Source organism: Triticum aestivum, chromosome 1A, assembly GCF_018294505.1.
Source record: "Triticum aestivum cultivar Chinese Spring chromosome 1A, IWGSC CS RefSeq v2.1, whole genome shotgun sequence".
NCBI classification, from domain to species: domain Eukaryota; kingdom Viridiplantae; phylum Streptophyta; class Magnoliopsida; order Poales; family Poaceae; genus Triticum; species Triticum aestivum.
In genome coordinates, this window is record NC_057794.1 from 120223011 (window position 1) to 120295099 (window position 72089).

Sequence of the window (72089 nt, forward strand, 5' to 3'; positions counted from 1 at the left end):
AACCACCTTGTGACCGCGATAGAGCAGCTAACATGGCTGCACATAAGTCAACACACGATCTACATGAGGACTTGCGCCAAAACTCCAGTGTGACCAGATCCATCTATGGATCTAGGAAGCGTGCTCCGGCACAAAATCAAAACCGAATACTACAATCGTCCGAACACCATCCAAATACAGGGGTGCCGCACACCCCCTATGTTTCACCGATGAGGTGCTGGACCACGAATTTCTAGAAGGATTCAAACCAGTGAACATAGAGGCGTACGACAGGACCATAGACCCTGGGGTCTGGATTGAGGACTTTATCCTCCATATCCATATGGCTCGCGGAGACGATCTCCACGCCATCAAGTACTTGCCCCTCAAGCTTAAAGGACCAGCTCGGCACTGGCTGAAAAGCCTCCCCCACTACAAGAAATATGTCAACTAGTGACCTTCTCTTAGTGACCCTAGCTGAATTGATCGTAAATCCACGGCCATTTTGCTTGGAAGGGCTCAAACCCTGAATTGCCTTACACCAAATGGTCACAAAGCAGACAAGAGTGGTCCATGACCTTATTTCTACCTGATTACGACCAATATAAATGGTCATGAGGTTGTGAACGTGGATGCATTAGTACTTATTGCTATGACTAGGCGCCACCTCATCAGTTTTGCCTATGTGTCATGTCCATGTGTCAATTTTTGCCCTAGGTTGTGAAGCAACCTATATTTCTGTCATTCCCAAAATTCCCCAAAAAATCTCATAAATTCTTTGGGTCATATCTTCGTCAAATATGTAAAAATCCTGCCTTGCCTAGTTCAAAAATAATTCAACAATATTCATTTTCCTATTCTATTCACAACAACACTTTGTGAAGGAAGTACCACTTTGGCATACCCAAATAGTATCCATTTTCTACAGTGCTTTCCTATGCCCAAATAACCATCCTACACCAAATGCTAGCTCAATCCATTCATTATTTTGAGCCCACCTTCAACATTCGTATTTATGTCCAATGTGGTACTTTGTAAAGCAAGTACCACCTAGGATCCTCCTTTTGAGCTGAAAATTTGTGAAGACGGTCTTCTTAGTAACTGATCATCCTCAGCCAAAACTCACGCCCATTAGCCATGTACATTTCCCGTACCGCTAATCAAACACTTGGCTGCTAATTCATGTTTGAGCGTCGATCGGTCTCCTCGTGAGAATCTTATGTTGTAATTTTCTTCCTAGCACCTACCTGGGGAGTGCCCAACCCACTAGACATTCCTAGGCAGCCTAGAACACATGGCAATGCCACGGTCACGCGGTGACCACGCGGCGGGCATGCGAGTTTACGCGCTCTAGAGTTGGGGCCCTCGGCCACCGCCCAAACCTCGACGTATCGCCACCAAACCATGTATTTATGATTAAATATGTACTTATGTAACTAGAGATGATTTTTGGAAAAAATAAATAGCAAACTATGAGGCAGCTGCAATTCATATTTGACCCGCTTCCAACTGAATCGGCGGAAATTTGTCTTCTTCACGAGAGGTGGATCAAAACTTTTGACACCCAACCATTTTGTCAATTGTGAATCACATATGGCCTAGTATTTTAGAAAATTGATTTGGTCCAATTTTGCAACAAATATATGGTAGGTCCTTCACAAAAAAAACTCATTTCAGGCACTCGGAAAATGGAAAATGGTTTTTTCATCCAAAGAAAAATGAAAACTTCCTTAGACAACATTGTTTGCCATTCCAATATACACCCTTGTGCACAATATGAGATCATTTGAACAAACTATGACATGAATGTGGCCATAAGATTGATCATTTGGCTTGAAAACCCTGAATCTTCAGGCGTGATAGCTCATTTCTGAGAACACTTTTTTAAAATAATTGTCGTATTACAAGTTTATTATTTTTCCTGGAAACTTGGTCACATATAATGACACAAAGCGAAGGTTTCCCAATTTTTTTTGATTTTTTTTTGAATTTTTTATGCCCGTTTCAAAATGCGGTCAAAATGGCAGGCATGGCCGTTCCTAGCTAGTGGTTGAATCTTGGTATTTTTTTGGTGTTTCTCTGATTAAAAAGATACTTATGTACCTAGAAATGATTTTTGTAAAAAATAAAGAGCAAACTATGAGGTAGCTCTAGTTCAAATTTGACCCGCTTCCAGCTGAATCGGCGGGAATTTGTCTTTTTCATGAGAGGTGGATAAAAACTTTTGACACCCAACCATTTGGTCAATTGTGAATCAAATATGGCCTAGTATTTTAGAAAAATGATTTGGTCCAATTTTGCAACAAATATATGGTAGGTCCTTCACAAAAAGAACTCAATTCGGGCACTCGGAAAATGGAAAATGAATTTTCCGTGCAAAGAAAATGAGAACTCCCTTAGGCAACATTGTTTGGAATTCCAAGATGCACCCTTGTGTACAATATGAGATCATTTGAACAAACTATGCCATGAATGTGGCCGTAAGATTGATCATTTGGCTTGAAAACCCTGAATCTTCACGCGTGATAGCTCATTTCTGAGAACACTTTTTTAAAATAATTGTTGTATTACAAGTTTATTATTTTTCCTGGAAACTTGGTCACATATAATGACGTTATAACACAATGCGAAGGTTTCCTAATTTTTTGATTTTTTTTTTGAATTTTTATGCCCGTTTCAAAATGCGGTCAAAACGGCGGGCATGACCGTTCCTAGCTAGTGGTTGAATCTTGGAATTTTTTTGGTGTTCCTCTGAGTAAATAGATACTTATGTACCTAGAAATGATTTTTGTAAAAAATAAAGAGCAAATTATGAGGCAGCTCCAGTTCAAATTTGACCCACTTCCACCTGAATCGGCGGGAATTTGTGTTTTTCACGAGAGGTGGATCAAAACTTTTCATACCCAACCATTTGATCAATTGTGAATCAAATATGGCCTAGTATTTTAGAAAAATGATTTGGTCCAATTTTGCAACAAATATATGGTAGGTCCTTCACAAAAAGAACTCAATTCGGACACTCAGAAAATGGAAAATGAATTTTCCGTGCAAAGAAAATGAAAACTCCCTTAGGCAACATTGTTTGGAATTCCAAGATGCACCCTTGTGCACAATACGAGATCATTTGAACAAACGATGCCATGAATGTGGTCATACGATTGATCATTTGGCTTGAAAACCCTGAATCTTCACGCGTGATAGCTCATTTCTGAGAACACTTTTTTAAAATAATTGAAGTATTACAAGTTTATTATTTTTATGGAAACTTGGTCACATATAATGACACAATGCGAAGGTTTCCCAATTTTTTGATTTTTTTGAATTTTTTATGCCCGTTTCAAAATGCGGTCAAAACGGCGAGCATGACCGTTCCTAGCTAGTGGTTGAATCTTGGATTTTTTTGGTGTTTCTCTGATTAAATAGATACTTATGTACCTAGAAATGATTTTTGTAAAAAATAAAGAGCAAACTATGAGGCAACTCCAGCTCAAATTTGACCCGCTTCCAGCAGAATCGGCGAGAATTTGTCTTTTTCACGAGAGGTGGATCAAAACTTTTGATACCCAACCATTTGGTCAATTGTGAATCAAATATGGCCTAGTATTTTAGAAAAATGATTTGGTCCAATTTTGCAACAAATATATGGTAGGTCCTTCACAAAAAGAACTCAATTCGGGCACTCGGAAAATGGAAAATGAATTTTCCGTGCAAAGAAAATGAAAACTCCCTTAGGCAACATTGTTTGGAATTCCAAGATGCACCCTTGTGCACAATATGAGATCATTTGAACAAACTATTCCATGAATGTGGCCATAAGATTGATCATTTGTCTTGAAAATCCTGAATCTTCACGCGTGATAGCTCATTTCTGAGAACACTTTTTTAAAATAATTGCCGTATTACAAGTTTATTATTTTTCCTGGAAACTTGGTCACATATAATGACACAATGCAAAGGTTTCCTAATTTTTTGAATTTTTTGAAATTTTTATGCCCGTTTCAAAATGTGGTCAAAACGGCGGGCTTGACCGTTCCTAGCTAGTGGTTGAATCTTGCAAAACTTTTGATGTTTCTCTAATTAAATAAATACTTATGTACCTAGAAATAATTTTTGGAAAAAATAAAAAGCAAACTATGAGGCAGCTCCAGTTCAAATTTGACCCGCTTCCAACTGAATCGGCAGAAATTTGTCTTTTTCAGGAGAGGTGGATAAAAGTTTTTGACACCCTTCCATTTGGTTAATTTTGAATTAAATATGGTCTACTATTTTAGAAAATTGTTTTGTTCCAATTTTGCAACAATTATTTGGTAGGTTCTTCACAAAAAAACCGCATTTTGGGCATTCGAAAAATGGAAAATGATTTTTCGTGCAAAGAAAATGAAAAATTCCTTAGTCAACATTTTTGGTCATTCAAGATACAAACTTGTTCACAATGTGAGACCATTTTTTTTTAATTTTTCATGTGTAAAAGTAGAAGAAAAACAAAATAAAATACACAAATCACATATACTTTATTCTCATTGGTGGAGTTGGTTTGACACGGATTGATGACATGGCGCCCATCCATCCATCCATCATCCCACATCCATCCATCCATTTATCTATAGAGAAAAAAAAGAAAAAAGAAAATGAAAAGGGGAAACCCCACAGACCCACCCACCCCGATCCCATCCCTCCCACACCCCCTCTCGTCTCCCACCCACCCCCGATCCCATCCCTCCCAAACCCTAACCCGCACTCCTCCTTCCTCGGCTCCTCGCCGCCGCCACCTCCTCCCCGTCCCGCAATGGCGCCCACCCAGATCCATGTTCTCCCTCCCAGATCCAATCCGGTATCCCGCCCTCCATCTCCATTCCTGCGCCCATCCACCTTGCCCTCCCGCCCCGGCCATCTCCATTCCTGCGCCCCACCTCCCTCCGGCGGAGTTCGACCCCCCTCTCCCGCGCCCATCCACAGGCCTCGCGATGGATGTTGCTCTACAGACGCCAAGGCCACCACCGCGTGCTCGCCCGCAAGCAGTTCGTGCTCGAGGTCATCCACCCGAGCACCAAATCCTAACCACCCGTGCTCGAGGTCAAACACGTGGTCCTGCTCCGCAAGGTTCATCGAGCGCATCTCCGCCAGGAGGGAGGCGCCTCGCCGTCTCCTCGCCCCGACCGCCCGGCCGCCGGTAAGCAGTCCCTCCCGATCCGCCCGCTCGCCTCCTAGAGGCCCGCGTCTCCGCGCTTGGGCCGGTCAGATCGTGGCCTGCTTGGCGCGCCTCCCGATTCGGATTTGCTCGATCCCTCGACGCGGCTCGTCGGGCGCCTCCTTGCGCTGGGCCCATCCCCGTCGGATTCGGCCACCCGCCTGCCTACCTGCATGCCCGTGCCTACGCTGCTGCTGACGATTTAGTCAAGCCTAGGTGCCTGTCTTCGTTGGAGTCGCTGCGCTGTCGGTGCTCCGGCCCAGTCCTGCCTCCGCGTGCTGCTGGGTGGCCGAGCTCCAGATCTCATAGCCGGCGTGTCCCTGCCCAAAAGGGGAGGGCTGGGGATATATATTTTTTTCCAATGCATCGAGTAGATTCGCGTTGCTACTTCTGCAGTTCTGCTAGTCGCTCTCATTCATTCCTTGTTTGAGCTTCCGCATGCGCAACTGCTTGCTTATTGCTGACACGAATTTACGGAGAAATCCGGCTCTAATCCTGTACATGTAGATAGATTTGTCATGGATTCGATCCTTGCTTGAGAAGATAGCACCACATCTGGCTAGTCTTACTTTTAAGGCACGTTTTGCCTTTGAGATACGCTGCAATTTACTACTTACAAGCTGTTGGTTGCTCTGCCTTGTCGAGTTGCTGATGACCATAACCATTTGCAGCTCGTCGTTGGTGGTTCCTGGCAAGCAAGTGAAGCCCAGCTGGCATGGCGGCCAACCTGCCCTTCCTGCCGAACGCGTGCAGCTCTCTAGTTCTCTCATGTCTGTTGCACGCACGCACGCTACTGCTCTCTGGTGACTTGCTACACACACACTGCAACAATAGGTAGAGCTGCCTTTCATCTCCCTTTGTATTGTTGGTCATGGGGTGGTGCTGCTCCTCTCCCTTTCTCGGATCGGTAGCTGCATTATTCCCAAATAAATGTGTGCTTCTATTTAGATTCTGCCCATAACATGTTTGATGTTATGCTTATGAGGAGTTGAACTTCATTTTTTCCAGGTTCTTCTTTGGTGTATCAGGCCTGGTGTAATTTGTTTTCAAAAGTGAGCTTGTTGTACAGTCCAATTCATCTGGGAAAATTAACTTATGGAGAGTTCTTCGTGATGTTGCTTGCATATATTTCTTTTGTCTAACAAATTGGATGCTTAAATTTTGGATATAAACATTGAGTAGGTGCTAAAATGTTTTGCTAATAATAGTTTCCAGCTTGCTTTTAGCAGAACTACATAACTATAAAAATACATCAAAACTATTATAGCTCAATCAATTTGCATATTTTAATTATGTGTACTCAAAATTGAACTGTTATGAGAATTGTGATATTGTGCATTGGCTTGCTGAACCCTTGCTGAACCCTTGTGCTGGCTAGAAATGCAGAATTGTGATATTGTGCTGGGAGCACTCTTGCTACAGTCATTATCTCATAAGCATCAGACCATATGTTTTCTTATAAGCAAACTATATTGATGGTTGCAAGATAAGTTAAAATATACTAGTGCTACCTTGAAATGTCAAATACATGTTCGCTCTCAGCTGGGATATTGGATAGTACTTAGTTATGTGACTCGTTCATGTTCGCGCTGCTTGTTAAGTGATTACCTTTATGTACTTGCTACAAGTAAGATGGACAATACATGCTTGTTTTGTATCTATTCCAGAACAGTTTGCTTGGTCGCCTGATGCTTGATGCATGTATAATGTGACTCACACATCATGAAATCTGAATAACTTTGACATAGTTGCTCTGTTATCTTGCACTGGGTTGATACTTGTCATTTTCCCTTCCCAAATATATCTCAGTTTTGCTGTTATGAGAATGCTATATGCATGGTTTCTTATTAGATCTCAAATTCTGCAGCTATTTTTCATTGTTAGGAGAATGTTGTATGCACGGCTTCACTTGATTATATTCCTAACTTTTCTGATTTATAACTCGCAGATTTTGGCCTTAATTCGTCAAAAGTTGCTGTACAAGGAAGTACAAGAGAAGAATCCTAAAGAAAACTTGCACCCAACAATGTGTTTTAGCTCCCTGGAGCTGGACATGTTAATATTTAGCTGTATTTATATTTCAATACCTGATTTGTACCGCCGTGATTGTAAAGTACCTGCCATGATTTGGCTGCCGTTTGAAAATTTATGTGTTATTGGCTCTGTTTGAATCAAGTTATTGGTTGTTGCACAAATAGAGAATTGACGTGTGGCACCTAAACAACACACCTGGTCCCATTTCACTAGTGGATCCTTTAAAATAGGAAAGAAACAAAAGAAAACTGACACGTGGGACCTAATTGGATGACCTGGACCTGGTCGAAAATGGATTGTAAAAAGCCCCAAATAAGAAATGGAAGCAAAAAAGCAGAACGCCTAGAAAATAAAAAGGCCGCAATATTGGGCTTGGCCCATGAACCCAACCAAAAATTGATAGACAGAAAAAAACACAAATAGGCTGAATTGTTGGGCTCGGCCCATGTAAAACACTAAATCGGACCGGGCTGATTCTTGTGCCGCATCAGCTTGCCATGCGGGATGCCTACGTGGTCTGGGGAGGTTGCTTGTGATCAAAAATTTGGTCGTGGAACCAACGACCTTTTACATATCGCAAAGAAGGTCACTAATTTCAGTTTACGACTGCCAGCTTTTGACCTTTTGTTTTTGGTCACAAAAAGGTCGCAAATGAAAAACTATGACCTTTTAGTGACCAATAGTGGTGGTCTCAAGTTGACATATTTCTTGTAGTGCCCGAAAACTCAATTGCAAGTTGGGAGGAGCTCGAGGATGCATTTCGGGCTAATTTTCAAGGGACCTACGTCCGACCTTCGGATGCAGACGATTTAAGTCATATAATTCAACATCCCGAAGAGTCAGCCCGAAAGCTTTGGAACAGGTTTCTCACTAAGAAGAACTAAATCGTTGACTGCCCGGACGCCGAAGCCTTAGCAGCTTTCAAGCACAGCTCCGAGACGAATGGCTCGCCAGACACCTCGGCCAAGAAAAACCGAGAACAATGGCAGCCCTGACAATCCTCATGACCCGCTTTTGCGTGGGCGAAGATAGCTGGTTAGCCCGCAGTAGCACCAGCTACCCAAGCACATCCGAAGTTAGGGATGGCAATGGAAAACCACGACGCAGTAAAAGCAAGCGTCGAAATAAAGAAGACATCCCAGATAATACGGCGGTAAACGCTGGATCCAGGGGCTCTCGACCAGGTCAGCGGAAAAAGCCTTTCAAAGGCAGCAGAGATGGACTGTCCAGCCTAGACAAGATTCTAGACAAACTATGCCAGATTCATGGCACCCCCGATAAACCTGCAAATCACATCCACAGAGAATGCTGAGTCTTCAAGCAGGCTGGTAAGCTAAACACCGAACACAAGGGGAGGGAGACACCAAGCGAAGACGAGGACGAACCTCGCCAGCAAATCACTGGAGGACAGAAAAAATTTCCACCAGAGGTTAAGACAGTAAACATGATCCACGTGACGAAGAGGAGAAGTAAACATGCACTCCGAGACATACGCGCCGTAGAGCCCGTCACCCCTAAGTTCGACCCATGGTTGGCCTGCCCGATCACTTTTGATCGCAGGGATCACCCGACAAGCATCCGGCATGAATGATTGGCTGCCTTGGTGTTAGACCCAATAATAAACGGATATCATCTCACCGAGTCCTTATGGACGGCGATAGTGGTCTAAATCTGATATATCAGGACACAGTCCGCAAAATGGGGATAGACCCAACAAAAATCAGCCACAGTAATACTACCTTCAAGGGAGTAATACCAGGCCCAGAGGCCCGCTGCATGGGCTCTCTATTACTAGAGGTTGTATTCGGTTCTTTCGACAACTTCCGAAGCGAAAAGTTAACCTTCTACATCACTTCATTCCGAAGTGGCTATCAAGCACTACTCGGAAGAGCGGCTTTCGCTCGTTTTAATGCAGTACCGCATTACGCTTCTCTCAAGCTTAAGACGCCCGGTCCACATGGCATCATCACCATTAGCAGAAATATTGAACGTTCCTTACAAGCGGAAGAACGTGCGGCGGCTTTAACAGCCGAACACTAGACGGCCTCACCAACCAAAATAAATGACCGATCGTCAAGACTGCGGACACGGTTAGAAGAGTCTGGTGCATCACTAGATATATCTGAGATTGGTTTGATGGTTATACCCTCATAGACGGTACCAGGGGCTTCCCGCGTGTAATCAGGGCTAGTTCGGCTCAACTTGACTTATCTTGAATTTTAATGGTTTATTGAGAATAACCAATTTTCTGGCATGACAATTTTCACCTAAGTTCTTCTCTTTTACAGATGACAATCATGCTACACCCGTCCAGGACACGGCACAATAGAGACACAGGCGCAGACATGCAGCAGGGACCCGCTCAAAGGTTTCTTTTCAGATTAAGACCCTGCATAAACCTTTTTACTGTCTCTTGTTGTTCACATCCTCCGGATACTCAATAGAACCGAGAAGAATGCTGACGTTATTGGCATTTCGCCACGTTAAAATATTGCACGTACCTAGACACTCGGAGTTTATTATTAAGGGCATTGTTCAGCCCAGCATATGTTATAAAGACCGAATACCTTAGGGAGTGTTCGGCGTCGCGAGTTTGGCCTTATATGCATCAGCTTTGAATCATGTCTTTGGTCAAATGTTGGGTTTGCTAGGCTCCCGTGTTTTGCTACCTTACATTTTGCTCTATCGGCTAAGGCGGCACTGGGAGAACTACTGCGATTGTGCCCTGGTTCATCCAGATGAGCACCTCAGTAGAGAAAGCCGAAAACTGACTGTCATGATAAAGCACAAGACTGGTCAACCACTCGATGACTTAGCGGAATCTTCGAGATTCCTCCACATTAACGAAGGGCCGTTTCCCGATCATGTACGTACGCGCCCCGTATTCGGACGAGCGCGGAAGTACCAGGGGCTATATAGTAGTCCCACCGTCAAACTCCTATGGCTAAGTGAAAGTGTTAAAGCAATATAGTCCGATTGCCTCGTCCGCTGCGCTACCACCTCCTTAATGGATCAAGATGTTGGATCAAGTGAGAATACGCGTTTTTTGCGAACACCCCCGCATTATATGCGTGGGGCTGAAGCCGACGACTGCAAACTTTCAGGTTATACATATATACATAAACGGCCGCACAGGAGGCATCATAATACTTTTAGGCAAAAGTATAAACACAACCTTTATAATTCAATAAAACATTGTTTTTACAATGGGAATACATGTCACTAGAGCATAATATTCTTCGATCACTGAGCCTCTATTGAACGAGCGCCTTCAAGGACTTCTTCAAAGTAGTGCTCGGCAGATACTCGGCCTACGGCCGAACTCTGGGTTGCAATAGCGGTGGCCTCCATCTCTGCCCAGTATGTCTTGACACGGGCAAGTGCCATACGTGCACCCTCTATGCACGCCGACCTCTTCATAGCGTCGATGTGCGACACAGCACCAAGGAACTGTTGTACTAAACTAAAATAAATATTCGGCCTTGGCCCTTCCGGCCACAGATGATCCACAACAGACCTCATGGCAAGCCCGGACAACCTATGGAGCTCAGCCAACTCGGCCAATCGCTCATTCAACAGCAGCAGACGCACTGGACCATGGAACTGTGACCAGAATAGCCTTTCCACTTCACGATCTTTTTGATCCTTGAAGTACTCGGCCGCGTCAGCAGCACTGGCGGCCAAATCCACGTATGCTTGTAGAACTCCATAGTTGATCAAGAGGGGCATACTTCGGATCTCCGAACTTCGTCCGCAACAAAAAGGGCTTCCCAACCGCGATATCTCCAGCTTGACGTAGCTCCTCCTTCGTCGCTCCGATTTTAGAGCGGGCTTCCTTGGCTGCTACCATGGCCTTCTCCAGGTCCGTCGCCTTCGCTCGGCTTTCTTTTTCAAGAAGCTGGTAACGGTCAGCGGCATATTTCAACTCAACGACCATCTTGGCTATTTTTTCCTTGCTTTGGCAATGCGCAGCCTGTTCGGCTCTCAGCTCTTCGACCGCCTTTAGAGCGGCCGCATCACTATTCCTGGCTTGTTCCTTGGCTCGGGCAAGTTCCGCCCGAAGGGTCTCCACAGCAGCAGCTCCATCTGCAGTCACAACATATTAAAGATACTAGCATCATGCTCCTCTTAGTATGTGTCGATTACCGAAGAAATCACATACCCTGTGCCTCGTCGAGCCGCTTGTTGACAAGGACGATGTCGGCATCTGCCGCATCAAGTTGCCGCTTCAGCTCGACAAACTCACCAGTTCGGCTAGCCACCGGACCTTCAGCCACTAGCACAAGAAGGCGGCCTGATTATTACCTGGTACTATGATCCTATGTTTGCCGCCGTTCTCGACGGCAACCAGAGTCTCAGGGGCTACTATCTGCATAGGGCACACCTAACTTGTGCGGTACTGTCAAAAACATATTGTAAGGGCATATTTATACCTAAGGTGTTTTCATGATTGATGAGAATGCTTTTGCGGACTAATCGTGTGCCTTGAGTTTCCCAGACGTTTCATCGCTAGGCACAAGACGGTTTGGTGCCCCTCGAAGACTGTTGAAGACGGCGTCTTTTCTACGTTTCTTTTTGGTGCATTTGAGTCGTAGGAAAGCCGTACTATCAAGAGGGGGTCCGCGTCGGAAAGGTTTGGGTGGAATCATCACGTACACATTTTCTTCCTTGTCCCCTCCTTTCCCTGCACTTTGGAGCATCCTCCGTTGATCCTCTTTTCCCTTGTCCTGACTGCTGTTGGTGTGCTTGCGGTAGTACTGCTCCTTGTTGAGCGGTAGTACCGCAGGCACCCGCGGTAGTACCGCACTTCGGCACGGTAGTACCACAGGTGCCCACGGTAGTACCACTCCTCTGGAGCCGCAGTACCATGGCCCCCAGGCCAAGTACCGCTCCTTCGCGGTAGTAGGGGCGGATGTAATTTTTTACATCCACACCACTGCGGTAGTACCGCATCCCTTGCACGGTAGTACCGTGCGCGGCCTGGATCAGCTGCCAGGCGGTAGTACTGTGTCGGATTTTTTCTTCTTACGTTTACCAACGGAAGTAGGCACGGATGTATCTTTATCCGCGCTCTTCCCAGGCTAGGGGTTTCCTGCCTTGCGGTAGTACCGCAAGGGGGAGCGGTAGTACCGCGCCCGTGGCAGTACCGCCCTCAGCTCTTGTGCTACAAGTCTGCCCTAGCTGCTGCTGCGGTAGTACCGCGGGTCCGCACGGTAGTACGTGTGGCCTTGCGGTAGTACCGCTTGTCAGCAAGCGGAAGTACCGCGGGTCCGCACGGTAGTACCACGTGGCCTTGCGGTAGTACCGCTTGTCAGCAAGCGAAAGTACCGCGTGGCCCTGCGGTAGTACCGCTAGTCTAGGGCGGTAGTACCACTGGTCGCAGGCTGGTAGGTGGATAACGGTTGGATTTTTGTCTTAAGCTATAAAAAGGGTATCTTCTTCCTCTAGTTGACCACCTCTTCCAACCCTAAGCTCCATTATTGCTCCAAGCTCCATTTTCGCCCGATCTCACTCCCTAGCCAATCAAACTTGTTCATTTGCTTGGGTGTGGTTGAGAAGGCCCCGATCTACACTTTCACCAAGAGAAATTTGATTCCCCCACTAATCCCTTGCGGATCTTGTTACTCTGGGATGTTTTGAGCACCCTAGACGGTTGAGGTCACCGCGGAGCCATAGTCCATTGTGGTGAAGCTTCGTGGTGTCGTTGGTGTTAGAGTTATATTAATATTGTATTTTGGCCTTTTGCATTCTAGTCTATTGGCATCCTCTTGTAGCCTTTTGGCATCCTCATGTATGTGTATATATGTTGGCTTTGACCTCCTAATAATACAAGTTGTTTTCCTCTTAACATGGTATTAGAGCTCTAGGTTTTTTTTCGATCCAATCTCCCACCGGCCTGTTCTGCTCCTCCGCTCCTGCGGGCGTCCACACATCAATCCATAGCTGGCTATTGGATCCCATCGAGACTTGGTCTCATTGATCCAGTCGCTGTTGCTCCTCTCCGTGAAGTCAGTCTCGTCTCTACCCGCCAGACAGCGAAGTCCGGCCGCTCGAGGCACCCTGCCACCTCGAGGTCTGGCATCCCCCATCGGCCGTCTGCGGTTCTTCTCTTCCAGGTCGGGACGCCGCCGTTGCGTCTCGGGCTGGTGCTCGAGGTCTGGCCGCCACCGCCGCTGCGTCTCTGACTGACGCTCGGGTCCGGCCGCCGCCGCCGCTGCGTCTCTAACTGACGCTCGGGTCCGGCCGCCGCCTGCGCGTCTCGGGCTGGTGCTCGAGGTCCGGCAGTCGTCGCCGCGTCTCTGACTAGCGCTCGGGTCCGGCCGCCGCCTCCGCGTCTCTGACTAGCGCTCTGGTCCGGCCGCTGCATCCGCGTCTCTGACTGGCGCTCTAGTCCGGCCGCCACCACTGGCCTTTGGCTCACCCAGGTCGGGTCGCCGCAACTTTGCTCCTCTGATTCTGGTGTACGAGCACTGCGGGCGCTGTTTCTGTCGTTTGACTTACTCTGGATTCATCGGTCAGTTGTGTGGATTGATTAAAAAAAGAAAAAGAGAAGGTTAAAAAAAGAGGTACAAAGAGTGCATCATGTCTTCGACCTCATCGGGCTATGTCGCCATTCTGCGCTGCCCGGTGATTTTTGATGGGGCTAACTATGCTGAGTTTGCTGCTTTTATGCGCATTCACATGCGTGGCCTTCGTCTCTGGGAAGTTCTTTCCGGCGAGGTTCCTTGTCCTTAGCGCCCGGTTCCTCCTGTGGCTCCTATCCCACCGCCGCCTCCACCGGATCTTGCCGCAAATGCTTCTGATGATGATAGGGCTGCAGCCCGAGTTGCTGCTGATGATGCGGTTGCTGCTTATGACCAGCAGGTCGTGGTTTATTCGGATGCTCTTTCCGTTTATCGTGATGATCTGGCTGCTTACACTCAGTGGTGTGATGATGATGCTCGTGCAGCTGCTGTCCTCACTGCCAGTGTTCTACCACAGTTTGCTTCTGAGTTTATGGGTCTCGGCACTGTGTTTGAGATGTGGACTCGTCTTCGTCAGTGCTATCAACCCTCTGGTGATGCTCTCTACTTGTCTGTGGTATGTTAGGAGCATGCTCTTCAGCAGGGAGACTCCACTATTGATGAGTTCTACACTCAGAGTTCTGCTATCTGGCACCAGCTTGACTCCCTTCGCACTGCTGTTTGTGGCACTTGCGCCTGTTGCCAGACTGTGAGGTCCGACTTGGAGTTTCAGCGTGTCTATGAGTTTTTGTCACGGCTCCATGGGGAGTTTGAGCCTCGGCGTGCTCAGTTGTTTGCTCGTGGCCGTGTTCCTATTTCTAAGGTGCTTTCTGAGCTTCGTGCTGAGGAGACTCGCCTTCGTGGTGCCGGTCTGCTTCAAGTTCCATCTGTGCTTGCTGCTCAAGCTGCTGCTCCACCAGTACCTTCTCGCTCGAGTGCTCCGCCGCTACTACCCACTCCTTCTGGTAGTGAGAGCCGCACTCGTGAGGGCCGCTCTCGTCCTCATACTCATTGTGGGTACTGCAACAGGGATGGTCACCCCGAATCTGATTACTTCAAGAAGAAGCGTGATATGCGTAATAGGGAGCGCAATTCTTCTACTGGGACTCGCGCTTCTTCCTCAACGTCGTCTACTGTCTCCTTAACTGAGCAGGATATTATGAAGCTTAAGCGTCTACTTGCTGCTTCAGGTTCTTCGACGGGTACTGCAGGCTCTGTGACTGGTGCTTCTAGTGTTGAGCGACCACCATCTACACAGTCTGGTACATCCCCATGGGTTCTGGATTCTGGAGCTTCATTTCATATGTCTTCTGATTCCTCTGTCTTGTCCTCTCTTAGATCTCTCGATTTTCCTATTAATGTTCTTAATGCTGATGGTACTCCTCTACCTGTTGCTAGTCGAGGCATTCTTTCCACTTCTTCATTTCATGTTCCAGATGTTTCTTATGTTCCTCGCCTTACCATGAACTTATTTTCTGCAAGTCAGCTTACTGATTCTGGTTGTCGCGTCATTCTTGACGTTGATTCTTGCACTGTCCAGGATCGTCACACGAAGGCTTTGGTTGGAGCTGGCCCTCGCCGCCTTGACTCCCAGGGGCTTTGGGAGTTAGACTGGCTTCATGTTCCTTCCGCTGCCACTACACTCGCCAGTACATCTGCCATCGCCGCTTCTGCTACCAGCTCCTTCCAGCAGTGGCATCATCGCCTTGGTCACCTTTGTGATTCTCGGCTATCGTCTTTAGTTCATCGTGGTCTTCTAGGGCCTGTCTAAGGAGATGTTTCTTTGCAGTGTCAGGGTTGTAGGCTTGGTAAACAGGTTCAGTTACCTTATCCTACAAGTGAGTCAGTGTCTCAACGCCCTTTTGATTTAGTTCATTCCGATGTGTGGGGACCGGCTCCCTTCTCTTCCAAAGGGGGCCATCGCTACTATATTATTTTTATAGATGATTTCTCTCGCTACACTTGGCTTTACTCCATGTCTTCTTGTAGCGAGGTTCTCTCTATTTATAAGCGTTTTGCCGCCATGATCCACACTCAGTTCTCTATACCTATTCGTGTGTTTCGTGCTGATTCTGCTGGCGAGTATATCTCCAAAATGTGGCGTGGTTTTCTTGCTGAGCAGGGTACTCTTGCGCAGTTCTCTTGTCCCGGTGCTCACGCTCAGAATGGCGTGGCTGAGCGCAAGCATCGCCACCTTCTTGAGACAGCTCCTGTGATGATGATTGCCGCCTCTCTTCCGCCTCATTTCTGGGCTAAGGCTGTCTCCACTGCCACATATCTCATAAACATTCAACCCTCATCTGCTCTACAGGGAGGTATTCCTCTAGAGCGTCTTTTTGATCATCATCCTGATTATTACGCTCTTCGATTGTTTGGTTGTGTTTGTTATGTTCTCCTTGCCCCTCGAGAACGCACCAAACTAACTGCTCAATCTGTTGAGTGTGTTTTTCTAGGCTATAGTGATGAGCATAAGGGTTATCGATGTTGGGATCCTGTCGGTCAACGGATGCATATTTTTAGGGATGTGACTTTTGATGAGTCTCGTCCATTCTATCCACGACCATCCTCTTTGACATGTTCAGTAGAGGATATCTCTTTTCTCACGTTTCCTGATATAGCTCCCTCCGTGCCTCATATTCCTACTCCTCCTTATCGTCCCACTATTGCAGATCCGAGACTGTCTTCTCCTATCGTTCCTTCCCCTTCCTTATTGCATGACACCCCACCTTCATCACCGATGTCTTCTCCATCTCCATCACCTCCGGTGGTTCCTTGTCATCCCACTTTTCCTTTTCATTATACTCGTCGTCGATGTGTTATGGATGAATCTACCGATGTGCCATCTACTTCTGGTGCACCGTCTTCCTCGTCCCAGCCGACTTATGGTCTTCGGGCTCGACCTTTCCCTCCTCCTGACCACTATTCTCCTAGCAAATATGGCCTTTCGGTTGTACTTGAGCCTACCTCTTATCGTGATGCTGTTGTTCATCCTGAATGGCAGTTTGCGATGGCAGAGGAGATTGCCGTACTTGAGCGCAACAACACATGGGATCTGGTTTCTCTTCCTCCCCGTATTCGTCCCATCACTTTTAAGTGGGTCTATAAGATTAAGACTCACTCTGATGGTTCTCTTGAGCGTTATAAAGCTCGTCTTGTGGCTCGTGGCTTTCAGCAGGAGCATGGTCGTGATTATGATGAGACTTTTGCTCCCGTGGCCCATATGACCACTATCCGCACACTTCTCGCTGTGGCCTCTGTTCGCCACTAGTGTGTGTCACAGCTTGAAGTTAAAAATGCCTTTCTTAATGGTGAGTTGCGTGAGGAGGTTTATATGCAGCCACCACCTGGGTATTCAGTTCCCGATGGCATGGTTTGTCGTCTTCGTCGCTCTCTATATGGCCTTAAGCAAGCCCCTCGTGCTTGGTTTGAGCGTTTTGCCTCTGTGGTCACCGCTGCTGGGTTTTCACCCAGTGATCATGATCCAGCGTTGTTTGTCCACCTTTCTGCTCGTGGTCACACTCTTCTTTTTCTATATGTTGATGACATGATCATCACTGGCGACGATTCTGAGTACATTGCCTTTGTCAAGGCGCGTCTTAATGAGCAGTTCCTTATGTCTGATCTTGGTCCTCTTTGTTACTTTCTTGGGATTGAGGTTTCCTCCACCTCTGATGGCGTTTTTATTTCCCAAGAAAAGTATATCCAGGATCTTCTTACTCGTGCGGCTCTTAGTGATGAGCACACTACTGAGACTCCTATGGAGCTCAATGTTCACCTTCGTGCTTCTGATGGTGTGCCCTTGTCTGATCCGACACGTTATCGTCATCTTGTGGGAGTCTTGTGTATCTTGCTGTCACTCATCCGGATATCTCCTATCCTGTCCATATTCTGAGTCAGATTGTTTCTGCTCCCACTTCATTTCACTATAATCACCTTCTTCGTGTTCTACGATATCTTCGTGGCACGATCTCTCATCGTCTCTTTTCCCCCCGTTCTAGCTCGTTACAGCTCCAAGCCTATTCGGATGCTACATGGGCTAGTGATCCTACGGATCACCATTCACTTTCTGCCTACTGTGTCTTTCTTGGTGGTTCCCTCATTTCCTGGAAGACGAAGAAACAGACTGCAGTTTCTCGTTCGAGTGCAGAGGCCGAGTTGCGAGCTATGGCTCTTCTGACAGCAGAGGTGACTTGGTTACGATGGTTACTAGAGGATTTTGGTGTTTCTGTTACTACACCTACCACCCTCCTGTCGGACAGCACAGGTGCTATCAGTATTGCGCAGGACCCTGTGAAGCATGAGCTTACCAAACACATTGGTGTTGATGCTTCTTATGTGCGCGCCGCTGTGCAGGATCATGTTGTTGCCCTTCAGTATGTGCCTTCTGAGTTACAGCTCGCGGACTTCTTCATGAAGGCTCAGACTAGAGCACAACATGGATTTCACCTCTCCAAACTTAGTGTTGTGGATCCACCATGAGTTTGAGGGGGGGGGGTGTTAGAGTTATATTAATATTGTCTTTTGGCCTTTTGCATTCTAGTCTATTGGCATCCTCTTGTAGCCTTTTGGCATCCTCATGTATGTGTATATATGTTGGCTTTGACCTCCTAATAATACAAGTTGTTTTCCTCTTAACAGTTGGGAGCCTCCAATTGAGTTGTGGAGATTGACCCAACCTTGTTTGTAAAGGTCCGGTCGCCGCCTCCAAAGGCACCAATAGTGGAATCACGGCATCTCGCATTGTGTGAGGGCATGAGGAGAATACGGTGGCCCTAGTGGCTTCTTGGGGAGCATTGTGCCTCCACACCGCTCCAACGGAGACGTACTTCCCCTCAAAGGGAAGGAACTTCGCTAACACATCCTCGTCTCCACCGGCTCCACTCTTGATTATCTCGTGCCTTTACTTGTGCAAGCTTATTTGTGATATATCGCTTGCTTGCTTGTGCTCCTATCCTTGTTGCATCATATAGGTTGCTCATCTAGTTGCATATCTAGACAACCTACTTTGATGCAAAATTTAAATTGTTAAAGAAAAGCTAAAAATTGTTAGTTGCCTATTCACCCCCCTTTAGTCAACCATATCGATCCTTTCAATTGGTATCAGAGCCTCGTCTCTTTATTAAGGACTTTACCGTCGGAAGAGTATGGTTGACGTCGTAAAAGATGAGGAGGAGCACTCGGGTATCTTCTACGGGAGATGGGGGAACCGCGGTCTCTCGTGAGGAGTTCAATGTGGCGTTGGACACATTGAAAACCTCCATGATGACCGAGGTCAAAAGCATGTTTAAAGATTTCTTAGAAGAGCTTAAACTTTCCACCGCACCGTTGAAAGTGGGTGATCCCGCCAACAAGGTGTCGGATGCTCCCTCCGACAAGGGGGAAGCTACTAGCGAGAAAGCCCTTCCTACTAGTGGTAAGAGTGGCACCGACATCTTTGCCCATGTGAAACCTCCACTTGTCTATGGTGGACCTCTCCCTTCCACTCATTTGAATCAAGCTGGGCCGACCCCTAAAATTGAGAAGAATGTTGAATTTGACTCTTGGGTCTATCGTTTTAAGCGTCATTTAAATCATGTGAACACTAACCTTTGAAGAATCATTGAAGAAGGTTTCTATCCGCATGACCGAAGCAACTTCACTCCTAGAGAAGCCGTGGATAATCAATTCAATGAGAATGCTCTCTTCATCATTCAAGAAGCTATCCCACCCGAAGACCTTCCTCATCTCCGGCCTTACTCCTTGGGCAAAGATGCTTGGCGCCAAGTGGTTTCTCTCTACCGGGGAAGCACAAGCATTCAACGCTCCAACTATGAAGTAGTGCAAGATGAAGCCGATGAGTTTGCAATGAAAGAAGATGAAGAACCTCGTGAGCTCTATCAGAGGATAACCAAACTCACGGTCTCGCTCCGAGATCATGGAAGCAAGGACGTGGATGACAATTGGATCAAGCGCAAATTCCTCAAGGCAATGATGCCCTACCACAAAGCCATGTCCTCCGTCATTCGTCAAAGGCCGGACTTCCACACTTTGTCCTCAAGTGATGTGTTGGATGAGTTCGTTGCTATGAGCATCTTGGACAAGACTGCCGACAATGCGATTCTTCGCTCTCAAAGAGTAAAGAAACCCAACCTTGCTCTAAAGGCCAAGGTTAGTATGGATTAAGAGGACGAAGAGGAAGAAGAGGAGAGTAACCTCGAAGATACGAAGTATGCCTATCATGAACACATGGCCCTTGCTTCAAGGCAATTTTGGAGCAAGAAGAACTCAAGGCCCAACTTCAACACGAACATTTCAAGTGGCACAAAGGGCAAGCAACGAGTGAGGACTTGTTTCAATTGTGGCAATGTAAGTCACTTTGTTGCGGAGTGCCCTTATGAGAAGAGGGAAGACAATGATGGAAAGCTCATCCGAAAGGACAAGGCCAAGACATTCCCCAACAAGAGCAATTTCACCAAGAAGACTCCTCTCAAGGCATTGGTGGTACAAGAAGAGTACAATGAGGATGATGACGATGATGAAGATGGTGAGTCGGTTGCCATGGCCTCCGTTGCCATTGCGACAACTCCACGGGTGTCTCTCTTCGACTCACGCAATGAGAGCATCACCGCCAAGTGCCTCATGGCTAAAGCCACCAACAAGGTAACCCCCAACATCAAAACTACCATCATTAATCATCCCTCTTCGACGGATAGAATTGATGAACATGAGGGAAACAATGTGGAGGTGAATGAGTTTGAGACCTTTATGGGTAAACTCAAGGGTAAATCCAAGAAGCACTTTGTTGCTCTCTTGGAACAACTTGGTGAAGCCAATGGCATGATCGAGGCTCACGAAGATACCATCTCTAAGATGGAGGGGCATAGTCGTGACTATGCCGATGAGATTTCGGATCTTTCCAATTCTCTCGAGGAAGAGCGTGGTCTTCGTTTGGCTCTTGAGGAGTCTCACAACGATGATCATGCTAAATTAAAGAAAGATCTTGATCATGCACTTGTTGTTTCTCGTGTGCTAAACTCCGAGAAGGCAAAGCTTGGGGTTGATCTTGCTAGACTCAAAGAGGAGTTTGACATTCTCGACAAGGCTCACAAAGTCTTGAAAGGTGTTCATGCTACCCTCAAGGAGTCTCATGATCAACTTCAAGTGAAGCTAACCAACGAGAAAGCCACTTTTCCTCGTATGGTGTTAATGGATAATGCAAATGCTACTAAGCCTTGTTGTGAGCATGTGCATCTTATTGAGGAGAATGTTCGGTTGAAGGAGCAACTTGAGAAAGGCCGTGTATCATGCATACAAGGTGAGAAGAACCTAAACAACCTTTTGAGAAATCAAAAGGGAGTTGTGGCCAAGGAGGGGATTGGGTTCGCACCCAACCCCAAGAATAAGAAGAAGGATAACAAGACCAAACGACCTCCTCCTCTCAAGCAAACATTTGTGAAGGAGGGAGAGAGTGCCTCCAAGGAGAAGAAGAACAATGCGAAGGGTGACGGTGTCAAAAAGAGAAATGTCACCCCTCCCAACAAAGCCGGCGATTTTAATCCTTCTTATGTGTTATGTCGTGCTAGTGATGGGCTAGTGATGGGCATGATGATTAATTCTAACATTGGTATCATGAGATAGTTAGTTTGGTTAGAACCCTAACTAAGCCTATTATATGTCAATTCTTCAATTTAACTGTCTAAATATTTGGGTTAATGTTTATCATCATGTTTGATCAAGATTAAGTGTTAATGTAATGATCTAGATTCATCCACATTTGCCTCTGGTATGTGCCAATTAATGATGACAATGTTTTAATTATCTATGGTTAATGTGATGTGGATGGTTAAGTTAAATAGGTGTTTAACTAGCAAGTCTTGTCTCGGACAACATGTAGGAGGAGGGGATTGCAATTGTGGAAACCCAAAATGAGATATTCCCAATTTTATGAAACCCTAAATCCCTAAATTCCCCAAATTCGAAGCCCAGGAATGAAAAATGCCCAAATTGAAGATCAGATGGAGGAGCTCGGCTCACCTCGGCGTGGCCTCCTTCATCGGAGACCGGTCGGCTAAGTCAAGCTGGTGTGGCCGTCGTCGTCACGCGGCTTAAGTCGTCACCGTACGTGCACCTGATGCTCTCCGCCTCGCTTGATGCCGCTTTTACAGGGGAGGACGGACGTGGCCCCCTGCTGCGTGTCGCCGCAGTCTCCTCTTATAAATGACGTGGCACCGGCGCGCGGCACTGCAAACGCCATGTCGCTTGCAGCACGGGTAGCAATGCTCGATGGAGTAGGGCACAAGATCCTTCCGTTGCACACTACTCCGGCGAGCAGAGCAGCCGAGCAGCCATGGATGACGGTGAACAGGGCGTCGAGCAGCTGCCTTGCCGAGCGCGCGCCGCCATGCTCTCTCTCCCTCTCTCACCGGTGTGCAAGTCGTGCCGCTGCGCTCTCTCTATCTAACCGGCGTGCGAGAATATCATGGAGGCGGCAAGAATGACGTCGGTACATATTTTGTTCTGCCGACGCCGCCACGGACCGTCAGTTTTTTTTTGAGGGCTCCGAACCGTCAGATTTGATCCGATGCCCGAAAGAGGCGTGGAAAGCTAACGGGCTTCGGGAGCCATATGGGCCATTTTCGACCATGGGTTGAGAACCGGAGTGCCTACGTCGTCGGCCTAACACGGAGGATTTCTGGGCGTGGCACCCGACAAGCGGGGCGTGTTTACGAAATCACTAATTGAGGAGCGCTCCTCGCAACGATTAGTTGGGGAGCGCTCCGCGCACGCCAAGTGTCACACGCGGAGCGGTCAGGAGACTTTTCCGAGGCGCTCCGCGTGCGACACTTGTCGTGCGTACGGCGTCTTCCGTGTTTTCCGATTTCTAGTTTTTCCTTTTTTCACTTTAGTCCTTATATTTTTAATGTTTTGTAAAACCTTTTGATTTATTTTGAGATCTGTTTTCTCTCTAGTGTGGGCGAACCGTTGTGGAGCACTGTTCTTTCTTTGTCGTCGTCTTCGTCCGTCGCGGCCGCCGCTCTTGTCGCGTGGTTACAACGGTCCTTCTTTAGCGTCGACCGCGCTTCCCCGTTCACGTGATCGCCGTTCCCTACCGGTTGCCTTCGTGGGTTCCCTGTTTCCCTTTATGGTTTCTGTTTTTGTTCCCGTTATATTTCCGGGATATGGAGATTTATGGGGTAGTTACGGGTGGGGACTACCAAAACTATCAGATGTCAAGTTTCAACTGGGTTTTGTGTGATTAGTTCTTGATAATCATTGTGTTCCTTGCAGTTATGGCTTGTCCTTTTTGTCGTATGCCTGGCGGCCCGTGTTCTTCTGTTGATTCTTCTTTAGATGGGTTCAGTGTGGTCCTTGATCGGCGTTGTTGGGGGCGTGTTGTAACTTGTAAGAATACCATTTTATAATTGTTCAATTTCTGGCACACACGTTTATTTCTTTTGGTGCTGCTCATGCTGTCTAGGTTTTGGTTATGATCCTTGTTTTGATTTGTTCTACAGTATGTTCTGTGCAGTGTTAGAGCTCATCTTGCTCGTTACATCGAGGAGTGCAGGGCTTTAGCCATAAGGAGGGGTGACGAAGATACTGATCTTGCTTTTCAGTGCAATGAGGGTTATTTATATGGTGTTTTGTTTAGTCATGGTCAGTTGAGGAGTAAATTCCATGGTCCTTCCTAGGAACGATTGTTTAGTGATTATGGTGTTCGTCCTCATGATATAATGACCATTAGGCTTGAACACTATGGAACATGGATTGGTATTGATTTTTATCGTGTTGGTCGTGGAGATGCATTGTCTCCTTTACCTTCTCTTGGTAAGGTTTATTTTTAAGGAAGTTTTTAGCTTGTTTTATTGCACATGATGATTTTTCTGTTCCCTTGAGCCTGTGTAATTATATTTTGTAGCTCTTGATGGTTTGAGCGACTCCGAGATGGAACTTGTTGGGAGTTGTTATTACACCCGTGGTGTTTTTCTTAATTATCAATAGATGTATTTCATGAGGTGTCAACTCTTTGATGATGTCTACATACCGTTTTGTCCTTTTGTTCACAGGATTGATTCCATGAATGTTAATGGATATCATATGGTCAGATTTTGTTCCACTGTTTTTTCTTTGTTTCTGTTTATTTATTTATTTTTATTATCTCTTCTATTTATAGTTTTAAATTTTTGTTCTATTTTCTGATAGCTTGATGTTTTTGTCAGGTTATTCCTGGTATTGTTGTGAGGAGTTTGAAGGAGTTTGTGACTTTTCCTAGGACTGGCGTTTTAACCCTTGAAGTTACTTTGGAATCTGATGGTGATGATGTATATGTGAGCACTCCTTGCTCCTACTTCATTGGCTTTGGGTAGTAGAATGGTGTTCAAACAGGAAGGTTTCAGTGATTTTCTCCAGGCATCGTCTATTGAAGTAAACAGCTTGGTGTTGATAACTTTCAAAGAGCGTGATGAGAGGCTTGTTGTTATCTTCAATCTTCTGCAGCAGGATGTTAGTTATAGCCTTTGAACATAAATGTATTTTGTTTAAAAATCTATGCTACGGGTTAATGTTGTCTTGATATATGAAATGATATGAACCTAAGAACCTAAGTGTTCATTGCTGTTGTATGTTTGTAGAAGAGGTATGGCTGTGCATCTCTTTTAAAGATGTTCTTTTGGACGGATGTTATTTAATTGGGGTTATAGTTTTGAATACAGTAGAGGCATGTGTGTTGTTTACTCTGAGGCATGGCTGTGTATCTCTTTTATGTGAGGCACGTGGATTAAGTAAATGTAGGCACGGAATTGAAGTCAGTGCAGGCATAGTCGTGAGGAGGCACAGGTATACTGAGAGCTACGTGTGTGCAATGCCAAAGTTGTACGGGCGAGATACTATGGGTTTCATGCGAGAGGCATGTGTGTGTGTGTAGGACGTAGAGTTACTGTTGATTTTATGTGAGGCACGTGGATTGAACAAAACGAAGGCATGTAATTATAGTCAGTACAAGCACGGTTGTGGAGGTACGGGTATAGTGAGAGACGCATCTGTGCAGCACCAAAGTTGCATTGGCGATCACGCGTGCGGAGCACGTAAAGTTACTATGGGTTTCAAGTGAGGCACGTTGATCAAGCAAACAAAGGCACTATAGTCAGTACAAGCTCAGTTGTCTGGAGGCACGATTTTGAACCCACTTGCTGGTGTCAAGATTCTAGAGGCACGGATGTACGACAGTAGAGGCATTGGTCCGAATATCTGGTTAGAGGGGCTCGGTTAATGATGCACAGCTGTGTAGTCTCTAGGATCACGGGTGCGTGGCACCATAGGCATGGATTGAGTAGACACTTAGTGAGTCATGCTTGTAAATATGTCAGTTGCACACAGTAGTGTAGTTTTGTGGCATCGTGCAGAACTGGTGTACGGAGAGGAACTTGTGTACAATAGCTAGGATGTTCTGAATGGATGGAGCGGTGTTTGATGTGAAATGGAGGCAAGGATTTTTGTTCAATGTGGTTAAGGTAACAAAGTTCTCGTCGATTGTGACTGTTTACTAAATGATCTTCTGCAATATTTATGGATTGCTCACGCCAATGTTTACTAAGCATTGTACTAAGAGTTTACCACGATATCATCACATATTCTTGTAAATGCACGATGCATCTTGTAAAGGTTGAGTATGAAAATTATAATACAATATCGTGCAAGATATCTGTCATTCTATAATCATGGATACAATATATGCTTACTCAGTACTGGGACATAACTTACTAATTGCATTTAGACATGCAAAACGTAGTATCCATTTGTACATGAGCACACCACTGTGTTCAAAGTTCAAACGTAAAATAGTAATACAATACACACATCATCTTTGAGCAACAACAAACATATTTACAACATAGGTTCATACAATCGAAATTAGTACATGAGCACACCACTGAGTTCAAAGTTCAAACGTAAAATAGTAATACAATACACACATCATCTTTGAGAAACAACAAACATATTTACAATATAGGTTCATACAATCCAAATTAGTACATGAGCACACCACTGTCTTCAAAGTTCAAACGTAAACTAGTAATACAATACACACATCATCTTTGAGCAACAACAAACAAATGTACAACATAGGTTCATGCAATCCAAATTATGATAATAGTAGTTCCTACTAGTTTAATGTAGAAATCCATTTTCTTGCAATTTACCAACCACTGTTTCCCTTCCGGCGCTTCCAACCGCTGGAAGATCCCTCGTCACTGCTCTTACGTGGGCGGACTCTTTCTTTCATTGGTTGTTGGTGGAGATGACGTAGCCTGTTCCTGATGATTAGGATTCTATGGTACAACTCGTAGCTAACATACCCGTTCTTTGCCGCGTACTCAAGGTGTATCGGGGAAAGTGGCTTCCACTCCCAGAACTGGTGCTTCAACTTTGGGAATGATTTCTTCACATTCTTGTATGAGGGGTCGATGATGGCCGCTGCAAGGTCAGCCATGGAGTCCCTTTTCCCACCACCCTTGATGCAGAATAGCCTCTGGATGTCGACGTGGTGCTCGTCTGGAATTCTGATGCATGCACGGGCAAGCATGGTCTTGTCGTTCCTGGTGTCGACGCTAGTGAAAGTTACCGCTTTCCGTTGCAGGAAGTCAACTAACGCCTGGGAGCGCTCGGACCTACGGTAGTGGTATACAAGGACATGCTCGCGCATGGAAAGTTGGACGACGGCGATCCCTTATCGTATGTAACTGCTCTTACGTGTGTATTCGAGGTCGAGGCCGACGAACTTGTTCTTCTCCTCCTTTAGCCCTTCTTCGTACTTGTTGATGATCCGCTCCATGGTCCTTGGGTCATTGGTGTAAACCACCTCGAGCACGGTTGTACCATGGGTAGTGATGTGTTCGGTGAATGTTGTTAGTTTCCCGTCGTCCATGGCTGGAGGTGTGTGGTGGTGAACTGCGGCCGGCGAGAAACTTTCGAGGAAGAGGATGAAATGGAGTCGTAAAAGTAAAAGGGTTGTTTTGTTGTGCAAAAACGGAAACCGCCAAAGAGCAGTTGCTAGTCACGCGGCGGTTCCAAGCGTAGAATTTCGGAAACAGGGGTTTTTTTATCTGTTTTTTTTAAGATTTTCACTTGTCTTTGTTCATTGAATTTTCTTTATTCGTTGCGTGCTGCCTGCGTGATGCATCTTTGGCTGTGATAGTGGTCGTGTAAACGTTAGAACATTCAGCAGATGCATGGTCGTGCCTTTGTTGTGAAACGTTTTTTTCAGTTAATAATCTTCCTTGGTTAGGGAGGCACGATTTTTATGTTATTCGGTGTACAAGTGTGTTTAGGAAAAGTTGAACTAAATAAAGTTTGGACTTGAAAACGTAGTCCTGTTTGGTTTTTAATTGAGATATGTTTCACTAGATGGTTTGAATAAGTTTGATAACATCGTATTGCTAGAGGTTTTGAATCACAAACTAATTCTTGTTTCGTTTCATTTTTGAAAATGAAACTTTTTGTTTTTTGGTTTTTTGAATTGTGAACTTTTCAAAGGATAAGAACTACATTTTTCGATTGAATCATTTTGATGGTTCAAACAACATTTGTTTTAAAGGATCATTCCGATGGTTGAAACAACAAGTTGAGTGTCTGTAAGAGCTACATAAGTTACAAAAGAATATTCCTATAGTTCAAGCAAGCACATGGTCCATAATAGTTAAATTACTCTACCATCCTATCTAGCAAACTTATAGTAATCAGTGTTTTGCTCCTTGAGGCATCATGATGAAACGAGCGTTGAACATTCTAGGAGATGCACTGTTTGCTTCCATTTTAGGTGCTGGTTCCGACGGAATCTACATGATGCGTTGAATGATGATGGACACAAAATGGTCATTTCGCTCTTTGAAAGTGATTAGAACAACGTTCTTTTCAACGAAGGATGCAGCTGATATGAAGTCTCTGAAAGAAGACTTTTGTATTACCATCCTGCCGTCGTTTTTGGAGATGTAGTACAATGAAGGAGTGATGACATGTGTATGTTCATCAGGAGCTTCAAGGGTTACCCTGCCATTGGTTGGCATGTCCACCCATCTCTTCAGTGTTGAGACAACGCTCCTCAGAATTTTCTAGAAGAAAATCAAAATTAAATAGAAATTAAAACCGTTGATTTGTCACTTGGGCAATAATAAAAGGATGTCTGAATATGGTGAGTGCACAAACATTAAGAAATTCCATATTCGAAGTAATATAGTTCCTGGCATGTTCAGGTTTGTGTGTAAACAGATAAAACAACATATTAAGAGAACAATGGAAGTTTTGTTGTTTTAGGTTTGAATAAATAGGTTTTTTTATAATTTTACTTATAAGCAATATTACGTCGGTATTGTTTATATTACATATGAGCAAAATACTTTTGGTATTTTAACAAGGACAGTTGTAACCAACCATGACATAGTCTTTGGTATTAGTGTGAGTCAGGACATGGACAAATGGACGGCAACAGATGAAAGTATCTACGAAAAGGCGTTGTAGAAAGAATCGTGTCTGGTCATAGGTGAGCTCAATATCCTTAGAGTAGACACATCAGTGAACATGGTCGAAATCGTCAGAAGAAAGATCGTCGAGAGCTAGAAAAAGAAAAAGCTTTTAAAGTTAGATAAAGTTACATCCAACACGGGGTTAATATTATTCAGTTCGATTCATGGATGTAAAATTACAGCGAAAGAAGATAAGTCTGTAATGTTTGTAATATTAAATACCTACCAACGTGGGGTAATGGAAGTAGCCTTTTGTTATCTCGATATGTTTGTATTTTGATATTGAGACCCTCGTCTGGTAGTTCAAATTCTATGCGGTCTCCAGCACGAAGTTCATAATCAGCCGCAAAGATGTTCCACTCACCACCGCAGAACTTTGTGTAGTTTGCCATATGCTTAAACAAAGCATTGTAAGACCTTCCTTCATGTGTAAGAAGGGCTGGCTCTACCTGCTGTTTGCGCAATTTTCTTGCTTCTTTCTTCTCTTCTTCAATGTATTCAGCGAGAAAAGCTCTGACATTACAGGGTACATACTGGAAAAAATAGTGCAAATAACAACCTGTAAGTATAAATTTGAACTTGCGTACTGTTAATGTTAAAAGTTTTCTTAAATTTGATATGAATTTTTGATAAGAATTACAGATAACAACATAATTGTATTATAAATTAAAGGACTATATTAATCAGGGCATAGGCAAGCAAACTAATGGAAATTGAAAACACAAGGCAGGTGCGAAGATGTGGCAGTAGGCGGACCTAGTGTAGGTTCAAGGGGGTATGAGTGACAGTGACGATTTTTATTGTGTTGTAAGCAACTAATTTGTTAGTGATGCTTACTAACCATGCGGCTCTAGCAATTTTCATCAAGAATAACCTCAAACTCCTGTATAACTTCAGGGTGTGGTTCGCAAGGGCCGCCTGGTTGGCGGCAGGCAGGGCAATTCATACCTAAATATTTCAGAAAAGCTATGTTAAGAAAACAAGAATATCATAACAATTTAAAAACAAGATTCAACATGGAAGGTAGACAACGGCTAGCTTCAAATATGGTAGCTATATTGAAGGCAGGCAACAACTACAAATTTACCATAAATCTTCTGATCTACTCCTTCGAGAAAAGCAGTATGAAAGAGTTTATAACACTTGTTTAGATTTTCAAATGGTTTTTATATTCCGTTAGAGAATGAAGTCGTTGTACCGGATCTGATGCTTCAGTAACTATCAAATGAAAAACCTAAACGTAAAACATAAATACGGATCGGAGCATGCTGCTTACGCATATGCTTTTTACCCGTGTCAGAAGATGAATGAGGGTTGATGAACAGAGATTTGGGTAGGGGAAGCTTAGGGCAAGCGCACACGACTAGCAAAATCTACGAGAGAAGCACGGCTTGGAAGTTAATCAAGAGACCCAATAAAAACTCTTCAATAACTTGTTTGGAATGAGACTGTGTGCGGGGAAGAAGCACGAACCTTAAAAGTAGGCAGAAAGATAAGGCAGATGGCTTGTGATGGGAAGCTTAGGGCAAGCACCCACGACCAGCAATCTACGAGAGAAGTATGGCTTCGAAATTAATCGATTGTGTGCGGGTTAGAAGCACGAACCCTGGAAGCAGGAGACGGAGAAGAAGCACGAACCATAGAAGCAAGCGACGGAGAAGGCAAATGAGTTGTGTTGTGGTTGAGGGAGTCGGAGCTTATTGAAATATAAAGGAGATGGGAGAGAGCAAGAGTAGTAATGAGTGCTTTTTGTTTTATTTTTTATTCTGCGAAATGGAATGAATGCTGGTTGTAGATGGTGTGCGTGTATTCCGAGGTGTTATGGGGACACGAGATGTTTGACTCGTCCAGCTGCCTCCCATTATAGTTATCCAGCTGTGCTGTGTCCGAGCGGAGTTTTTTACGTGCCTATGCTGCCTCACATACTTTTTGCGAGGCACCGTTATACATGCTAAAAAGCATACTCCTGCTTCTATGTTTTAATTTTTTTAATCACATGTTTAATTAGATATGGTTGGGTGTGTCTTTAGGAGAGGAACGGTGATGATGTTATTAGATGCACGATCGTTGTAGCAGGAGAGGCATGGTCGATACGTCGGGGAAGGCAAATTGAGGGGAGTCATGATGGTTCCTAATGAGAGGCACTTTTTTATCTGGAATGGAGTCACGGTTCATGACTCTGTTATTTCAATTTTTTCCAAGCAGTTGTTAACCCAGGGGGCCACTGTTTTTATGTACGTTGGGTTCAGGCGGGAATATCTATGATAGCCCACAGTTATTTGTATGTGAGAAGCATGGACAGACATAGAGATGCAGGTCCGTTGATATCACTAAGGTTTGTCTTTAAAGTAAAGTGGAGGCACGCGTGTGGCTTTTGTGCTGGCCGAACGATGCTTCTATTTTTCTTCAGTCTCAGGGTCATCTTGTTTGCTTCCTCTCATTGTTCTCTCGGTCAAAAGATGTGCTGGTGACCGATGGGATGACTATTTATTGTTAGTATTCATTGTGCCAGATACCGTGCTAGAGTCAATCTAGGTGCTCCTCGATTACAGCGTGGCAGTCGTGACTTTTGAAGTGCATGGTTTCACGAGCTGCAGAAGCACAATCGTCCATTCACCGTTTCCTTAGCAATTAAATGGGCGCATGGTAGCTTAGTCGTCTCTCCCCAAAGGTTAAGTAGTGGTCTATTCCTGGAGGTTATCACGTCTTATTCCCTCCAGAGAAGTGCAGGTAGTTCCCGTCATCCTCGACTCATACGAGAAGCATAGTCAAACTCCATTGTTATCTCAGCCTCGGTTCCATGGACAACTTCAGGAACACTACTGAGCATCTCTCTATAGTTGCTGATGGTAATACTAAGCTCGATGTGTTGTACACCAATGAGCCCCACAAGGTGGAGGAGATTCTTACTCTCTATGAGGAATGGCTGCATGAGGACAGGTACAAGTTTGTTGGTCTTGATCTGGAGTACACACGAGAGGATTATTTTGATCATAGTAGAAAAGTTGCCGTTATGCAACTGGCGATACGCAAGCATGTTCTTGTTTATCACTTGTGCAAGGCCAGGACGGAGTGCGTTGCTCTGAAGGATTTCCTTTGGAACAAAGGTATAATTTTCGCTAGTGTCGACGTCAGGAATGATAGGGATGTTCTCGCAAACAGTTACCTCAAAATCCCAAGAGAGTGTCACATCGACCTTCAAGAGGAGCTCATGATCAAAGGAGGTAACCTAAGGGATTCAATGGCAGATTTGGCAGGAGCCGTCATAAACAAATCTTACTTGAGTATGAAGTCGTCTTTTCCACAAGGTCTGCATGACTACTGGGAATGGAAGCCGCTTTCCCTTGAACACCTGAAATATGCGGCAATTGTAAGTGAAAATTTTGTCTTTATATTTTTGTTTTATTGCAACAATAGTACTTTTTCCCCTTACCGTATATCTTCATTCTCATCCGCTTTTTATTTTAGGATGGGTATGTCAGCTACGAGCTCTATCGCCGAGTTCTTTCTATGAAGGACATGATGCATCCTCGTTGTCTTCCCGACCCCGGACGCCGTTGATGCTTTTGAGCAGAACTCCAATTGAGTATAATCGTCCATGTGGTGTGAGCAGAATGGATTCCTGGAAGACTTTCATTTCTTTTTTTGTATAATTAATGAGTACTTTTAGTTTAATCCTATGGAGTACCGTCTCATGTTATGTGAATATAATTTCTTATGTTTTTTCATGTTACAAGTTCATTGTTGACGTTTGCGCGAGTTCATGTATATTTAGAGAACCTGTTGAAGTGGCGCATATGTATTGTTTGGGAGAAGCGCGTTTTGTGTTTGGCTTTTATTCAGTGTCGTTTGATTGTGTTTGTATTGTTGTCTTTTACACGTTTGCACAAGAGAGGCACGTCTGCTAACGTACGATGCAACATTTTTTTTGCAATCATACGAGGCAACATTTTAGTTTCGTTTCTTTGTGTGCTTTAGGACCATGCCTTGAGAATCCATTCATCCGTGTATGTTCAGGCTTCACTTCCGTGGTTTCTTTCCGTCTATGCATGTACATCCGTGAGACACGCCATGTTTGTAACGTGCTGGTTTCATACGACAGTTCCTCTTGACACTACACATCCGTGCCTTTGCCACCACTCTTTTGTGCATCCAGGTTGTTAGTACCCGTGCTTCTATAACTATGAGAAGCCGCAATTCCGTGTCTGTATACGCTGTAATTCGGTGTCTCCTGTACGTGCATTTGTGTGTCTCAGGCGTCATGCTGGCTGTGACTCTACGTGCCTCTGGTGCCAGTCCATGAGGGGACGCATATGTATTGTTTGGAGAAGCGTGTTTTTGTTTGGCTTATATTCACCGCTGTTTGTTTGTGTTTGTATTGTTGTGTTTTACACATTCGCACAAGAGACGCACGTCTGGTAACGTACGAGGCAACATTTTTCAGTTTCTTGTCTTTGTGTTCTTCGGGACCGTACCTCACGTGACACATGCGATGTCTCTATGTGGTGGTGTCACACGGCAGTTTCTCTTTAGACTACACAACCGTGCCTCTGCCATCACTCTTTTGTGCGTTTAGGTGGTTTGTACCCGTGCCTCGAGAACGCCAATTCCATAGCCGTACCTATGCGATAAAAGTCGTAATTCCGTGCCTGTATACGCTGCAGTTCTGTGCATCCTGTACCTGCATTCGCTTGTCTCAGGAGACACGCTGGCTGTGACTCTACGTGCCTGTGGTGCCAGATGCCTGTCTGTGAGGGGATGCGGTGGCTGTGACTCGTCGTGCCCGTGCTTCTACACGTCCTTGCCTCTAGTCACTTTAAAACTGTGGCTCTTTCACTTCTACCGTTGATTCGCTGCTTGTATTTGATGTATCCTCATGTGATACACTTCATGTGTCTATGTGTCTATGGTGTCACATGGCTGTCCCTCTTGAGAGTTTGCAACCGTGCCTCTCGAACAGAGTGTTCTTACCGATGCCTCTGCCACCTCTCTTTTTTGCGTCCGGATGATTTGTATGCATAGGATTTGTATGTGTGCCTCGATAATGCCAATTCGAAAACCGTGCTTGCGTGTCGGAGAAGCTGCAATTCCATGTCTGTACGCAGAGGGTGTCTAGTCATGGCTCGAGAATGTTAATTGCAAGGCTGTATTCGTGCCATGCCAAGCCGAAGCACGTGCATGTAGAGGTTTTGTCTCCATGCCTTTGTTGCCTGCATTCACGTGTTTACGGCGAGTTGCTGCCTGTATCTCTACGTGCCTGTGGTGATACCCGTGCCTGTGGAATAGACACGTATGTGCGTCGTGCGCCTGCATACATGTGCCTGATAGACACGTATGTGCGTGTTGTGCCTGCATACCCGGGCCTCACCTGAAACCAGCCTTGACTATCAAGGGACAGATGTTGTGAATCTAGCTAGATGAGGCACGGATGAGTTTTGGCCTTCGGATCTAAGGCGTACGGCTGGCTGTTTGTTTGCTTCATTGGATTCTTCCATTTGTGGGTTATTTCTAAGGAGGAATTGATGACCGATGTGCCGGCTGTTCGATGTGACTATTCGGTGTGTCAGTTACCGTAAAATAAAGTTAGAGGCTCCTCGATTTCTCCACGGCATCAAATTTTGTGCACAGCCGTGACTTTACGAAGTGCATGGTTTTATGAGCTTCGAAGCACAACCGTCTATTCGCTGTTCCTAGTTCACACGTTAATGCACATTGTAACTCAAAGGTCCCTCGCCAAGGTTAAATACTGGCCGTATTTGTGAGGTTTTCACGTCGTATTGTAGCCACAGAACATCAGTCAGTTCCCAGCCTCCTCGCCACTCCCCAACCTTGTCGCAGGGTCTTAGGAATCTCCATTGGCACCTTGCTGCTCGTTGCCATGGACGACTTTTTGAACACCACCGAGTACCATTCTATAGTTGCCGATGGTAACACGAAGCTCGATGTGTGGTACACCAACGAGCCTGGTAAGGTGGAGGAGATCATTCGCTTGTACGAGGACTGGTTGCGCGAGGAGAAGCACAAGTTTGTTGGTCTCGGCATGGAGTTCACGCGAAAGGATTTTTACGGGCGTAGAAAAGTCGTTGTCATGCAGCTGGCTATGCGGAATCATGTTTTGCTCTATCATTTCTGCAGGGCCAGGACGGAGTGCCCTGCCTTGAAGGATTTCCTTGAGAATAGAGGTATAACTTTCTCTAGTGTGGGCGTCAGGAATATTAGAGATGCTATTTTCCAAGATTTCATCTGAATTCCAGAAGGGTACCATATCGACATCCAAGAGAAGTTTATGATCAAAGGCGGCAAAGAAAGGGACTCCATAGAGGACTTAGCAGGAGCCATCATTGACGAATCTTATTCGAAGCTGGAGTCATCTTTTCCAGAACTTCTTCGTCACTACTAGGATTGGAAGCCACTTAGATTTGATCACCTGAAATATGGAGCTACTGTAAGTGAAGATTTCATTTTCGTTAGTTTCCGCCTTTGTTGCTAGAACAGTACTTGTTTTTTTGTATATTCATGTTTTAATTTGATTTTCCTTTAGGAAGGGTATTTGAGCTATGAGCTATATCGCCGGTTTCTGTCGATGAGGGACATCCTGCATCATCACTGTCTTCCTGATCTCAGATGGCGAGGTCATTTCTGAGGAGTAGTCCAGGTGGATGTGCTTTCATGATGGATTGTGTGATGAATTGGTTATTTGGAAGTTATTGTATGGGTTAGTATTACATAGACTGATGAATTTGTAATTGTGGTTGTTTTATTTTGAACCGGATGGAGTTGACTAGTTTGGAAATTTAAGTTTATTTTCGTTCCATTTTGTTTTCCTTGATTGGGTGCCTTCAAGAATATTTTCCTCTATGATTTGTTGCTATGAGTTGGTATAAGATGAGATGTATTAAGAGGAGCACTTAGATGTGCACTCTCGTGATTCTAGGCAGCGCACAGTCGTTTGTTCAAGGAGGCATTGTTTTTATTTTAGGCAAGGCACGCTCTGGTCTTATTAGTTTGCTAGGTAGGGGCTTTACTTTTCCTTTGTGTTTGTACTGTGTTTGGCACGGTTGTTTTTATATTGAATATATGGTTGTGGTTGTGTGTTTGAAATGGTTTTATGCAGAGCTTGAGTGTGTTTAAGATTCTTCAGATTTTCTCACTTTACTGTCTCTTTCAATATATGTTGTCTGTTTCAGTATATGTTCTCTATTTTAGGCACGGTAATCCAGTGTGATACTTGCTGTGGGAGTATTGTGTTATCGACGGTTGCGTTTCTGTCTTTCTATTACTGTGGTGGTACTTTGATTTTGACAGGCATGGCCGTGAAGGCATTGGATGCATTGTAGTATGTTTGGTAGAGGCGTTATCTTTCCTTTCGGTATTAAATTCGGAGAGGCACTGCGTTATGTTTGTATGAGTCACCGTCATGGTTGTATGTTCTGTAATATTTTCTAGTTTTTCTGTTAGTGAAGCCACAGTTGTTTAGTTAGTGGAGGCATGTGCTATGTTATGTTGAGTCAGAGTTCTGTCTGTTGTTCGCAAATGCTTTCTCTTACACGTTCGCTCGGAGAGGCACGTCTACGATGTTACTCAAAGGCATGGTCGTGCCTTTCTTTCGAAACATTTTCTTTCACTTATTTGCTGAGAGAGACTCGCCGTTGAAATTTGTGAGGTCACGGACCTTTTACAGTTGTAGTCACGGTCGTTCTTCTATTTTGGTATTTTTTTCAGTTTAGTCGTCTATCACAGAGGATGGTTCTTATTTCGTTATCTTGAGTCACGGTCGTGTTTCCATGACTCATTTGGCTTGGGGAGGGACCAGTGTTAAGCTGTAGAGAGGGGACGGTCTTGTGTTAACTGGTGGCGCACTTGTGTGTGTCAGCTTAGTTGTCCGTGGTTAGAGAGGCACGTTCTACATGGATAAGAGGCACGACAGTGCCTCTGTGTTCCAGATTACTGGAGGTGAGTCATTTAGCTCCTTAGTCAGATGCTTACGTATTGATAGTGTTTTTCCTATGTGTTTCAATTGTTTCTTTTATTATGTCTTATTGAAGTGAGTGGTGTTCTAGTGCAAGGAAGTGATGTGTTGAATATCATGTTTAGAACTTTTGGAAAAAAATACGATTCTTATTTGTAAATGTTTGTTGTTCAGGAATTTAAGACTTGACCATTTGAACGCACAACTGTGTTTAACGGTGTCCATAGCAGATATCTTGGACGGACACAAAAATAGGTGAAACATTGTTGTGATTACATATGAGTCCATATGGCTGGCTGAAACAATGTTCGGATGGCTCCAGCTAAATTAAGGCTAATTTAAGCAGTAGTCATCTTCTTCCAACTCTCCTTCTTTCGTGTCGAATATTGTACTTGTCGAGGACGATGCTCAGTGCCTCAAATACATGGCTCGTGTTGTGGTTGGATGTTATCATTTTGTAAGTTAGTTGTTCTCTCATCGGTTTCACATGGATCTGCAAACACATAACCGTGCAAATTAATAAAATTTATTGCAAAACTTAATGTTCAGCTGGCTTGGTGTAAATATTATTCATATTAATGAGCGGCATTAAATGCATGGTGTAAATAGCACTGTCATCCCTGAAAATTGAGAGCATTAATGTCTGTGATTAGAAGGTGAACAGTAGTTATGGGATGTGTAGTGTAACAAAAAGATGCATGGTTTAAATGAGGTAGAGCTATAGATAAAAGAAACTTACTCTCTGTCTGAGTTACATACACTCTGCACAGGTTTGACATGAAAGGAGGCCATGGTGTGAGGATAGTTGTTGTAAGCAGAATGGTAAGCTCTCTTGAAGTTTTCGATGACAATGTCCGAGTGTTCCTTTATACCGTCGCAATATAAGGACATAGAATTTCGAAGCGACGCATTGCAAGATTCACGATGATGAGGTAGATAAAATGTGGTTCCTTTCTCACAGGTATTAAGACCTAAAACAATTGACAGGGAATAATATCATTGTAACAAGAAAAACTTGTAGAATCAAAGACGAACACTAGGCAGATAGAGTGAGTAGGGTGAACTCACGATGTTACATTTGTTGGGCAGTCTATACCCAATAGTTTTTTCCACAATCTGTTCCTTGAGTAGTTCTGTGCTTGCTCCTAGAACTTTAAATTTATCCCGCAGAAAATTGTAGCTGTGTCACTCAGTGTGGTAGTAGTAGTAACTGTGGTTTGTTATTATTATTTATGAGAAGGAAGAACTTACAGAAGCGTCCATGTACATTATATGCTTGTGCACAAATGCTGGCGTTGCGTAGAATTGTTCTTTCATCAGCAACGCTGAGTAAGCATCGACCACGAATGAGTGTATATATCCGTATACCTTCATTAACAAACCTAAAGTTCGATGATCGGCCCAACGTCGATCGACGGAGAATATCCTCTTACTGTAAAAAAACAAATGAATTTTAAATCGTAAGATTTCATTTTTAAAGATAAGATGAAACGATTAGCATTATTAAACGAAGGGACCAAAACTTTACTGTAACAGGAACAATGAATTCATTACCTTCCATTTTGCTTGACACCTGGCGTATTGTCGACGATTGTTTCATACACTTCTTTATCCTTGTTTGTGGAATCTCTTATTTCCAAAAGTTGGCAGTGATCTTGATGGTCATTCCCTTGGTCAGTGAATCGAGTCTGTTCTAGCTCAGAATGATGTTGGTGAGGCTGGAAGACATGACCACCGGAGTTCAATTGACCATTACTAATTTGCAGACGACCCTCATTATAATTATTGTTTCTTTGGAACATTAGGTGTTATGGTTGGTGCTGCATGCACTGTTCTAATGTTCTGACTGTTGGATTACCGGTTGAGCTCGAAGGAATATCTGTTGGAAAATGCTGGAGAGTATGGCCGGAATACTGCATGCTGTTGAACTGTTGTTGCACGGCACTGTAAGTTTGCCCATTAGACCCGCCTCTATGTGGTTGCTGATTGTTCTGCTCTTGAGGTTGGCGTTGTTGGCACCGTGTAGTGCTGTTATTCTGAGCATCATTGTGTTGCGGGTAGTGGGCATCACAGATAGTGGGTTGTTGCTGGTACTGCTTGTGACTTTGGTTGTTCCACGCATATGGTGAGCGCTGGCTTTTGTTCGAACCCTCGTTATTCTGAGCACCAGGATGTCGGTAGAAGTGGTTTTTGATACTAGGAGCTGGTTGGTTGTAGTGTTGGGACAAGGGAGTTGCTGGTAAACTTTGGGACAAGAAGTTTGAGTTAAACCTGTAGAGTATGACGTATCAAAGGCCTGTGTGGGGTGGCTACCGCCTGACATTGATCATGATCTGCTGGGTATAGGTGGCTCTGGATAGTTAGAAAGGGAAGATCTAGCTGACGAGCTTGAATTATTGGCCAAGTGTGAGACAATATCAGGTTGGCATTGTTGTGATGCTACTTGGTTATGAAAGTGTTGTTTCTTTTTTTGTTCAATGACTCTGTCAAGTTGTTCATAGATAGATGGGTCAGACCATATTTGATCATCATCAATGAATCCACAATTAAGGAGGCTTCTGTGGTTGTCAGCTTGTAGAGACTGGTTGTTTGCAGTTTCTGTTGAATTATGTGGAGGCTCCAGTATCCTAACTCTTTTCATAGGAGGCGCTGTACTCTTGTTACCTGGATCTTCTGACTGCTTTAAGGACCTCTTGTGAGGTGCCATTTGTGGTTCCGGTTCTGGCGGATGTGCGCTTGTGGTAATAGGGACGCTGTCTGTGGGATCAATAGGTGGTTGCTTCGTACACTGTTCATGTTCTTCTGCAATGTTATTGTCTTCTGCATTGACAGATGGTGCAGCAACCAGTGGAGCATCACTAGTGGATGGAATTGCTTTTCCCGTGTCCAGTACTGAGCCAGAACCGCTGGCAGAATCACTGGGGACTTCTACTGTAGGAGGAAGGGAGGAAGTAGCTCTTGTGCGTTCTGTTTCAGCAATGTTCTTCTCGTCACTCAAAGTTGAAACAAGATGGACCTTATCTTCCTGTAGCGAAGAAGAACGTTGTCCAGTGACATTGTTTGATTTTTGTGCAGGCTGGGATACAGTGAGGCTTTTTGTGTTGGTTGAAGAGTTGTTGTGAGCGCTGTCAGAACCGCTGGACCGTGCAGTAGTTGGTGACGTTTTCCCAACGTGATAAACAGGTGCTCCAAGTGTATCTGCTGGGATTGGATCAGTCAGTAATTGTTTGTCAACCGCAGAGTGCGAGGCTGATGTTTCTGTTGCAGTAGGTTTTGCTGTTTCCTCCAAGAGTTTTTCCAGTGGGTTTGTCAGAGAGTTGTGGTCTGCGGATCCTCCAGCAGATTTTTGGGTTTCAATCGGTACAGAACACTCAGATGAATTTTCACCTGTCATTATAATTGCCCCGCTCTCGAGCATCTCGGTTGTTGACATGAAGGGCTCATGGACCGGCAAGCCATCAAGGCAGTTGTGCAGATGGTTATGAACTTTGTCCAGATGAATCTTGGCTTGTTCATCAATGTCCTCTTTGTTGTGGTCGATCCTGTTCACTTCCAGTAGCAACTTAATCTGGGTTGATGATTTTAGGTGTGAAGATAGACGAATTTGGGACTGCTCTTTTTCGTATGGATTCTGCGATTCTGGGTCAGGGGTACCGCAACAACCCTTTAAATTTTCCAGGGAGTATGATGTGGCGTGAAGGACACTGGTTGAGGCATTGCTGGAAGAACTTTGACTGCTTGTCGTGCTAGAACTTGGAAGCGTAGAATATGTTGAAGGGAGCGATGAAAAAGTTTCTTTTTCATTTGAGTTGTCCTGTTGCAAGTTACAATAAACGCCCTGGTCTCTGGTCTTGGTTTCTTTTGCACTAAGATCCCTACCAAGTGAAAGGAGATTCTCCAATTTCTGCTCGAGAACTGGTTGAAACCGCGAGAAAAGTTATGTGTACATTTCATTGATAACTTTGGCAATTTTCATCTTGGCCTGGAATTGAAAGAAAAACCATCAGATATTATTAACACCGAGAATGAAAAGAAGTTATTAATACCGAAAATGAAAAATATCTTGTGAACTACTATACGTTGTGTCAATAATTGTAGAAAGGGCATGGAATAATGTGCGCAGAAGGACACATGGTGTGCTGCGGGAAGCGCGGCTAACAAAGTTCATGAATCATGGTGAACACATTCTTTGAAAGAGCGCAGTCGACCTACCTTACGAAGCATGGTTGATCTCCCGTCGTAGGGAAGCAGTGTTACAATTAACACAAAGGCACAACTGACGTACTATAGGAAGCACTTCTTTGTTTAACACAAAGGCACAGTTAACGTACTATAGGAAGCACTTGTAGTTTTAACACAAAAAGCACGGATGACGTACTATAGAGAGCACTTCTATATTTAATACAAAGGCACAGTTAACGTTCTATAGGAAGTACCTGTATTTTTAACAGAAAAGCACAGGTAATGTACTATAGGGAGCACTTCTATATTTAACGCAAAGGCACAGCTAACGTATTATAGGAAGCACTTCTAGTTTTAACACAAAATTACAGCTAACGTACTATAGGAAGCACTATTAGTTTTAACGCAAAAGCACGGGTAACGTATTATATGAAAGCACTTCTTGTTTTAACACAAAAGCACAGCTAACATACTATACGAAGCACTGTTAGTTTTAACGCAAAGGCACGGCTAACGTATTATAGGAAGCACTTCTAGTTTTAACACCAAAACACAGCTAACGTACTATAGGAGGCACTTGTATATCTAACACAAATGCGCAGTTAACGTAGTATAGGAAGCACTTTTATATTTAACACAAAAGCACGGCTAACGTATTATAGGAAGCAGTTCTGGTTTTAACACAAAAGCACAGATAATGTCCTATGGGAAGCACTTGTGATTTTAACACAAAGGCACAGATAACGTCCTATAGGAAGCACTTTTATATTTAACACAAAAGCACAGCTAACATAGTATAGCACTTCTATATTTAACACAAAAGTGCAGCTAACGTCCTATAGGAAGCACTTCTGGTTTTAACACAAAGCGCAGTTAACGTAGTATAGGAAGCACTTTTATATTTAACACAAAAAGCACAACTAACGTACTATAGGAAGCACTTCTGTTTTTAACACAAAAGCACAACTAACGTATTAAAGGAAGCACTTCTATATTTAACACAAAAGTATGGCTAACGTCCCATAGGAAGCACTTCTGGTTTTAACATAAAGGCACAACTAAGGTACTATAGGAAGCACTTTTATATTTAACACAAAAGCATAGCTAACATACTATAGGAAGCACTTCTGTTTTTAACACAGAAGCACAGCTAACGTCCTATAGGAAGCACTTCTGGTTTTAACACAAAAGCACAGCTAACGTAGTATATGAAACTGTCTGGATGAACACCATAGGACTTGTATCTGTTTCGTAAAAACTTAGGCAACATCATTTCAAACATAAAATCATGTGCAGAAGCTGGAAATCACTTACGGAACAAAGTTTTTCTTGAGGCACAAATTCTTCTATGTATGCTTCTAGTCTGGGACTCATTTGGAAAAATGGCGCCTGAAAGCCAGGCGGTGGTTGGAAAGGTGTGCGCCTAATGTCTTTCAGCTGTCATGTGGAAGGAAAAAGTTACAGTCAAGTCAAGTTAATATATGGCAGCTAAGTCATTATGTTGAGTCGAAAAGTTCGTCAAAGGAAAATGATGAAAAGTTGACTCACCGTTTGTTTCCCAAAAATTCCGTCCTCCGTTGACAGGTTGTCTATGTTAGCATAATTCTTAATGGCCTCTGTGTCCCACATGACAAGTCTTGCAGGAGTGTCAGGTTCCAGGTCCATAATCTTCATATCTAGGTACTCAAAATACGTTATCTGCAAGTGAGGAAGAGGTAAAATTTAATCATGTTCTTGTAGCTGCTTGTGGGTATAAAGAAGTGTACAAGTTAGTGAACGAACCACTGGTATCAGGAGGCAGCCACACAGGGCGCCTGCGAATCCTTTGTCCTTGAAGGTCTGGAGTGATGTCACCAGTTTCTCTGTGATAGCATTGGACCAATCATATGATGATATGTTACTTGCTGGTCCTTCTAGAGTGGCTAAATAGTCGGGGCTAACGCAATCATATGTCGTTGGGCATAGAAATACCGCTGTTGCAAACATCACGAAAACCCGTTGAAACACTTCTCCTGTCAGCTCTAGGGTTATGAGATCAGTTAACTCTCTGATGTTTGGAGCATGCCCAGTACACCGAGTTTCAGACTTAACCTGACATCTGAAAGCTTCTGAGAATTTTCTAGGGATAACGTGCCCGCCCAGTGGAATTCCTAAGATCCGGTGCACGGTGTACGAGTTGATAAGGAATCTGTATCCACTAGGCAGTATGAAACACCTGGAAGGGCAATCAAAATAGCGGACAAGCCAGCGAACGAAACACCTTGGAAGCTCGCGACAGCACAGATCTAGTAGGTACCCAAAACCAATATCTCTGACTAGCTGTTTTTGTGGTTCTGTTAGCTTTTCACAGACAGAAATGAATTTCTGGAAGCTAAGTTTTGTGCTGAATTCTTCTTCGTATTCACCCATTGCAGCAGCTCTACGGACAGAGATAAGAAATGACCTTTAGCAAATTTATTGTTGAACCACATGCTTTTTCTGGCAGAAGCTTACATATAAACGCCGAGTCGGCAAAACAGAGATAAATATTTAAGCCGTGATTAAAAATGCAGCTAGAAATGAGAGGCATTGATTTCCAAAGAAATTTCAACGACACACGCGAGATGCATGATAAAAAACACCTACTTCGAGGCAGCAAGCTGCTTCTTTGTCCTGTACTCCTCAACAAGCTTTTTGTGCGCTGCATGTTTTAACTCGATCCTTAGTCTCTCTGTCTCTAGTTGGTCATGAACCATGAAATCTTGGGTGACAATCTCCGTGCCATCGACAGACTGAGACTGAGTCTCCGACAGCTGTGGGGTGGAATCCATCTCATCGAACTCTACATAAGAGGTCATGAGACGTCATCGTTATCAGGTCAGCTATGTAAGACAGTTGTTAGCAGTCCATGTGAGACTATCATCAACAGGCTGGTTAGCTAAGACGGGTTCTAACTCTGAGTTAGTAACTGCTTTGCAAAAACGGACGTAAATCCTTTGGATCTCTGCTATAGATTGCGGATCTATACAAATAATTTGACCTGTCTCTAGTTGGTTAGCTAAGACGAGTGCTTAAGTTTTGCATGGCTGGAGATATAACTCAAGTTAGCAAAACCACGGCGCAAGCATGCAGTTTGCATGGTTAAAGTGAGGTTAGCTGAGTCCTAATTTTAAATCCGTAACCCCTCTGCTGTTAAGACGACGCAACAGTTTGAGCACGGACCAGCTGAAGATAATTGGATGCGGAACCGATATTCAAATCGCGCCCCACCTGCTGTGTTGCGCACATGCGGTGTGTACGCAGCCCGCGGAATTGCTAGCACCGGTAATTTTTTTGTTCAAACGTTGAATCGGTGGCATAATCATGGTGAGAATGCAATGGATTACCTGAACAGGAGATCCACGGCGAGTGAGATGAAGGAGACCGATAATTTTTCAGTGACGAGCGAACTCTGCGGAGGGATCAGGATTGGCTTTCCTCTGGAGAGCTCGCCTGTCGCCACCGATGCTAGATGGAGAGAGATCTGGAACTCATCTACGGACGACCCCACAAGTTAGTCAAATACTTGGAGGAACTATTTGAGAGCCCACATGTCAGTATGAGCTTGAAGTCCACCTACCACATTTTCACACCTCAGATGGAGGTACTCCTCGTAGGACTCATATAAGGCCGACCCCACAAGTTAGTGAGAGACTTAGAGGAATTAGTAACTGAGAGCCCACTTGTCAGTGTCGTGGACGGTCAAGTGAAGTCGACATACCACATCTCGTCACGCCCAAAAAACATGCCCATCTCTCATGCATCGCAAAACTCACCCCACCTATCAGGTTATTCTTCTCCTGCACGCAAAAAACGAAGTAGCCTCTCTCTTTCTTTCTCTCCCTCCCTCTCTCTTTCTCTTTTCTCTCTCTCCGAGATTCAAAATCATTGAAGGGGATCCCTTCACAGTTTAGAAAGGTGTGACTTCCGAACAATCAGCGCATAAGATTCGGCAATCAAAGGTTAGTAAAAAATTTATCAATGCACCTTTTGCGTGGCGATTCCTGATACACGAGATTCAACTCGTTGATGAATTTGTTGTGGTCGGGATTCATAGAATAAAACTGTTTAGTTTTACACTGTATCTTTGATTTGAATTTGATTTTTGTTTTGTATCCTCTCGTCCTTGTAATATGATGTTGTTACTTTTGTTAGGTTTCATGGTTATCTTTGTGTTAAGTGTTGCACATGCAAATTAGCATGAGAGGATCTCACTTTGGTTGAGGTTGTAGTTTAATGAAAAATTAATATATGTATATATTTATATTTGTTAATTACATAGAACTAAAAATATATCTCTGTTGATAACGACTTCGAAAAGTTTTAACACTGATACTGTAGGTTTATAACCTTTATATTTTTTACGTCTCTTTTTCGGGGCAAATGTTCAGGAGTGCATCATCTGGCCAGGACAACAGGGACGGTCAGTCTTTGAATGACATCGACAAGGATTATGGGAGGCAGGTAATAGTAAGGCAGTTGAACATTAGTGTTTGGTCTTTTATTCCTGGGACGTTTGCTGTCAAGGTGTCACCACTGAGAACACCAAATAGTAGATCATTAACAACAACAAAAATGATTTATATATCCTGGATGAATGCTGTAATATTTGTTTATCATGTGCATCTACTTTGCAGTTGAGTATCGAGAGGTGGAAGAAAAAAATTACTACAAAACGAGAAGAAGATCAAGGATGCAGATGTTGTCAAACACGCACATGCCATGCGGGCTGGAATAATTGGAGTCAAGAGTGAGATACAAGTTCTTGGCAAACGCCCCAACCAGGAGCATGGTGTGCAACAGACACCTGCCAAGAGGAGCATTCTAAGCAGCATAGACTCCTCTAAGCAGATTGTCCAGGTAACGACGAAAATTTCAAACGCTGGTTTTAACGTATGTGGAAGTTTTAGTCGCACGTGCCTCTAATTATTTTTTGGTTTGAAGACACAGATGCCCACAAAGGCGCAGAGCGGGCGTTGTGACGGCCCATCGTTTGTAGGCGGTCATAATGAAGAGGTGCAGGGTAACAGAATTTCCTTTGATGCAAGCAGAAGGATCATTGGCAACAAAAGCATTGGTGTTCAAGGATTCGGTACGGTTTGCACAAGCAAGAAGAGCCTAACGACAAAATCAAACATAGGAGCAATAAGCTCTACCATACAGCAGAATCAGAAAGCAATACAGGTGACAGCATATACGAACGTGCAACAACATTTAAAGCAAATGTATATTTTTTGTGAGCAATTTTTTCTTTGTTTTCGTCTGGTATATTTAAATTGCAGTATCTTCCACACGCAGGTGTACGAGGAAGGAAGCAAGTATCGCGGTAGTCCACGAATTGATGAAAACATAAGGCAAGGTCCTTTGAAAGGATCACCTGTGGCGTTCAACATGAGGGGTCCTTCCAAAGGATCTCCGATGGCATTCAAAATCGTCAGCGAAATCACCAATGCACGGAGGTTGTCGCCAAGATTTGCTGGACAAGAGAGGCATGGGAAAACAAAGGTGACGTCGGAACTATGCTTTTTCAATTCAACACACAAACAGTTTTATGGGAGAACAGGGTAATGTGGAAAACAGGAGGACGGCTGTCTGTCTTGTACGGCTGTATGTGCAGTTGTTATTTTATATAGGTTGTTGTTGTGCGTCTCCGGTTGTATGGTGTAAACAGAAGCACATCTGTGCCTCTTTGTGCAGATGTGTGTGTAGCATGGTCACATTCGTGATGTGAACAGTGCCTCTGGTGTACTGCTTATACTCGGTGAAGAGGCACGGGTCTGGTTTTGGTATACCAGATGAGCCCTGATGAGTCATATAAATCTTTTGTTTAGAAATTAAAAAATGCATATGCTGCTCTGGATATCTAATTCTGTTTCTTGCCATGTGTTCAGGATTTGGCGGAGGGGATAACAGATGAGGGGAAGAAATGTCATAGTTCTCCATCCATTTCGAAGGAAACACAACGTTCACAGCAGCAAGTAGCGTACAGCGCCAGCACGGATTGCATGGTAGAAGCAGCACAGTCCCTTGGTTGCTCGAGTGCCGGAGAAACAGGGAGCAGCATTGCACAATCCAACATTGGAGAGGCAGACTCATTTATGGATTTGGCCGTGGCATGCAGAAACGATTCTGCTGGCGTGACAAACAACAGAGCAGCAGCAGCTCCGCTGTAAGTGGACCTGTGGCTGGTGATGAGACTGATGTCGTCAGAAGTGAATGCGATCAGACGAACGAAGACACGGTAGACAGAATCATCATGGCGCCGCCGACCATTGTAGAGAAAGAAATGGATGACATGTTTAAAGATTTCATATACCCAACGATTCAGGAGGTCACCGACGCGGTTGAACCAGAAAGTGGTATGGTATTCGGATCATTGGATGAGTGCTTTTTCTTTTTCTGCAGATATGCTAGAAAGGTTGGGTTTGCTGCCAAGCGATCAACGAGCAGAAGATCGACATATGATCAGCAGCTTGACAAGCAGGTTTTTCAGTGCACCAAGGAAGGGCAGAATAAAACAACTGAGAGACATGTTAAGGAGAGAAGGAGCAACTGCTTGATCCGGACAAGCTGCCCAGTCCAAATAACAGCCAAGAGGGATACAGATAGGAGGAAATGGTATCTGAAGAATGTGCGTCTAGAGCACAACCACGAGCTTCACCCATCTGATTGGATGCTGAAGTTCATGAGATGCTATAAGAAGATGACACCTCAGGAGAAATTCTTTATACAAGTGCTGCAGAAGGCGAGGTTAGAACCAAGGAAGGTTATGCAGATTTTTGCTGCCATGGGGAAATCGAGGCGAGAAATTATGTTCGACACGATTGACATAAGCAACATTGCATGCCGGGACAGGGCTGGAGAGCGCGGCACTGATATCGCAGACACCATGAAACTATTTTGCTGATATGCGGAGGCGGAGGCCGGGATTCCACCATGTGGAAGAGACAGAGAACAATGTAGTGCGCAGCTTGTTCTGGACAGACTCCTTGTGTAAGATGAATTATGATCTATATGGAGAGTTCGTGTCTTTTAACACCACATTCTCAACAAACATATATGGCTTGCCATTTGCACTAATTATAGGTGTCGACAACCACGAGTCAATCGTCCTATTTGGAGTAGGCCTTTTGAAGGATGAGAAAATATGGTCATTCAAGTGGCTCCTAAGCACGTTTGTCGAGGCAATGGGAGGTAAAGAGCTGAAATACATAATTACAAACCAGGACCAGGCGATGAAGGCTGCAATAAAGGAAGCTCTTCCGAGGACGAGGCACAGGTTCTGCTGGTGGCATATTAGGAAGAACCTGAAGGAAAATAATGCAGCAGTGTTTGCGCAGCACCCAGGGATGTCTGATGATATATTTCGAATCGTCAAAAACTCACTAGATCAAGACGAGTTTGAGCGTGCCTGGAAAGCAGCAATTTCTCTGCACAAGGCGGAAGGCAACAAACATCTGAACACGCTATGGGAACTCCGAAATTTTTGGGTGCCGGCCTACTTCAAGGACTGTTTCTATCCTTTCTCGTCAACAACCACTCGCAGTGAGAGTACGAATTCGATGTGGAAGAATTACGTCGACCACAAGGACACTATAAAAAGGTTTGTTGTTGTGTATCACACGATTCAGCAAAATTGCCTCGCCACGCTTGACAAGAAAAGATACCGAACAGAAGAGAAGGCGCCATCACTAGAGAGGGGTTTTCTGATTGAAAGACAAGCAAGTCAAGTATACACGAATGAAATTTTCAGGAAATTCCAGTTGGAGCTACGGAACCGGACTTACTTCAAGTGCTCTGATCTGGCAAAGGGGAGGCAGTATTTTTTTAAAAAGATTATTGATCCTGGAGATAAAGTGTGGAGACCTTATCCCGGCAAGGAATTTGACAGGTCTGAGTTCAGGGTAGACGTGGATGAGCAAAAAGAAATATACAGTTGCAGCTAGAAGAAAATGAGTAGGGATGGCATTCAGTGCTGCCATGTGCTTAAGGTGATGGACCAAACAGCATGATCGATCAACTTCCAAAATCCTTTTTCATCCCCAGATGGACCAGGAATCTATCAGAGAGTGTGAAAGTTCTGTCTACAAGTCAACGTGATAGCATGACCATACAAGACGATGAAACTATGAGATTCGGCCTCGCTTATGCTGAGTTGTCGGATATCTATTCAAATGCATGCAGAAAAGAGAAGGCATACCGTGTGCTGCGTGAGTGTATGGTAGATATGAAAATAAAAGTCATGGCGGCACTTGCCGAGGAACCAGACACATGCATTCTTGTCGAAACTCTCAAGAACCCTCCCATGAGTGGCTCAAAGGGTACAAAAAAAGGAGATCAAATCAAAGCTGGTTCTGAGAAGAAAGGAAAAGGCTACAAAGCCGCAACCAAGTGCGGCCGTTGTCGAGAAAAGGGTCACAGGAAAACAAACTGTCCGGATAACCCAGAAGTGCAGGAGAGGATGAGGATTGAAGAGGAAAAGAGGAAATCGCAGCAGGAGAAGAGGGCAAGGTCAATGAAATGGCCGACAACACCGACAACACCATCGAGGACATCAAACGGCTCAGGACAATGCACTCCAAGCCCAGGAGGAAGACGTCAGACGCCAGCAATTCCAACGACCCCACTGACAGCAGGGAGCATTTACCAAAGTCTTGCATCTACGCCAGAATCAAACATCACACAAGCCAGGCACACAGAATGCATGCAGGGAAGCCCGGGACAAGGCACGGAATCTGCGCAGTCCATTTTCAGAAAGGAAAGGTCTGAGTGGAGACTTTTTGGTACCGGAGAACAGTACGAATAGAAAAATTAAAAGGTAATAATGCAGCTTAAACAGGACGTGAGCAAAAAATAGTGATGACCGCAATCTTTCGCTTTGTTTTTATGTATGAATATTAATTTTACAGGTAAATAGGTTGAATAGCTACGCAGAAGGGTGGGTTTGCACAAGGGTCGAGAAGGAAGAATGGATTGTTGAACATTCAAAAACAAGGCCGCACGTGGAGCGATGAAATAGCAAGAAATTGGTGGGGATTGTTTATTTTCTTGTGCTGTGGTTATAAGAACGGGTTGTAAGTTAATTTGCTGCAGTTATAGAAACAAAACCAATTTAAATAAGAACGCCTTTTGCTTCTTTATGTATTTTTTACTCGGCGGACGAAAATATCAGAGGCACAGGTTTCCTTGTTATTTTCCGCAGCCGCGTCGGTTTCTGAACGTGGATGTTGTAAGCATACAAGCATGCTTCTCTGCTGCGTGACAGAGAGATAAAATTAACCTAAGGGCACAGGCAGCCACGGCCATGCCACCGGTGAGTGTTCAACCGTGACTCTCACGGTTGCATGGTCACGCCCGCCGTTATGGAACGAAAACGTTTTTAAGCACAGAATCTCGGTCGTGCTTCTGGGGCTGCATAACCGTGGCTTTCGTGGTAACTGTGCCTCGCCTGTTCTAACGCATGTTCTTTCTGTTATGAATGCATGACTGTAAGTAGTTCAAATAACCGTGCTTGCGATGCGTGTCCAACCGTGCCTCATGTGCCTTCATGCGGTGCTTCTGTGATGCAAAGATTTCAAACACAACGGGTCACGGTTGTGGTTGCGTTTCTGTTTTACAAATGGATATAGTGCCTGGCAGTAGGTTCACAGCGTTTGCTGTTGCTACTAAGGCACGTGGAATCATGGCCGTGCCTGTGTGTGGCATGTAGAACAGTGCTTTACAATGCCGAAGGCAGGACCGTGTGTCTCGTTCTTGAAAAGCCGTGGTTCTGCCATCACTTCATTCACTTGGTTTTGTCCGTGTTTTAGCAGAATCATCTGCAAAGCAGAGGCACGGCCTTGAATCTTCTAGTGACTTAATTGTAACACGCACGTTGGGTTTCCGCAATTAACGCACGAATGTGACTCCACGTAAAACACAAGCATGCCTCCCTGAGGAGCTTTACCTTGCCACTCCTGGTTATAGATCAACGGATGCATTTGGAGCACAAAGAGACACGAAGGTGACCTCTGACTTGAAACACTGACACACTTGACGGTTCGTGCATTTGAGTTAAAATCTTACAAAGAAAACAATTGTAACACGGACAGTCGTCCGATTCTATTAGGTTTCCGTAATAATCGCACAATCGTGACTCCGGGTAATAATAAACCATGCCTCTCCACCGACTCATTGTGAATACAATTAGAAAACCTCTGTGCGTGACTCTATGTAATTAGAAGACCTTTGAGGGCTGTATGCCCGTGCTTGTGACCCTTGACACTAAAACACAGAGTAAACGCCCGTGCCTCTATGCTGTATGCACGTGCTTATGCCCGTACAAGGAAATACGCTTTTAAAAACAGGGTCTCTCGTATAGCCCATTCCGTGCCTCACAGAGTAAACGCCCGTGGCTGTGCGTAAGACTAAGGTTAGCGTGACTCTATGTAATACCACAGACCATGCCTCTACGCGCTTCATGCCCGTGCCTGTGATAATTGTGATCCCGCGTAAAACGCAAGCATGCCTCTCTGGGCCTCCATACCGTGCCTCTCCTGGTGTTAGAGTCAATGGAGTCATCTGGAACACAAAGAGACATGAACGTAGACACGAACTGTTGTACATGCCTGTGTGGCACGTAGAACAGTGCGTCACAATGCCAAAGGCAGGACCGTGTGTCTGGTACGTGACAATGCCAAGCCGTACCGTGTGTCTGGTACGTGACAAGCCGTGACAGGAGCGTTTCAGCAGAATCATTTGCAAAGCAGAGGCACGGCCTTGAATCTTCTATTGACTTAAATGTGAACGTGTCCGTGGAAAATTTTGCTGCTCGTAGAGGCAAGATGACTGTAGAACCGTGCTTCCGGCATCAAACAGATTCTTCTATTGAATGTGTGCCGTAATAAATAATTAATACACGGACGGGCACGCCCCGTGCCTGGTCTGCGTGTGCAACAGTGCATCTTGTACCTTGAAAGCGGTGGTTCTATTTAATGTTTCAAGCAGTCACCTACCATTGAGTTGGTACGAGTAGTACTTAACCCGGGCCCCCCTGTCAGAAAGGAAAATAGAAGAAGTAATTAATCTGGACCCCTCCGCTCCCCGTCGTGGGTATTTAAGGCATCTCGCATGGATTGACAGGCTGTAATCCATTTCTGCAGATCCTCCTCGGTGAGCACTGGTCGTGGGCGGCGCCACCCCAGCAACGGAGGTGGAGATGGAAAGCGCTGCTCGTAGCATCAAGAGGTCGAGAGTGGCGCCACCGGCGACGCCGCTTTCTGGTGGTGTGCTGGTTGTCGGAGGGGATGGAAGTGGCGACTGTGCTCCCTCCCGATCCGATGAGGTAGAAGAGGGATGTCGTGCGGACCGCATCAGCGATCTCGCCGACGGTGTCCTAGGTGAGATCATCTCTTGTCTTCCCATCAAGGATGGCATCCGTACTCGAATCCTCACACATCGCTAGGCGTCCTTTGTGGCCCATCGCTCCTCTGAATCTCGACTGCCGAGATCTCTGACCTCCTTTTTGAGTTCATATCCATGCTATCTTGCACACTTACAGGAGCCCGTTCGCAATGCTATTCATAAAGCTCGTCAACCTGTCAGTCATTCCCGGCAATTTGTTGTCCAGGTCCATGGGCTCATCTGTTATCAGGCCTCTATTCCCGGCTATGCTACCTCAGTGCAGGTCTCACTCGTTTGATGTCTGGGTCTGAGATTGTTGATAACCATTGTTCTGAGCACCGAAACTGGAACGTTGGGTGAATTCGTGATTTGTGCACTTCTCCCTCTGAAGTGTCTCCTCGAGTGTCTGGACTGACTTACTTAATACTGGAACAGAGCTTGTACTTGTTCCGATGTTGTTTTATTAATTTGATGGTCTTTGTTGTATTCTTCATGCAGAGTTAGGACTTGGAGGTAACCGCTGTCTCTGCGTCTGAACGTATCCATGTCGTCTGACGTGTCTTGAGGTATTGAGGATTTGTGATACTTCCAGCTTAACTTTATTTGTGAGGAAACAAGTTTTATTTCATCCAACTTTATGCTATTAGTTTTATGATTCATCTTCTGTTAATTTTCATCAAGGGTTTGAAGGCAGTCAGTCTAACAACAATGCGTCAATCTGTCAAGACCTTGCTTATATACATTGATTATAAGGTGGACATTGTCGTTGATTTGCTGCAATGCTTTCCAAAACTGGAGAACTTGTTTGTCGAGGTGATGATCTTCAGAAATTTGCATTTTGTAGTACTCGTTCCTTTTTGAAATGTTTGTCTTAATTTTGACTGAAATTGATGCTCCCGTACCTACACATGATTTATTGTTGTATACATCCATATGTAGACAAGTCTATGTCTAACTTCTTGTTACGGAGGTGGTAGAATTAATTGTTGCATTTGGTTTTTTGATGGTCTATATCTCTTTTTATAGACGTTAAGTATTTTCAACCTATCATTTATATTTTAGGGATCATTGATTTCTCGTGGTGAAAAAAACAAATGGCGTCGTAAGTATCGGCAGTTTCTCAAACATCACGATGTTTGTTTGAAGACAGTATCGCTGGAAGATTATGTTCACTCTGGGAGTTACACTGACTTTGCGATGTTCTTTGTTCTTAGTGCAAAGGATCTGGAGACCATGACCATTAAGTTTACCTCCCCTCCCGCAGAGTTCACGGGAGTATTTTACGAAAAGCAACAAAGGGTTCTGGAGTGGCATAGAAGGGCTTCTAAATGTGCACGTCTTAGATTATCATCAAGTTGCAGCCACGCGCGTCCACATTTAAGAAAGAGGAGTCTTGAATACCTGGATTTGACGGTTCCGTTCAGGTGTGGATGCTGAAATCAGGCCTTGTGTTAGTTGTCCAGATGTATGGAGTTATTTGTTGTTGCGTTCTTTTGAGCTTGGGTTTTATGTAAACTTTATCAGACTACCGTTGTAGTCTTTGCACCATGTGTAGGCCTCTTTGTTTTTGTGTTGCATGCCTACCCCAACTTGTTTGGGACTAAAGGCTTTGTTGTTGTTGTTGTTGTAGTCATGAAGGAAATGTGTGGTTTTGCGGCTTTGTATGTCCGAAGGACCGTAAAATGATGTGGCACCAAGGTTAAGAGACATAAAGTAGATTTAAAATGTTGCATGTGTAACCGTGCTGTGTCGTATGTACGACGGTGCCTGTCTTATATATGTACCTGTCATGCACACAATGGATGTACAGCCGTGCCTGTGTTGCAGATAGAGCTGCATGATGGTTGACTTGCATGTTGCCTGTCTTATATATGGTGATGGGTGCCTTGCACTGATGGGTGCCTTGCACTGTTTCTGGTCCTCGTACTGTGGTTATAAAAAATGGCTTGTAAGTTTATTTGGTGCAGTTGTAGAAACAAAGCAAATGTAAGCATAACAGATTTTGCTTGTTTAGGTATTTTTATTACTCATCAGGCGAGATGAAAAGAGCTGAAAGCATATAGAGCCACCACAACGGTAAACCAAACCTTTTTTGCGGGGCGTTATGTAGTGCTTCTGGTTACCGCACAACCGAGTTTCTACTTAACATGACACACCAAAATGCGCCTCGAGGATTCTAGCCGTGACACTGCAGACTCACAACCATGCTTTTGACCTTGTCCTGGCATTGTGATTTTCATTCTCTGCTTATATAACGTGCCTTTCACAGCCACCCTATTGTGCGCGTAGAAAAGGAGCAACGCCAGCTGATAAAGTGCTTTTCCTAGTACTAGATGTGTGGCCCTCGTTGCATGACTTTCATGTGTTTGACAGTGGCTCTTTGGTACAGAACCATGGTTGCAGAGAGTTCTTGCCCGTGCTTTTAAGGACAGTGTCTCTTGGATCGGTCATTGATTGCCTCACAAAGTAAACAGTGAGGGTTCACATCTGAATCCAATTCTGTTATGTTTCTGTAGTAAGTGCACGAATGTGACTCTGCCAAATACTCAAGTATGCCTCCATGGGCTTCTCGTTCGTGCCTCTCCGTCTAAACGAGTCGACGGAATCATTCGGAAAACAGACACAAGCGAACATGACTCTATATAATACCACATGATGCCTTTGTGGATTTGATGCCCGTGTCTACGACCCTTATCACTAAAATACAGAAAGTCACAAACGCACATAACCATGGCTGCAGAGACTTTATCAAGAAAGAACCGTGTCTCTATGGACTTCACGTCTGTGCTTTTAAATACAAAGAAATAAGCTTTTGAAATCAGTGTCTCTCGTATACGCAATTATGTGCTTCATAGAGTAAAGCGTGTGGCTGTGCGTAAGACAAAGGATCAGTTCCATGGGCTAGACGCCCGTGCATCTTTGTTTGATCGAGTCTCGTAGGCGAGCATGACTCTGTGTAATACCATCGACCATGCGCAATTAACGCATGATTGTGACCCTGCCTAATATTAAAGTATGCCTTCGTAGGCTGCTCGTCCATGCTTCTCCGTCTAAACGAGTCGACTGAATCATTCGGAACACAAACACAAGTGAACATGACTCTATTTAATAACACACAATGCCTTTGTGGATTCGACGCCGGTGGCTGTGACCCTAATTACTGAAACACTGAAACAGAAAGATTGCAAGACCATGGTTTTAAAAAATGTGCAACAGCGGTGACATCTGCAATTATGTCCATGCACTGTGCCTAACCGTACCTTGTGGGCATAATCGTGCTTGCGATGCTTCTGTGATGCAATGATTTCAAACACAACGGGTCACGGTTGTGTTTGCGTTTCTGTTTTACAAATGCATATAGTGCTTGGCAGTAGGTTTCCATCGTTTCCTGGGAAAGAATTACGTCTTTACGTGCTACTGAAGCACGTGGAATCACGGGCGTGCCTGTGTCCCGTCGTGTCACTTCACGGCCGTTGTGTGGTTCATGGCAAACCGTGTGTTTGCCATGGAAGTCATTATCGTCTGTGTGTTTGCTCACAAACTATGGTTCATTGAATCATTCAGAACACAAATGCTAGCACAAGCGAGCATGACTATATATAATACCACACGATGCCTTTTGCGGATTTGACGCCCTTTCCTGTGACCCTTATCACTGAAACACAGAAAGTCACAAATGTACATAGCCGTGGATGCAGAGACTTGAAGCCCTTTTAGTTAATGAAATGTACGGCATGAGCAAAAGACCGTTTAGCCATCTACTGAAATACCGAGTTCGATGTTGGTAAGGTTACAGATTGAGCAAAAAAGGTACGAGCATTGTTTCAGCACACCTACATAAATTCCAAAACCGGAAAGTGGCGGGAACATCTAACTCCAGCACTGTTTTTAGCACTTACAAATGAATGGATCCTTTAAATCCAGGTGCTCAACACATGCGTGCCTTAGATCCAAGTTCCCGTGGTTGCAACTTGGCGACAACCTAAGGCAAGCATGTTTAGAAGCCTTTTTGTCCCACTGAAGCACGTCTTGTTGCTGTTTGTAGAATTCTTCTGTGAAGTGTTCCTGAAGAAGAAACTTGATCCTCATAGTCTGCAGCTGTGTTGCGTTGAGAATAAAGAATGTTGCAAATTGAATGCTTTTTTCGCATTAAACATAGGTTTCCAGTGTCAGTGACTTCAAACGAACGTCGTGATGGTGCTTGCAAGAACAGTCGTTCGCAAGACTTTATTCATTAGGGGCTATTTCCTGAATAAACATGTAACACTCTTGATGCGGCTATATCTCCCACGTGTCGAAGCATGACTTAGAGGCATAACCACATTGAAAGCAATGTCACAAGTGAGGTAATCTTCGCAAACAACCCATGTAATACATAAAGGGAAAGGGATACATAGTTGGCTTACAATCGCCACTCCACCCAATACATGAATAAATCATTACATCATCCAGATACAATCAAGGTCCGACTACGGAACCAAAATGAAAGAAGACTACCCCAAATGCTACACAGATCCCCGATTGTCCCGACTGGGCTCCACTACTGATCAACTAGAACGAAACAACACAAAGGACAAGATCTTCATAGAGCTCCTCCTTGAGCTTGGTTGCGTCACCTGCTCGGTAACATCGGCACCTGCAAACTGGTTTTGGAAGTAACTGTGAGTCATGGGGACTCAACAATTTCACACCCTCACGATCAAGACTATTTAAGCTTATGGGAAGGGTAAAAGGTATGAGGTGGAGCTGCAGCAAGCGACTAGCATATATGGCGGCTAACATACGCAAATGAGAGCGAGAAGAGAAGGAAAAAGCACGATCGAACAACTATGATCAAGAAGTGATCCTAGAACAACCTACGTCAAGCATTACTCCAACACTGTGTTCACTTCTCGGACTCCGCCGAGAAGAGACCATCACCGTTAGGAAAGAGGAACAAAGAAGAACAAATTCGGGTAGTACACCGGTTGAAAAGAGATGAAAGTCTTGATAAAATGAAAGCACTTGAGCAGCGGGCACACACACCGGTTAAAAGGATAAGCATGAAAAGATGCTGATCTTCACAATTTGAGATGAATACTGAAAAGAGCAATATCGCAAAGCCTCCGGAAGAAATGAAAGAATGGAATGGAATGGACGGAGGGGAACAAGATCTTGAGAGATCATGCTTACAACAAAAGATGGAATTGAGATGTTGGATTACCAACAACGAAAAGAATAATCTTGTAGTGGGCTTATGGAGAACAACTCAAAACTATGAGGTGAGATTCTGCCACTCAAGGGAAAACAATAGATTGGCTTGATATCAAGGAGACGAGAAACTTATTCACAGGGAGGATAGATGAAGAACTTGGATCATTTATAAGCACCATAGATAGCAACATCCTTAGGGAAGGCTTTAGGTGAAATATACCCCAAGATAATCCCAATGACGAGATTGATGGATTTCAAATACCTCACTCTTAACAACATGTGAATCATGAAACATGAACTCAAATTATGAAGAATGAAATAACACCACCTCCAATGATACAGAAGGAAGAATTGCACTTCAGAATGCGAGAAGAAGAATGCTTGAGCTCCTCTGAAAAGAATTTCAATGAAAAACTTCGAGAAGGAATTAAATCCTTTATGAACCAACATGTAGAACCTACATGAAGAACTCCGTAAACAAATGGATAATGAAAAGAAAGAGAAATTGAAAACACAAGGTGAAACCTTGTAATGATTTAGATGGATCTCCGTGATGATGTAATTGCGCGAGCCTGGGACTCCGAGAAAGAAAGATGAACAAATGAAATCAAAAATTTATTCAACATGAACAACTTCTGAAAAAGAAAAGATGAAGCATCTCGAACCGAGAATGTGATATGATGAACCACTCCGGAAAGCAAGAATTGAATTTACTCGATGAAACAAGAAAATTATGTTATGTGTATCCTTCACCAATTAAATTAATGATAATCAACGGATTTGGCATAGTACTTATCCTCGTTGAAAAAGGATTAAATATAGATATCGCACCAACTTGAGAATGCCTTCAACGAAACACCGGTGGAATCGAAACAACGAATGAATTGATATGATAACGAAAGAAGAGGAATCTTGCACGAACCATCGTAAGAATTAAAATGACCGAAAGGAAGATAAAGGAATACCAGTTAGAATTATGAAATGAACGAGGATACTTGAGAGAATTTCGATACAAGTGAACGAAGAGATTCCGAGATGATTAGAAAACACTTGAATGAAGCACCGATAAGATTTAGAGAAAGAGAGCTGAAAGCTGAGAATGAATAAATCTGAGATGATGGACTCCGGATGATCAAACTGAAAAGACTCCTGAATTGCTCCGGATAGGTGAAAAGAAATCTCACAACCGAAGAGAATTATGAGAGGACGACAACAAGCTAGAATCACGAACCTTGAAGAGAATGGAACAAGATTGAGAGAACATCTCTTCTTCGGTCTTCAAATGATGAGAAAGACGACGAGAAACACCAACAATAATTGTAGAGGCACTCCGGAATGAAAAATGGAAAAGTTGAGCCAACAAAGAAAAGAAATTGAGAGATCTTGGAAAAACACATATGACTAATGATGAATCATTCTTACGTCAAACTTTAAAAAGAATTTAGGATAGCTCCGGAAAAATAGAAGAGTCAGGTAAGATCCTGGAAAAAGACCTGTGGGTTAGGGCCCACTCAAAAGAAACACCATTGAACGATTACTTGAAAAGAGAGATTGCACCGGTTGAATTAAAAGACTTGAATGAGATAACAGCCTCGAGATAGGTTGAACGGATCTTGAATGACAAGACGAGCCTTCTGAGATATCTTCAGCACTCCAGAACAATTGAATAGCAAGAGGTGAAAGATTAAGAATTGCACCGGCATGAGAAAACATTGAAAATGAGGAAAGGGATATGATCAACACCAAAAGCTTTAATTGGATCCACCGTAGAAGAAAAAGAACGAATAATGATAACTTGAAGCTCCGTTAGTATCTTCCTGAGAATCATCGGATAAAAACATGAAGGAAAAAGAATGGAGAGACTTCCATCAATAAAATGGATAGTGATTAAGAAATCTGAATCCTTGAAGAAAAATGGGTGGGTGGGCGGGAAAACAAAGACAATTTGGGATGGATGAAACGAACACCATTGAGAAAGCTGAGATTGAATCTTGCAAATGTTGGAATTGAACGGATCCACTTGAAGAGAGACACAACAGTTGAAAAGGATTTCCATGACAATCTCGATTGTCAAGAAGGATTAGTATTCACATAGGAATATGAGAACACCACTTAGACAAGGGATGGAATCAACATTTGACTTCGAAGCAACTCGAATACCACAACTCAAAAACAAAACAAAGGATTGGCTTGCAGAAGAAGCCGGAACAAACATATGATAGAGATTTCGTCCGAAGTTTTCATGGTGGGGCCTACACGGGCTCGATCGTACAACTCCATCATGTACAAGGCAGTGCACATGATATACGAAGCGTCCCTGAGTCGGCATAGCCAAGGACTCTTTAAGACACAACGAGACCACTGTAAAACAAACCATGGATAGGCGGACCACTAGACATCGAACCCCAATTTCATATCATACATCTGTCGGAAAGATACCCTAAGAGCTACTTGAATTCCCACTTATAAACTCCCGAAATTTTCCTGGTTATGCAATCAGGTGTTGGGGATACAGGGGAAGCATAATATCTCACCCAAACTAACAAATCCTACATCCAGTTGTATCCATCCTTCAACACATAACCAAGAAACCTTCGGAAATTGTCTACCTCAACCTTCAAAAAGCATCCGTTATACGAGTTATGGCGATACTCCCGAACTCTCGCCCCAGTACTGGGTGGCGTCGAGGTTATCTCACCAACAACTGCATAAAAGAGATTTTCGATGTCGGCGAAACTAAACTCAGGTATTCCAGAACTGCAACGATAAAATTGTGACAACAACACCTCGGAGCTCAACTCCCCGGGACACTGCCACAACCCCTAAATGACAGGAGGCACCAAGAACAATGTTCTCATCACAAAACCACCGGAATGATTCCAAGATACCCGCGTGATCCTAAATTTTTTTAGTGAAATTTGAGAAGACAAGAGTCAAAACTCTACGTCAAGATGCCTAACCAGAGCGACGAAAGGGGCTGAGGAGTAAAAAGAATGCTACTCTCCGATATATAAACCTAAATGACTCAAAACATTTTTCTAGACTCAACAACGTCAGCGATTCGATCAAGCAGGGGGCTCCTAAGGTCGGGGAAGGCTCTGATTACCAACTTGTAACACCCTCGATGCGGCTATATCTCCCACGTGTCGAAGCACGACTTAGAGGCATAACCGCATTGAAAGCAATGTCGCAAGTGAGGTAATCTTTGCAAACAACCCATGTAATACATAAAGGGAAAGGGATACATAGTTGGCTTACAATCGCCACTTCACCCAATACATGAATAAAGCATTACATCATCCAGATACAATCAAGGTCCGACTACGGAACCAAAATGAAAGAAGACTACCCCAAATGCTACACAGATCCCCGATCGTCCCGACTGGGCTCCACTATTGATCGACTAGAACGAAACAACACAAAGGACAAGATCTTCATTGAGCTCCTCCTTGAGCTTGGTTGCATCACCTGCTCGGTAACATCGGCACCTGCAAACTGGTTTTGGAAGTAACTGTGAGTCACGGGGACTCAGCAATCTCACACCCTTGCGATCAAGACTATTTAAGCTTATGGGAATGGTATATGAGGTGGAGCTGCAGCAAGCGACTAGCATATATGGTGGCTAACATACGCAAATGAGAGCGAGAAGAGAAGGCAAAAGCACGATCGAACAACTATGATCAAGAAGTGATCCTAGAACAACCTACGTCAAGCATTACTGCAAGACCGTGTTCACTTCCCGGACTCCGCCGAGAAGAGACCATCACGGTTACACACGCGGTTTATGTATTTTAATTAAGGTCAACTTCAGGTTTTCTACAACTGGACATTAACAAATTCCCATCTGCTCATAACCGCAGGCACGGCTTTCGAAAGTTCAAATCCCTGCAGGGGTGTCCCAACTTAGCCCATCACAAGCTCTCACGGTCAACGCAGGATATTCCTTCTAGTGGGAAGACCCGATCAGACTCGGAATCCCGGTTACAAGACATTTCGACAGGTAAAACAAGACCAGCAAAGCCGCCCGATGCGCCGACAAATCCCGATAGGAGCTGCACATATCTCGTTCTCAGGGCACACCGGATAGGTTAAGCTAAGAGTAAAACCAACCCTCGAGTTGCCCCGAGGTGGCCCCGCAGGCTGCCCATTTTGGACCAACACTCAGAGGAGCACTGGCCCGGGGGGGTTTAAAATAAAGATGACCCTCGGGCTCGCGAAAACCCAAGGGAAGGTTATAGGTTGTTAGTGCAAATGGTAAAACCAAGGTTGGGCCTTGCTGGAGGAGTTTTATTCAAGGCGAATTGTCAAGGGGTTCCCATTATAACCCAACCGCGTAAGGAACACAAAATCCGAGAACATAACACCGATATGACGGAAACTAGGGTGGCAAGAGTGGAGCAAAACACCAGGCATAAGGCCGAGCCTTCCACCTTTTACCAAGTATATAGATGCATTAATTAAATAAGAGATATTGTGACATCCCAACAAGTAAACATGTTCCAACAAGGAACAACATCTCCATGTTCCAACAAGGAACAAACTTCAATCCTCACCTGCAACTAACAACGCTATAAGAGGGGCTGCGCAAAGCGGTAACATAGACAAACAACGGTTTGCTAGGACAAGATGGGTTAGAGGCTTGGTTCAACAATATGGGAGGCATGATAAGCAAGTGGTAGATATCGCAGCATAGGCATAGCAAAAGAGCGAGCAACTAGCAAGCACAGATAGAAGTGATTTCAAGGGTATGGTCATCTTACCTGAAATCCCGCAAGGAAGAAGAAAGAGTCCATGAAGAAGACAAAAGGACGTAGTCGAACGGGTCCTCACAAACGCGACGTTATCGGAACCAACCCAAAGAAGCAACACCAGAAAGAAGCACACAACATAGCAAACAACCACCACATAAGCATGGCATGATGCACAAACAATTATGATGCATGTCTGGTTTAATGAAGCATGGCATGACAAAGTGCAACAAACAAAACTACAAGTTAAGTGGAGCACAATATGCAACGAGTTGCATATTGACGAAACACCACATGACTTATTTAGTTCTCTCTCGTTCAGGTATCCAACAAGATTAAATGTTGATTAAATTGACAAGAGGGTGAAGCAAAAGTAAAACTACCTATCTAGTCAAGTTTAAATGAGGCCGGAAACAACGAACAACAACTCCGAAAAATCCTCATATGCATAAATTAGGTTTGGTACTGTTCTGCCCTAAACATAATTTTAGAGTTATTAAACATGCAAAGTGAGGCACCATGTTAAACTAAGCATTTTTCTACCCCATTTACATATAAAGTTTGTTTAAAACCGAACTACGGTTATTTAGATATGAATTAAAACATTTTAGCAAGTTATTTGTACAAATTTAAACAAACATCAAGTTTAAACATTTTTAACATGGATGCAAGTATCATATTATGAAACTAGATGAAACTCTAAGCATTTTACATATTTAAAACATTTTAGTCCGATGCACGGTTTGTGAGATATGATATGCATGGAGCTTAGGGACCATTCTGCAAAATCTGCAGTCTCAGGTTTAATAGAAAAAAACGATCTGCGGAAAAAACATGTCCAGGGCTGAAACTAGCCGGCCCAAAAGTGCACAGGGACAGGGGCTGGACGCTGCTCACATGGGCCCAGGCCCGTTCGATGGAAGAGGCCTGGCAAGGGGCTCCTGGGCCTTGGCTAGATCTGGCCCACGGCGGGGCCTACGAGCGGAGCGAGCAGCTCCTTCTCATTGTCCTCGTGCCTCCGCACAAGCAGGGAGGAGGACGGCAAGAGCGCTGGCGGATGACGGCGGCTCGCCGATGGGGAGGCGCGGAGGAGGGCCTGGAACGGACAAAGAAGGCCGTGATCCGCCAGATCCGGCGAGGGAGGTGCGGATCGGATCTCCGAGTGGGGGGGGGCGTGCTACAAGGCCATGGCTGCAACTGTTGCCTGAAGAAAAAGACAGAGAAGAAATCATAGGGGAAACGCAGACGGGAAGAAGGGAGAGACGACAGGGAGATGGCAGGGGCACAACGGAGCCTGCCTGGGGTTGCCGGCGATGACGAGGCCGGTCGCCGGAGGCACGAAGGCGAGGCCGTGGTTGAACGAGGAGAGGCCGAGGATGGCTCGATCCGACCGGAGGTGAGGCGACGACAACGAACTCAAAGACCGAGTATGCTGCTGCTGCTGCTCCATGGCTGCTGGCATGGTTCCCTGCGAGCTCGGGGCGAGGGTGCCATGGACAGAGAGGATGGAGCTTGAGCTCCTGGTTGCTGCTGGGGGACGACGGGGTCCTGGTCGGTGGCTTCATTTGCCGGCGGGAGAAGTGGCTCGGGTTGAGGACGAGGTCCTGGCTCGAGGCAGGGAAGGATGGGGGTGTAGGTGGAGATCGAGGGGAGTTTCTGATTGGGGGATTTGGATCGAGGGGGAGATCCCGAGGGGAAAGCGAGAGAGTGGCGGCACCAAGGAGGAAAAGATGGGACATCTCTCCTAGTTTTTAGGGCTTGGTCTGACATATATATAGTAAAAGGGTTTTTGGTAGGGACTAATCCGTCCCTCCGATCATAATCGGACGGTCGGGAAAAATAGGCTAGGGAGGCCAAATAAGAAAACGGAGACGTTTTGTAGATGTTTGGGGATGATCTGAGTCCAACGGTGAAAACTATCCGGGTCGGGTCCGGGACAGCTTTCGGACGCGCGCGCGAGGAGGTTTGATGCACTACGCAAAGAGGGGCAGGCATGGGCCTAGGTGGACTGTGGAGAGCGGTTTGGGCTGAGACGAGAGGAGAGGAGTGCAGCCCGGCAACTGTTTCCGGAGACTGAAAACGTCCGACGTTAGACCGGCTATACTGCCACTATAGTTATCCGTTGGGGCATCAAACGATCTCCGAATGCGATGAAACTTGACAGGCGGTCTATCTACACTATAATAAGACCACACGTCAAATCTCATCCCATTCCAAGAACATTTTCCCGCCACTTATAAAATAATATTTCGGACGTGCCGCGGGCGCGTGCAAGTGTGTCTGGGCTCAGAACGGGCCACAGAATGAAGGGGGACCCAGAAGGATGCAAGTTTTAAAAACATGATGATGCAATGCACAAGATGACATGATGAAATGCAACACGCATGCAAAAGACATGGCAACAATGGCGAATAACTGGAAGACACCTGGCGCATCGGTCTCGGGGCGTCACAAAACATGAATATTTGAAATGGTCAAGCTCGATAAAGAGTGATTCTGCTGGAAGGAAGAAGTCTATAACCTCTATTGTAATAAAAGCTTTCTTTTTAGTTTTGTACTAATACTCGTCCATGACTATATACACCTTTGTCCATTACATACAAGTTTTCCTTTTGTTGAATGGAGTTCTACACCATGCATGGTATGTGTTTTACAATCTGTGTGAGAAGCATCACCTCGATATACAAGTTTTCCAAGCTTCAGAAGTGTTCCACCAAGGAAAAGACTATGTGCAGGTCATAATCCATGCTGACACACAACATCTTGATAGAATGAACCGCTGTGGATGTGCTGACTGTCGGCAAACACTTCATGTAGAGTAAAACATAATATTAGTAGAGTAAAGCTTGAATTGCATGGAACTTGTTCGTACCAATGAATGGAGGTGAAAGTATTGTTGAAAGTCAGTACCTGAATAATTATATGGTCATTTGTGATGCCGGATTCATAGAAAATATTAGATAATTTTCCCATGACCTACAGTTTAGGTGCAGAGGTAATAACTACCCGCAACTTTTTGCAATCACCATCACAAAGCAACCGTTGAAGTGACGAGGCATCTTCTATAACAATTTTACCATAGTAACCAGAAATGCCGATGCTTATAAGGTTAGGTGAGTTTATTCTGATGGAATGGTGCCTGACTGTCCAAACAAGTAGCAGAGACTCAAGTGTAGGAGAAGTAGAGCTGATGATGCTTTGTAATGAGACATCTGATACATCAACATCTACAAGCGAGAGTCTCCTGAGCAGTGGTAGTTTAAGCACCCGTACATAATTTTCTGGTAACTTGCAAAGAGCAAAGGCGATGGTTTGGAGAGAGGAGGAAATCTGAGGGTTTAATGTTGGTGGTGATGGCATGAGCGAAGGGCATGAGAATGGCCCTATGTCATGTTGTCTCAAGCATGGTGGGAACAGGTAGTAAAAATCGAGCACCTGGAGATTGTTCAGTCTTGGGGATCGAAGCCAGTCATCTACCATGGAGTGCCTGCAGTCGAGGTAGGACGCCGGAATGCAGAGGCGGCGAACTGCACTCTGATGCCCGGAGAGGATGGCCTCTGGAAGGTACGAATCATCATAGGAATTATCTTCACCGACATGTTCTCCTCTAAAAAAAGTTCCAGTGTATGTTACGCGGACGAGTTCCTCCGGTGTGGCAGAGTTCGCGGTGACCAACACGAAATGTACTTGATCTAGAGGGTTAAAAAGATGTGGGACAGGGATCTCACAGCAGTCCAGATTCAGAGGAGCGGCGCGCCAAACAGGGCGCCACCGACGTGCGAGGATTTGAGTGCGAGCGCCTTCCTTAGTGGACAGACGGGATATGACCTCACCGAGGACACCGTCCGGTAGGTCGCTGATGCGGTCGGGACCAGACTGATCTTCTTGATCCTCGGATCCGGTAGGCGCACCCTCGCCGCTTCCAGCCGCTATCGTCCAACCACAAGAGGAAGGTGTCACCGGTCGCACGAGCCTCGCCCTCTTGGTGTTCGGGGCATAGGAGTAGGCCTCCATCTCTGTCTCCATTTCTAGGATCGTGCCGCCTGTGAGCGCCGCTATCTATGGCGTGGATCTGGACAGTCCAAGAAAGAGGAGGGTGTGGCTAGGGTTTCAAGACGCCGTCCGTCTGCCTTAAATAGCCGGAGCCTGGCCTCTGGCGACGAGCCAGACCGGTGTGACCGGAGGAGACGTCCGTTAGACCCTTGGGTTTCCGTGGCGGCGCCACGTGGCGTTCACATCCGAATACATGGAGACGCCGGCCGAAACGTTGTGTTTCCGCAATTAACAGACGAACGTGGCCCCGCACAGAACACAAGCATGCCTCCATCGCCATCCTGACCATGCCTATTGTCCTGGTAACATAGTCAATAGATGCATTCGGAACACAAAGAGACACCAAGGTGACTCTAGATAATTACAGGTCATGCGTTTGTTAGTTTGACAACCATGCCTGTGACCTAAAACACTGACACACAAAAAGTCGTCTTCGTGCGTAAAGGATCGTGACGCTACTAAACATACAAAGTCGCCTTTCGTGCATTTGAGTTAAAAATCTTACAACGAAAACAATTGTAACAAGGACAGTCGCCCGATTCTACTAGGTTTCCGTAATAAACGCACCAACGTCACTCCGGGTAGGAACGAACCATGCCTCAGTTGACTGGATGTTCGTGCCTCTCCTTTTGACCGAGTCCACCGACTCATTCAGAACACGATCAGAAAACCTTTGTGCGTGACTATATATAATAGCACTCCATGCCTTCGAGGGATGTATGCCCGTGCTTGTGACCCTTGTAACTGAAACACAGATAGCCACGAACGTCGACGTCTTTATCAAGAAAGAAGCATGACGCAACTCGGTACTGAACCGTGTCTGTATGGACTTAACGTCTATGCTTTTAAATTCAAGGAAATGAGCTTTCAAAATTAGCGTCTCTCATATAGGCAATTCCGTGCCTCACAGTGTAAACGCCCCTGGCTGTGCGTAAGACAAAGGTTCAGTTCCTTGGGCTAGACGGTCGTGCATCTCCGTCTGGTCGAGTCTCACAGGCAAGCATGACTCTATGTAATATCATCGACTATGCGCAATAAACGCATGATTGTGACCCTGCCTAATACTAAAGTATGCTACCATGGGCTTCTCGTCAGTGCCTCTCCGTCTGAACGGGTCGTCTGAATCATTCGGAACACAAACACAAGAGAACATGACTCTATATAATAGCACACGATGCCTTTGTGGATTTGACGCCTATGCTTGTGACCCTAGTGACTGAAACACAGAGAGTCACAAACGTACATATCCGTGGCTGCAGAGAGTGCTAGCCCATGCCTTCGTACCTTGAAAGTTGTGGTTTTATTTAATGTTTCAAGCACCCATCTACCATTGACTTGCTACATGTAGTACTTAACCCGGGCCTTCCTGCCATAAAGAAAAATACTAGAAGAAGTAATTAATCTGGACCCGTATTTAAGTCGTTTCGTGGATGGACAGGCTAGTCCATTTCTCCAGATCCATCGTCTGTCCAGATCTACACCACAGATAGCAGCGCTCGCAGGCGGCGTGATCCCAGCAATGGAGACGGAGATGGAGGTCTACTACGGTGCCCCGAGCACCAAGATGGTGAGGCTCGCGCCACCGGCGACGCCTTCCTCTGGTGGTTTTGCGGTAGTGGCTGGAAGCGGCGAGGATGCGCCTACCGGATCCAAGCATCAAGAAGAACAGCCTGGTCCCGACCGCATCAGCGACCTCCCGGACGTCATCCTCGGTGAGGTGATCTCCCGCCTGTCCACTAAGGAAGGCGTTCGCACTCAAATCCTCGCACGTCGATGGCGTCCTTTATGGCGCACCGCTCCTCTGAATCTCGACTGCAGTGAGATCCCTGTCCCACATCTCTTAAGCCCCTAGAAACAGTTCATATAGACGTATTGTCCATGCTCCCCAGTAAGGATGTCATTCGCATTAGATATTTTGGAACTCGGTGTAGTTTTCAACCTGACGTTGATGGTTCATGCCTTCCGGAAGCCATCCTCTCCGGTCATGGTGGCACAGTTCATCATCTCTGCATTCCGGTGTGCTACCTCCACTGCAGACCCTCTACAGTTGACGCCTGGCTTCGATCCCCAAGACTAAAGAATCTCCAGGTTCTCAAGTTCTATTACATGTTCCCAAGTTTTGTTGGAAAAACCATCACACTACCACACGAAATCTCTTCGTCTGCGCCCTCACCGCTGACTTCCACGCTGCTGTTTCCTCCTCACTGCACACCGTCACATTTGCTCTTTTCCAGATACCTGACAAGTATGCACGATCATTTAAACTTCCACTCCTCAAGAGGCTTTTGTTTTTGGAAGTTGATATATCAGACTTCTCACTGCAAAGCATAATCAGCCATGGTTGCCCTGCCCTCGAGTGGCTCCTGCTTGTTTGCAATAACTTGGACCACTGCATCATAATAAACTCGGGCAAAGTTGAAGTCATTTGTATCCTTTGTGAGAATGGTGAACTCGTTGTTGAGGATGCGCCCTCACTTAAACGATTGATTCACGATATTCAGAGCCGGCACTTGCAGATAACTGTCTTTCATGCACCTAAGCTTGAGTGTTTGGGTAATTTTTATGAAGGATTTCCTGAATCCAAGATTGTTTTTGGCTCTACAGTTATCGAGGTGCTCACCTTTTGCACTATACTCTTTACTTGCATTCCTTGCAGTGCCGAAGTTTCATGTCACGCGACCTTTTATCCAGCTAATTTTATGATATGTGCTTGTGCAGGCTTTGTCTGTACTCAGCCTATCAATGGCGGTTCAATCTGTGAAGACCCTGCTTATCCACATGTCATTAAATCTAAACAAGGTTGTTGCCTTGATGCGATGCTTTCCTAGCCTAGAGAACCTGTTTATCGAGGTAATGATTTCCAGACACATTGAAAGCACATACAATGCACAACGTACTATATTCGAGGCGTCTACCTCCTTTTGTACTCCTCGAGTATTCTCACTCTTCATGCATTTTCTGGGAGGAGTATGCCGCGAGGAAGGTGTAACAAATAAGTGGCGCCACAAGCACCAGGTGTTTCTGAAATAGCATGACATTCGCCTAAAGACAGTAACGCTGGAAAAATATGTACACTGCAACAAAAACATTGAATTTGCAAAGTTCTTTGTTCGGAACGCAAAGGAGTTAGAGACTATGAGGCTCAAGTTTCTCTCCCCCCCAGACAACATCACTGAAGGATTTTATGAACATCAAGAAGAGGTGCTTCAATGGGGGAACAAGGCTTCTAGACGTGCTTGTCTTGTATTGTCACGATATTGTAGGCATATGAACTTGGATTTAGAAGTACACATCTGGACAAACCAGTGTCCATTCATGGATTTGCCGGATCCATTGACCTGTGGATGTTGAAAACGGTTATCCAGACGTCAGAGATAGGTGTTGTTGCGTGCTTTCCAGTTTGGACTTCGAGCTTGTACTTTATCCATTGTCTGTAAGGTTCTCAGGAACTTGTTTTTGTGATCTTCAGCCGTGAAGCAACTTACAAGCTCAAAAAACTATCAAGTTTTCATGTTTTTGTGCACCGTCTGTATGTTTGGATTTCCTTTTGTGAATAGAGCGAGTGACTAAAATCATCTGGAATACGAAGTCACGTGTGATGTTACGGTCGTGCCTCTCCAAATAACTCGTTAGCTGAGGTATTTTACAATACAGAGGCGGACATGCCTCTTGTACCTATAAGACTGTGCGTCTGTTATCACAGCACGTCACTTCCTCTGTGTATGTTCATGACCCTGTGGTGAACGTTTGGGTGGAAACATGGTGCACAGCCTAGAACATAGCATCCCGTAGAATCACGACACTGCCGTTTCTGCAAATCAAGACCGTGCTTGTCGTGGAACCACTGTGCTTGTGCTTTGTTTAAAAGCGTGCCGTCGCCATCTTTTAAATACAAGGAAATATAGATAGCCACGAACGTCTACGCCTATTATGTCGAATAATATATGTAACATCAACAAAGAAGGATGACGCAACTTAATACAGAACCGTGTCCGTAGGGAGTTCACGTCCGTGCTTTTAAATACAAGGAAATAAGATTTTAAAAACAGCACCCCTCGCATAGGTCATTCTGTGCCTCACAGAGAAAACGCCTGTGGCTGTGCGTAAGACAAAGGTTCAAAAACAGTGTCTCCCTAATCTGCCACTCATTGCCTCACAAAGTAAACAGCGAGTGTTCATATCAGAACCCAGTTCTGTTCGGTTTGCACGACAAACGCACGAACGTGACTCTCTCTAATACTAAAGTATGCCTCGATGGGCTTCTCACCCGTGCCTCTCTGTCTAAACGAGTCGACAGAATCATTTGGAAAACAGACACAAGCGAACATGACTCTATATAATACCACACGATGCCTTTGCGTAAGATAGAGGTTCGGCTCTGTGGGCCAAACGCCTGTGCATCTCCGTCTGATAGAGTCACGGGCAAGCGTGAGTCCATGTAATAATACTACCGACCATGCCTTTGAGCGCTTCATGCCCGTGCCTGTGTCCAGCTTGAGCTTGTCATAACGTATGTGTCGTACTGAAGGGCGAGCTTCACCTTCACCTTCTCATCAATAGGATTGATGGAAGTCTCAAATAAAGCACCAACACCAAGCATCCAACAACAAGTCAAGACAGTTTCAAGTTGAAGGAAGTCTCAAATAACCACTGGGGCAACAGCAAAACAAGCCCGAAACATAACAACTTCATTTCACAGTGATACACGGCCTATTTACTGAACCTAGATATATATAGATAGATAGGTATGGTAATACACGACAAGTACTTGGAAACAAGAGCTAACATACCAAGTTCATTTCACATCGAAACATGGCCCAGCCAGTTCTAAATGAGGTTGATGGTGATCATCATCCTCAAGTCACGACGACGGGTGTTCGCAATAGTGAGTACGATGCCCTGACCTACCCGAAGATTCTTGCCATGAAGGAACTTCTTCCACCCCGCCCGGTTGAAGACAGTGCGACCATCCGTGTCCACTGCATAGGCACAGGTGGTGATGGAGCCCGTTCTGGTAAGGCGTAGTCCAGCATCCATGCCTTCTTCACGCGTCTCGATGCCACAACTAACATATAACCTCTTAGGTAATTTCTGAAAACAGTTGGTATGATATATGAGCATGTCACGTGCAATTATCAGCAAATCATACACTTGAAGACACATATATCATTGGATTCAACACTGAGCATATATATCATCACATCACTACACTAGACGCTAATCATCAAATTACTACAGTAATTAAGCATATAATTAGTTTACTACGTACACTAACCACATCATCGCATATTACTACACTACATAAGGATATATCACAATACTACAACATGCATATCATGTCAACTAGTACACTTATTAATCATGCATATCGTGTAATTGCCACAGTAAGTAACATACCATGAGATGCTGTTTAACATTCGTCCTTGTGAGGGGTGTCATGAATGGCATCCCGACGTAGTCTTCACGTAGCGGAAGCATGTCCCAGAGGTTGCACGTTTCATCGCCGCTCAGCCTCAGTCTTTGGGCATAGAGTGCTTCATCAAGTGGGTTCTCATCATCATCTGAATCCTCATCATCGTCCTCCTCATGAACTTCATCCTCACTATCGGAAATCAAATTCAGATAGATAACAGAAATCCTGGGCCTTTCTGCACTGAAGGAGAAGCTGATCAATTCACCCCCACTAAGACGCAAGCGAGCGATGAAGCGATCCCATTCATCTCCTCCAATTTGGGTTATCGTTCGCCCCTTATCGACCTGCATAGTGTACGGCACCCCAAGAGCGTCGAAGGTCACGGTGTCTCCGACGAGCTCATTGAATGTCAATCTCACATTGCATGGGACGATCTATGCAAGATAAAAACAAATAACAAACACAATGCATTAGTGGAAATAGCAATAAAAACATAATTAATGAACTGTCGGAAGGTTCATATAAATTGTTACCGCTGCAAAAACAAAAGTAGGGTGGAAGTAGATGTCGAACAGCATGGCAGTACAAAGGCTAGTCCGGCACTGTGACTTGCACAGTCGACACGGTGCTTCCTCCATTCTACAAAGAACATATTGAACTCTAAGTTGAATTGTACGCTACCATAGTACAATACACGGTGCTTCCTCTCTTTTCCCTGTTACGGCTCAGATCCTACACTACGGCATCCATCAATCTAACAAAGAACCATCATATCTATCAACAAATCATCTACCGCATGGATCAAATAAAATTTCTGGATTAGATCTGCGCCCGGAGGGAGACGCATGCGGTTTGGGAAGGGAAGAAGATTCGCGAGGGGGATGCGGGGAGATCTCACCTACTTACCGGAGTTGGTGGCGGCCGCGCAG